The sequence below is a fragment of the Canis lupus genome, chromosome 38 (genome assembly GCF_011100685.1).
Source record: "Canis lupus familiaris isolate Mischka breed German Shepherd chromosome 38, alternate assembly UU_Cfam_GSD_1.0, whole genome shotgun sequence".
NCBI lineage: Eukaryota > Metazoa > Chordata > Mammalia > Carnivora > Canidae > Canis > Canis lupus.
Genome location: NC_049259.1, coordinates 6,890,257 through 6,962,345, shown reverse-complemented (window position 1 = coordinate 6,962,345; position 72,089 = coordinate 6,890,257). Strand labels below are relative to the sequence as shown.

The 72,089-nt window shown below is 36.9% G+C and overlaps 1 protein-coding gene across 2 annotated transcripts; it reads left to right on the top strand.

The window, feature by feature from the left end:
• Nucleotides 1-28,033: 28,033 nt before the first annotated feature.
• On the top strand, nucleotides 28,034-56,443 carry RGS13 (regulator of G protein signaling 13). 2 transcript variants are annotated; one of them, XM_038586114.1, is made up of 6 exons: nucleotides 28,034-28,190; nucleotides 29,487-29,556; nucleotides 35,179-35,247; nucleotides 38,986-39,047; nucleotides 51,168-51,334; nucleotides 52,565-56,443. In XM_038586114.1, exons 3-6 carry the CDS (start codon nucleotides 35,183-35,185, stop codon nucleotides 52,748-52,750), a joined length of 480 nt encoding a protein of 159 aa, XP_038442042.1. In that variant the 5' UTR covers nucleotides 28,034-28,190; nucleotides 29,487-29,556; nucleotides 35,179-35,182; the 3' UTR covers nucleotides 52,751-56,443. The 2 variants fall into 2 exon arrangements, with proteins under 2 accessions (XP_038442042.1, XP_038442043.1); XM_038586115.1 differs by lacking the exon at nucleotides 29,487-29,556.
• Nucleotides 56,444-72,089: the final 15,646 nt, after the last annotated feature.

Sequence of the window (72,089 nt, the reverse complement as noted above, 5' to 3'; positions counted from 1 at the left end):
TTAGAAAGCTATTGGCTAGCTCTTATAATCTCTAGGAGGCCCATAGTTTGGAAATTCCACCCCAAATCTTTCTGCAAAACTGTCTTATAGATTGGCGCTCACCACCCCTCAACCTCAAGGCACAGGCATGGTGCTTGTGATCCCATAAACCAAACACCAGGTACTCCATGCTGCTATGGACACTGCAGGACTTCTGCTCCTGGGGCAGAAGTGGCTACCCCACCCTCACCACTGTCATTGGAAGGATTCTGTAGTTTCCCCTTTTGTGGGACTAGCTTCTGACTCACATTATGGCACAGATACATCTGTTTGGCAGATGCTAAGACATGTATCCATGTCCTAGCTACAAGGGAGTCTGAAATATTTTTAATTTTCCTTTACACAGTGGGAGATGGGCTCTATCTTACAAGGTAAGGGATTCTTCAAGGGGTTCAGATGCTGAGAAATTCAGAGAATAACAAATATCAACCACAGAGTACCATGGCAGAGATGAAGAGAACCCCAAATGTTTTTTTTTTTTTCTGTCTACTTTTCTGAAATAAATAACCAAAAACCCAAATATCAATGATGGGTTGTGACAGACACTTCTGAAAACGCCTTGACTAGCCTTCATCGTTTGTCACTAGCAAATGAATATTTTACCTGAAGCAAACAAACATTCACACAGTTAAACTATAGTATTACAAACTGGGGCAGGAGAAAATAGATGCTCACCCGGCCTTCAGTCAGCCAGGCCCAAGAAGACACTCTTCAAACACCAACGCACAGGTCCTACCAAGCCATTCTAGATGAGCTTCTCCTCCTCTGCAGCCCTTGCTCTCCTCTGCCCCGAAACAAACCACCTGGGCAGATCTTGAATCTTCCCCCAACCTCCCCCCTCTCGTGAATACCATGTGCACAACGAGTGGAATTCCAAGATGTGATGAACATTGTCATTATTTGACATCAACAAAACATTGTTTTGGTTACCAAAATCCTCAGTATTACCGTTATGCCTAGTGTATGGACTATGAAAATAACTATGTGAAATTTATTTCTAATTAATCTTTCCACCTAGAGCTTAGATATAGAATCCCAAGAGTGAAAAACACAGGTCTAGCTCTTTAAAAATGCTACTTTATGCTTCAGCAAAGATGTTGCCATTGACGTTTCCTACAAAATGATCATGCTGGCTTTTAATTATAGTGGGTTATGGTGACACCTAGTGGCTAATGGGCATATTTTGAAAAATTCAATTTGACAAATCAATTTTTTTTTCTCATAAATACAGTCATAATGCCCATTTATGGATTCTGGCACACGTAATTTTTTCAATATTTATTTATTTATTTATTTGAGATAGAGAGTGAGTGAGCATGAGCAGGAGAAGCAGAGGAAGGAGAGAAAGAATCCCAAGCCCACTCCCACAGAGCCGGTCGTGGGGTTCAATTCCAGGGCCCTGAGATCATGACCTGAGTCAAATCCAAGAGTCAGATGCTTAACCCACTGAGGCATTCAAGCACCTTGAGTCTAGCACATTTAAAGAAGAAATAAATATATAAAATTTTCCTTTTCCACAAAAAGAAATGCTCAAATGAACAACCTATATTTAAGAAAGGTTACCTTCTAAAACTTGTACTTAAACGAATCTTCAGAAAAAATCCAGAAAATAAAATTATGCATGACCAGAACTAATGCACATTTTGTAATCAGTTAACCCCCCAAAACTGTAGGAATGTGAGGAATAATTGCTTATACTAAAATTCATGGGATGGAAATCATAGGTTCATAGTCCCACTAATTAGCTATTGTGAACTGGAGGAAATTGTGTGACTTCTCTGTGCCATAATAGCATAATTGGTAACATAAGAAGGTTAGAATTTAGAAGACTTTTGAGAAACTCTCAACAAGAGACTCTACAAATTGCTGCCAGTCACACAATCTTCTTCATCATCTAGCCCTCTGTTCCTAACATCATAGAATATTTAGATGCTCTGTTCTGACTGAAGAGTAAAGGTTTACTATTTATCAGCACTTCTGGCACATGAATTTTAGCTTACGTCCTAAATTCTTAATAAACCTCAATACATTTCACTATAATGTCAAAAGGAATCACTGGCATGGTTTTCTTTATTTCATATTTAATGAGCAGTTCTTTTTTCACTTGATCCTTGAAATTTGTAAGTTTGCATAACTCCATCCAATCTTCTCAATGTCTTCCACTTTCTGCATCTGAAATCCTGAGAGTCCTGTCAGTTTGAGCTCATTTTATAGTTACCCCTTCTTCTCCCACTACATCTTCCCCACCACTTTTATGTCTTCACTATCTAGATTTGGAGTTTATAATCTACCTGCATATCTTTATATTTTCTTTACATATAACTAAAAATCATTGTGCATAGGTTTGCATGTATTCAAATATTATATATATTTTATGTATAAGTATATATATATCCTTATGCAATCGGTATAGAAGTTATTAATTTTAACAATAAAATTTAACATTCTTCTCCCTTAAGGTTTACACTTTTAGTTTTTTTCTTTAAGGGTCTTTCTCTAACTCAAGGTCATAAAAATACTCTGTTAATTTTTTTTTATTAAAGCATCAACATTTATGCCTTTAACTCATATTTTGGTAGATAATGTGAAGTTGGGATCTAAATTTATGGGAGGCTTTTTCCATGTGGCTAATCAATTATCCCAACATTATTTTTTGAACAATCTACATTTTCTGCTGATTTTCACCTGTCGTTTTATTTTTCCATATGAGTAAGAATGTTCTATCCTAGTGCATCTTTCCATTTGTCTATATTTGCACAAATATTGCACCTTCTAAATTTCTATAACTTTGAGTAAATCTAGATATCTGTTTTTTCCACCTGTTCAGAAAGTACATTCACTATTTTTGATCTTTCCTTTTATACTAAATTTTGGCAAGGACTTGTCAAATTTGAAGGAAAAATTGTAGTGTAACTCTGTTTGGAATTATATGGAATGTATAATATAATAAGGGTAGAGTTAAAATGTTTACAGAGTTCTCCTCCATGAGCATAACAAAGCTCTCCATTTATTTTGGATCTCCATTGTTTTGCAAAACAAAAAACCAAATTTTCTCTAGAAATTCTTTCATAGTTCTTGTTAAATTTATTCCTAGGTTCTATACAATTTTCATAACTATTATAAATATTATGCTTTAAGTTACATTTCTCATTGTTGATGCAATGTAAGGGAAGCAGTTTATTTTTGCATATTAATCTTGTATTTCAACAACTTTATTAAACTTTTTTTTTTTTTTTTTTTAGGTAGGCTCCACACCCAACATGGGGCTTGAACTCAGGACCCTGAGATTAAGAGCCTGTGCTCTACCGACTGAACCAGCCAGGTGCCCCTATTCAATTTTTTTGAATGTCAAATAATTTCCCTAAGTATATTTTCTAAGTAGATAATCCTACCATATCATAATAATACTAATTTTGTCTGCTCATTGCTCATAGTTATTTTTAATTTCCGCACTAGGCAGGGCCTCTCACCATCACTGCCATACAGACTTTCCTACTAACTTTAGATAGAAATAGACACATATATTTTTTAATTCTATGTTCCCTTTCTATTAAATTAGAATTATAATTGTTTTTTATTTCATTAGCTTTTGCTTTCACCTGTACTATTCCTTTTCTTTGCTTTCTATGTGTTTCCTCTACTGTTATTCCCCTAACTTTTTGTGTTGATCATTTAGCTTATTATTTTATAGTTTTTCTTCTTTTTTAAAAAAATCAGCATTAAATGCCATAAAAATATTTTGAGAGTCACTTTAGCTTTATCTCATAAGATTTGATACATAATCTTATCTTTTCTTCACGTTTTCCATTTCCCATTTTTATTCCTCTGGATTTTTATTTGATTTATTTTCATTTGGAAACTGACAGTTTTCAGAAATACTTTAAAATTTTTAGAAATATTTTAAAAATTGAATTCCAATTTATTTTTTATTTTCATTTGTATTTTATTGTGAAAAAACACTTGACATGAGAGCAACCCTTTTAATAGATTCTTGGAAACAACAAAGAATTCTTAACTATAGACACAATGTTGTACAGCAGATTTCTAGAATGTATTGATCTCACATTAACTAAAGCTTTATACCTATTGATTAGCAACTGGCTTTCCCTCCCTCCCCCTTATCCCCTTGCAACCACCATTTTCTTATTTCTACAGACTATTTTAGAATCCTTGTGTAAGTGGAATCATGTAGTATTTGTCCTTTTGTGACTGACTTATTTCACTTAGAATAATGTCCTCAAGTTTCATTATGTTGTGGCATGTTGCAGGACTTCCTTCATCTTTAAAGTTGAATAGAATTCCATTGTTTATGTGCAACATATTTCCTTTAGTCAATCGCCCATCAATGGACATTTAGTTTGTTTCCACATTTTGACTATAGTGAGTAATGATGCAATGAACATGGGAATGCAGATATTGCTTTGAGATCCTGATTTCAACTACTTTTTGCATCTATTTTTTTTTTTATTTGGGAATTCCAGGGACTCAATGAATGGTAAGCTAGATTAAAATACCACTCCTATGACTACAAATTCTCATCAAAGACTTCATTTTTCTATCCCCAGCCCAGGCTGAGAGTTAAGCTTCCCCATTGTCTTCTGTGCCAATGGACAGATGTTTTCTAGTTCAACCATTTCTAAAAGCTGAAAGAATTCAGCTTTAAGAGAAGAGGAAGGGTAGGTATATCAACACTACTTCCCTCCACGAACTGGCCCAAAGCCATGTCTTCTGTTCAGCACAGGCATCATAACTAAGATTCTAGCTTTCTCATGCTGACAATGCTTTTTTCCCCCTGAACCTCTACTCTCTCCAGAGAGAACCACAGTTATCAGTTTTCTTTCTTACCGTTGTCATTTCTAATTTTCTTTCTTACCGCTGTCATTTCTAATTCTCTCTATTTAAAGGGGTTTTTAACTATGTTCCCTAGCAAATCTATTTGCTTTGTTTTGTTTTTGAGTTTTTATTTGAATTCCAGTTAGTTAGAATACAGGGTAATACGGTTTTAAGTGTACAATATAATGATTCAACAATTACATACAACATCTGATGCTTTTGCAATGGGGTTACTTGGTTCAAAAAATTACTGGAAATAAATGTCATTTCTTTTCCAATTCAACTATAGTTGTATGGATAGTTGACAAGAACACTGTACATAATAAGCCAAACATAAACATGAAGAGAATGTTGTTTTCCATTATAAGAGAAAATACTCTTCAAATGATGGCCATAATCATTAACCATTTTAAAGTATAAATACTGAGTTGGCATTATTATGGAAAAATAATAACAACAGAATTAAAATAATATTAATAAAATTTACAAATCATTAAGATGTGTCAGTTATAATAATCCTCAATATCCTTCAGGAAACTAGTTGTTAAGTAAGTTGTTTGTGCAGAAAATTTGATGACTCTGCTGCGAACAAGGATCCATCAATTTCTGACTCCAAAGTTGGTCATCTTTCTACATTAGGGACTTCCATATGTCTTTCATGGATCTTAATTTATAAAGTACAGTTATTTACTTTGGGTATTTATTTGTGAGCTCTTTAACTCAAGCTTGCCTGAGGTAAACCTATGTGACTTTTCTGTTTATTCACTATATTCACCTCCAACAGCTTGTATATCCAGAACTTATTTTTTATGTGTAAACTTATTTAAGTTGTTATAAATAGAGATTAAAGTCATAAAAAATATGCAAAATTCAATTAAGTGTAGAGACTGTATCTTATTTTATTCCACTTCCTCATATAGTACCTGATTTTGCTACATAAAGTCAAAATGATCTGAAAATATTTTATCTAAGTACTTCATACATTACCTTATAGTTCATAAATAGAATATATTATTAATATAATTCTTCTTAGAAATTATTGAAAATTCAGCCCATAGCAACCATGTCTATTAAAAAAAATTTCAGTGTAGAAATAAAGAGAAAAACTGAATTTAAGATCTAAAATTTTAAAATCATAATTTTCTCATGTAGCAATTATGAATACCAGTCAACAAAGCAAAAACTAAAGGAGTTTGTGAACACTAATCAGCTCTACAAGAAATATCAAAGGGGACTCTTTGAGCAGGAAAGAGGGTCCAAAAGCAACATAGATTAGAAAGGAACAGTGACCATACAGGTAATATAATGCCATTAAATTCATACCTGTCAATAATTATTCAGAATGTAAATGGACTTTCCTCCAATCAAAAGACATAAGGAAACAGAATGGATTAAAATACAAGACCCAGTGATATGCTACTTACAGGAGACTCATTTTATACCCAAAGACACCTCCATATTGAAAGTGAGGGGATGGAGAACCACCTGTCATGCTAAAGGACATCAAAAGAAAGTTGGAGTAGCCATACTTGTATAAGACAAACTAGATATTAAACCGAAGACTGTAATAAAAGATGAAAAAGGGTGCTATACCATAATAAAGGAATCTATCCAACAAGAAAATCTAACAATTGTAATTATTTATGCCCTCAACTTGGGAGGAGCCAAATATATAAATCAAGTAATAACAAACTTAAGGAAACTCATTGATAGTAATATAATAATACTAGGAGACTTACACACCCTTAGATGGACAGTCATCTAAGAGGAAGATCGACAAGGAAACAAAGACTTTGAATAACATGCTGGTTCAGATGGACTTAACAGATATATTCAGAGCATTTCATCCTAAAGCAGCAGAATACACATTCTTTTCAAGTGCACATGGAATATTCTCCAGAAGACATCACATGCTGGGTCACAAATTAGACCTCAACCAGTACAAAAAGATTAAGATCATACCATGCATATTTTCAGACCACAACTCCATGAAACTTGAAGTCAACCACAAGAAAAAATTTGGAAATACCACAAATACATGGAGTAAAGAACATCCTACTAAAGAATGAATGGGTTAGCCATGAAATTAAAGAAGAAATAAAAAAAATACATGAAAGCAAATGAAAATGAAAACATGACAATCCAAAACCTTTGGGTTATAGCACAAGTGGGAAGTATATAACAATACAGGCCTTCCTCAAGAAGCAAGAAAAGTCACACATACACAACCTAACCTTACACCTAATGGAGCTGAAAAAAGAACAGCCAAAAAAAAAAAAAAAAAGCCTAACACCAGCAGAAGAAGAGAAATAATAAAGATTAGAGCTGAAATGAATTATATAGAAGTAAAAGAAACAGAAAAGCAGATCAACAAAACTAGGATATGGTTGTTTGAAAAAATTAACAAAATGATAAACCCCTAGCCAGACTTATCAAAAAGAAAAGAGAAAGGACCCAAATAAATATAACTAGGCCTCAAAGAGGAGAGATCACAATCAACACTGCAGAAATACAATTGTAAGAGAATATTATGAGCAATTATATGCCAACAAATTAGGTAATCTGGAAGAAATGGATAAATTCCTAGAAACACATAAATTACCAAAACTGAAACAGGAAGAAATAGAAAATTTAAAAAGACCTGTAATTAGTAAAGAAATTGAATCAGTAATCAAAAATCTCCCAACAAATAAGAGTCCAAGGCCAGATGGCTTCCCAAGAGAATTGTACCAAATCAATAGCTACTCTTCTGAAGCTGTTCCAAAAAAAAAAAAAAAAGAATTGGAGGGAAAACTTCCAAACTCATCCGATGAGGCCATCATTAGCTTGACTCCAAAACCAGACAAAGACTCCACTAAAAAGGAGAATTACAGACCAAAATTCCTGATGAACATGGATGTAAAAATTCTCAACAAGATACTAGCTAATCAAATCCAACAATATGTTAAAGGAAAGGATTATTCATCATGATCAAGGGAGATTTATTCCTGAGTGTTAGGAGTGGTTTAATATTCACAAATCAATCAATGTGATGCACCACATTAATAAAAGAAAAGATAAAAACCATATGGTCCTCTCAATAGATGAAGAAAAATCATTTGACAAAATACAGCATCCTTTCTTCATAAAAACTCTCAAGAAAGTATAGCTAGAAGGAACATACTTCAACATCCTAAAGGTCATATATGAAAGACCCACAGCTAATATTATCCTCAATGAGAAAATACTGAGAGCTTTTTCCCTAATGTCAGGAACATGACAGGCATATCTACTCTCATTACTGCTATTTGACTTAATGCTGAAGGTCTTAACCTTAGCAGTCAGACAATAAAAAGAAATAAAAGGCATCCAAATCAGCATGTCACTCTTAGCAGACAACATGATACTGTATCTAGAAAACCCGAAAGACTCCACCAAAAATATTGCTAGAACTGATATATGAATTCAGCAAAGTCCCAGGATATAAAATCAACATACAGAAGTCTGTTGCAGTTCTACCCACAAATAATGAAGCAGCAGAAGGAGAAAATAGGGAATTGATCCCATTTACAATTACACCAAAAATCATAAGATACCTAGAAATAAATCTAACCAAAGAGGTGAAATATCTGTACACTGAAAACTATAGAACGCTTATGAGAGAAATTGAAGAAGATACAAAGAAATGGAAAATCATTCCATGCTCTTGGATTGGAAGATCAAACACTGTTAAAATATCTATACTACCCAGAGCAATCTACACAGTCAGTGTAATCCTTATCAAAACAACACACCATTTTTCACAGAGCTAGAACAAACAATTTTAAAATTTGTATGGAGCCAAAAAAGACTCTGAATAGCCAAAGTATGTTGAAAAAGAAGAGAAAAGCAGTAGGTATCATAATTCCAGGCTTCATGCTGTATTACAAAGCTATAATCATTAGACAGAATGGTACTGGCACAAAAACAGACACATAGATCAATGGCAATGGACTCATAACTGTATGGCCAACTAATCTTTGGCAAAGCAGAAAAGAGGATTCAATGGAAAAAAAGACAGTCTCTTCAATAAATGGTGTTGGGAAGATGAACAGCGACATGAAGAAGAATGAAATTGGACCACTTTCTTACATGATACACAAATTTAAAATGGATGGAAAACAAAAATACTAGAAAACATCAAAATACTAGAGGAGAATACAGGCAGAAGCCTCTTTGATCTTGGCCACAGCAACTTCTTACTAGACACATCTCAGGGCGAAAGGGAAACAAAAGCAAAAATGAACTATTGGGATCTCATCAATATAAAAATAAAACTTTTGCTCAGTGAAGGAAATAATCAACAAAACTAAAAGGCAATAGACAGAATGGGAGAAGATATAAGCAAATAATATATCAGATAAAGGATTAGTATCCAAAATCCATAAAGAACTTATCAAACTCAACACCTCAAAAAGAAAAAAATCCAGTCAAGAAATGGGCAGAAGACATGACCAGACATTTCTCCAAAGAACACATATGAATGGCTAACAGACACATGAAAAATGTTCAACATCACTCATCATTGGGGAAATACAAATGAAAACCACAATGAGACACCGCTTCAAACCTGTCAGAATGGCTAAAATTAACAACTCAGGAAACAGCAGATGTTGGTGAGGATGCAGAGAAAGGGGAACTGTTTTTGCAGTTGGTGGGAATGCAAATTGGCACACTCTAGAAAATAGTATGGAGGTTCCTCAAAAAGTTAAAAGTAGAACTAGTCTATGACCCAGGAATTGTGTTACTAGGTATTTATCCAAAGGATACAAAATTAGTGATTTGAGGGGGCATGTGCACCCCAATGTTTATAGCAGCAGTATCAACAATAGCCAAAATTATGGAAAGAGCCTAAATGTCCATCAACTGAGAAGATGTGATATATATATCATGGAATATTATTTGGAGATCAAAAAGAATGAAATCATGCCATTTGCCACAACATGGATGGAACTAGAATGTATTATGCTAAGCAAAACAAGTCAGCCGGATAAAGACAAATATTATATGATTTCATTCATATGTGGAACATTTTTTGAGAATCACAGAATGAGGTGTTTATTTGGATGATCTAGAATATGACTACAATAATTTTTAGATTGTCATCAAAATAAAAATACAAAAGTTAAAAATCCTTGCAGAACTTCTAGATCTCCATGAATGTAGTGATTGCTATAATTTGCAAAATAATTTATCTGCATAAATAATAATTAATATTACAAGTTATCTAAATTTTTGTGGACCATCTTGGAAACTAACCCTTCATATAAAAAGATTTGTCTAGGCAGCCAGGGTGGCTCAGCGGTTTAGCGCCCCCTTCAGCCCTGGGCCTGATCCTGGAGACCGAGGATCGAGTCCCGCGTCGGGCTCTCTGCATGGAGCCTGCTTCTCCCTCTGCTTGTGTCTCTGCCTCTCTCTCTCTGTATGTGTCACTCATGAATAAGTAAATAAAATCTTTTTTAGATTTGTCTGAAGATGTGCCAAATCCAAAATAATGGACTTGCAAGTAGGCCTTTAAATACGACCTACTGATGAATTTTCACTTCTAGATACTTTTTGGATAGTCAGTCGGATAAAAAGAAAAAAAAAATGTTCTAAAATAACTTTCTCAGACTATTCTAAAATCTACAGTGTCTCTTTGTCATCTATCAAAAAACAACATATGTGGAATTTAAGAAACAAAACAGATGAACATAAGGGAAAAGAAAGAAGAATAAAATAAGATAAAACAGACTCAAATATAGAGAACAAACGGGGTTGCTGAAGGGGAGGTGGGTGGAGGGATGGACTAATGGATGATGGGTATTAAGGGGGGCAGTTGTGGGGATGAGCACTGAGTGTTATATGTAAATGATTAATCACTAAATTCTATTCCTGAAGCCAATACTACACTAACTTGAATTTTAAAATAAATAAATAAATAAATAAATAAATAAATAAATAAATAAATAATAAATACCAGTCAACAAATTCAAGTGTGCAAAAACTTCATTTCTCCAAAAGTAAATTCTCCAAAGTAAATTTACTGTCTACACAAGTAAGTTAACTATGAAATAAGCCAATGAAATTTATTACCACAACATAGAGCATGTGGTCCCAGAACTGTCTTGCTCTTTTCCACGGCACTAACTAAAAAATAGGACATAATTCTATCATCCTGTTAACTTCTTCCGGGATTGGCCCTGAGCAGATAGGCACAGCCTCTGCCCAGTAACTGACCCTCATTTCTTGCTGCTACTCAGACTTTTTTTCCTTCTACAATAGAGTCTTTATTTATTTTATTATTTTTTAAAGATTTTATCTATTTATTCATGAGAGACACAGAGAGAGAGGCAAAGACATAGGCAGAGAGAGAAGCAGGCTCCATGCAGGGAGCCCAATGTGGGACTTGATCCCAGAACTCCAGGATCACACCCAGAGCTGAAGGCAGGTACTCAACTGCTGAGCCACCCAGACTTCCATAGAATCTTTATTTAATCTAGGGACAGAGGTAGCATCTCTATTGCCCTCAAAATCTATATTTTATATTCTGATTTATGTGTTTGAACTTCAAAAGCCAAAAATCATATTTTTGTTGCTGTTTTTTTTTTTTTTCTGTGTTATGTAACATTCTTTCCTGAAGCGAAGAAAGCCACCAGTCTGACTTCTTAAATGTTTGAGACAGGTTGGGGTGGACAGGAAGGGTAAAAGAATTTCCCAAGAAATGAGATGATTTGCCTGCTTTATCAACAAAGAAGCGATAAGTCTTAGAAACCAACAAAAGTTGGCTTTAAGTATGAATAGAGATATTAGCTTGAATCACATAAAATTATTAATTTGCTGCCATCTTTTACCTCATAAAAAAAAATTTCAGGGCGCCTGGGTAGCTCAGTCTGTTAAATGTCCAACTCTTGATTTTGGCTCAGTTCATGATCTCAGAGTTGTGAAATTGAGCCCCATGTTCCTCACTGGGTGTAGAGTCTGCTTAAGATTTTCTCTCTCACCCTCTCCCTCTGTCCCATACCTCCTCTCTCTTCCTCTCTAAAAAAAAAAAAAATACAATTCATATGGCTTAACCTAATATATATTATATATATTATATATATATATTATAATGAGTCAGTTCATGAGTTTAACATATTCTCTCTTTAAAAGGGAAATCAAGCACCATTCTGATTCTGTATAATCTATATTATTCTGAAAAGGAGGACTATAACTCCTTTCATAATGCCATCCTAAGAGATGAGGTTCATAAACTCTTCATCTATGTATTAAATAATGTAAAAAACATTTGGACATTTTACAAATACCTAGATGGTGGCACAGTACATTTTGGTGGCAGAGTACATTTTGTTGTGTAAGGGTATGTAGGTTGGAGTCAATTGGCTTAGGTTCTAATTCAAGATCCACATTTGCTAGCTGAATGTCCTTTTTATACCTCAATTTTTTTAATCTATAAAGAGGGGATAATAATAGTACCTATCTCCTAGGGTTTTTATGAGGATTATATGAGTTAATGATTCTAAGTACTTGCCAGGACAGTGCTTGGTACATTCTGTGTTACGTGCATATCGTTTAGTATCATTACTAGATGTTATGGGTTGAATTGTGTCCCCCAAAGATTCATATATTAAAGTCCAAAACATCAATACCTCAGAATATGATCTTATTTGGAAATAGGATTGTTGCATGTAGTTAAGATTAAAATATTATTGCAGCAGGGTGGGACAGAAAGGGTAAATGTGAACACAGGGACAGACATGCACTCAGGAAGAACATTTTGTGAGGATGAAGGCAGAGATGTGGTATTGTTTCTTTAAGTCAAAAAATGGCAAAGATTGCCAGTAAACCACCAGAAGCTGAGTGAAAAGGCATGGAACAGATTCTTCCTCACACCCTCTGAAGGAGCCAGCTCCGCTGACAGCTTGATCTTGGATATCCAGCCTCCAGAACTGTGAGACAATATATTTCTGTTGTGTTAGCCACCCAGACTGTGGTATTTTGTTACAACAGCCCTCAGAAGCTATTAGATAAAACACGCTTGTCTAGAAATGTGATCAAGAAGCCTGAAAATAAATTTCCTTTATCTTTTATAAGACACCCTCTTTCCTTAAACATAGTACAGTTTGACAGAGAGTAGCCTACCCAAGTATTGAGCGCAGCAAGGGAGAATTCTGGCCTTGAACAGTGTAGATAACATACTCGGAGAGTGTAGTAGGACACTGGCAGCCTATGAATTCTCAATATTTGCTAAGCAGGTTTTCTACACTCATACATACGGCCAGGATAGGTTTCACTGTGATATGTGTCGTATGCTCTTCCAACCCAGAAAATACCTGAGCCAACATGTCCAATACTGACTGATTGATTGATTGATTGATTGATTGACTGAAGGAGCATGTGGGCAGGGGGAGGGGCACAAGGAGAGGAAGGGAGAGAACCTTAAGCAGGCTCCACATCCAGCCCTGAGCCCAATGTGGGACTTGATCTCAAAACTCTAAGATGATGATCTGAGCCAAAATCAAGAGTCAGATGCTTAACTGACTGAGCCACCCAGGCATCTCATCGTGTCCAATATTTAAATTCAAGATCATGATGTCTGGGTGGCTCCACGGTTAAGCGTCAGCCTTTGGCTCAGGTCGTGATCCTGGGGTCCCGGGATCAAGTCCCACATTGGGCTCCCCGCATGGAGCTTCCTTCTCCCTCTGCCTGTGTCTCTGCCTCTCTCTGTCTGTCTTTCATGAATAAATACATAAAATCTTTTAAAATAAATAAATAGATAAATTCAAGATTAACTACAACTCAAGGTTAACTTAAAATTATATATTTCTTTCCTCATTGAAAAACGAAGAAGTGAAAGTACTATCACATTATTCAATCAAACACTTTCATCCAAACAAATGAGATATTTCTGGTGAAATGTCTTGATATCTAATTTATTTGTTTCATTTCTCATCTCTCTACACGTATGGCTCTTGTCCCATTTTAGTTCTGTATCAGTGAGCCCCATACAGAATTTAACCCTTACCTTTATCATTCACCTCTAAAAAAGTACAATATTAATATCACCTTTCCTAGTTATTTGTCAGGTTTTTGAAAACAGGAAACATGCTTTACTTTAAAAAAATACCCATTACAGTCACCAATTCATAGAAATTATTCAAGAATAAATTATTATGAAATGTCCAGAAAAGTCAAATCTATAGAGACAGAAAGTAGATATACTGTCAGGAGCTGCGGATAGAATGCAAATATGCACAAAGAATCTTTTGGGAGTGATGGATATGTTCTAAAATTAGATTGTGGTGAAGGCTGCACAACTGCACGTTTTTACGGAATCATTAAATTTTACAATCAAAATTGAGTGAACTTAATAGCATGTAAACTATTCCTCAACAAAGCTATTAAAAATAATAAGTTGTTGATCACTTTGAATAAAAATAGTTCTCTATACTAGTTGTATATTCATAGCTAGCAAATGGAGCTGTACACATGAGAGATGAATGGAGAAGCTTAGGGTTGTAGAAAAAGCAGTTGCCATAGCACAGCTATGAACATCTTTAACATCCATTCCATTTTCCTTCTATTAGCAAAAGTATCTCTCATCATCCTTACCATGAGAACAATCCTAGTGCTTGATTATGTGTGTTGCTTTATTATGTTTTACAGTCTTCACCTAAGGAAAAGCTAGTTGATCCCAAAAGGAACCAACTGGCGAATATTTAGGCAGCACACACTATATTTTACATTCAAACTATTGTCATTTGAGAAAGATTATTTACCATGACAAATCTTAAATGGGAAATGAAACAACATTTAACTAGAAAAACGTTTCTGTGCCAGAGTCATATGTTCATTGTAAGAGGGAAAACAAACTTCTCTTTCAAGTGGTTTTAATTATTCAGTCTTTGACGTGATTTCAGCATAATCCAACCCAAATGCTGCCTGATTCTTCTTTGCCAACTCGGATGAGTAGTACATCCACAAACTCCACTGTTTAAAGAAGAATCCTTTCCCTTTCCAGACCTTGTGGATTCCATACTCAAAGCATTCTGACTTCCCAAGAAAACTGAGTCATTGAACCAGAGCTTACGTTAACTGAGTTTCATACGTCTCTAAAAGCCCCTCTTAGATCAATTTTTAGAACAAACATTCAAGATCCAGATCAACATAACCTTAAGTCACAGATTCCCAGGCCACCAACTACCCATATTGGAAGTCTTTACTATACCCCTACAAAAACACAAAATCTCACATTATTTTTTCAATGTTATCTTGCATAATTATTTAATTGCATTTTCCAGTTCACTGCTCTCTGGCCTATTGATAGTACTCAGTACTCATTTCCACCAAGGAGCCTTGGTTGCTCTTAAAGGCAGAGACCATGTCCTTATTCATATTCAAATGTCCAATACATGAAACTGTTCAATACCACCCATTTTTTTTAAGAGCCATCCCAATGCTACCCCTTCCATAATATATTTCTGTCACACCCAGATATAATTACCTACTCCTTTTATATCATCTCTATATTGTACCACTTTTACTACATATATTATGTTCTCTTTTGTTATGTTGAATTTTGATGATCCTTCTTATTCCCATCACACTGTAATCTTATAAAAATAAAAGGCTTATTTACTAACTTGGATTTTCCATTCTGCCTCCAAACACAATCTCACTCAGTGTCATTCTCAGAATTAGAAAGTGCTCAATAATATCAATTAAATCAAATAGTTTTGGTATGCCATTCTCACTTATAATATCCATGAGCATAGATTCAAGTGGCAGAAACAATGAACAAACATGCTTTATCTAGTTTATTGTCTAAAGAGCAAGAAATATTTGTGGGTTTTTTAAAAGATTTATTTATTTTCTTTAGAGAGAGAGAAAGAAAATATGCAAGTCAGGGGAGGGACAGGGGGAGAAGAAAGAGAGAATCTGAAGCATACCCTACATTGAGTGCAGAGCCCAACTTGGGGCTCGATCCCAAGACCGATGAGATCATGACCTGAGTTGAAATCAAGAATCAGACAATTAACTGACTGAGTCACCCAGGTGCCTGGGGTAAGAAATATTTGTATTCTGTGAAAAGAACTGTAAAAAGTTTAAAGGGACTACATCTCTACCAATGTTTCTTTGCCAGAGCGTCTTACAAAGCTATCTCTCTCATACTTTGCAAGTTTCCATTAGCATCTGAGATAATTTTTATATCACTCTGCATTGTGATATAGAAAGCATTGTGGTGTAGTAAATAAGATGTGTTCTTGGCATTCATACAGATCCAGTTCCAAACCATATAGCTTAGCTGTATACGCCCAGAGCACATTACTTACCCTGAATTTCAGATTACTTATCTGTAATATGAAAACCAAAAGAACAGCCTCAAGTGGTTATTGTGAGGACTCTATGTGTTTAAGGCACTCTTTACCATGCCTGGCATAATAAAGATTTTAAAAAATATTGAATGAAAAGTACCAATTCAATTAAATACCTATTGAGTACCTGATGAGGGCCATGCATTAATTTTTTCTGAGGACTCAATAGTGAATAAGACTGTCATAGGCTCTACTCTCCCAGAGCTTAGAGTCCAGTGAAGGAGACAGACACCTGAACATGCAAATGTAGGCCTGTGACAAGCTCAGTAATGCAGAAGCAAATACAGTGCTTTAAGGCCCAAATGAGGGACACCTATGGAATCATAGCTGACTTTTTTTCACTCTTCTGACATCTTCAAATCTCAGTAGAAACTCTGTACCTACCAAGTATAGTCATTATTAACAATAAAATCTATTTGATAGTCCAGTGCTGGGGCTCAGAGTAGTGCCAGGGACCTTACACCACATTCTAGAATCCACAAGCACAATCTCATGGAGAAACAGGAATCAAATCTACACGCAAACATCCATCCTTTAGATTTATAGAAGAGCCTCAAGACAAAAGCATAATCAATACACATGTCTTCCATTTGCATATTTTCCTATCTTGGGTAATAACTTAAAACCCAAAGTGAAGAGACAGGGACTCTGCAAAGCAGATGCCCTTGTTATGCTTCTAAAACCTTTATTTTCTAAAATAGCATGCTAATTTTAAAAGGCAAAATAATAAAAGACATACAGGGTGGTGAATGGAAAAGTTTCAAAGCTCACAAGACCAATTTCTCATTATAAGTGGCCCCTGGGGAGTGATGAGAAACTTGCACTCCACTTGTCAAACAGGAACCTGTGTGGCTATTTTACACTTCAGTGTACTTACAGCAACGCCACCTGACCACGAATGTTCTGAGGAAGAAACAACACGAGTTTAGGTAAATGCAGCCTAGAGGCTTTGCTGTTTAATACAAATGACAGCTGTGATAGGAGGGCCTTGGGTTCATTTCCAGGGGCCATGTCCTCTGCCTCTGAACAGGGTTGCAAAGGGCTTCAGGAAGGAGGGCATACCACCTCTACGAGCTCTTCCCCAGCCTGGCATCTACCACACTCTTCTCAATTCCGTCCACTCTCCCCTGCACCCAGCAGAGGGGCAAATGTGCACCTTCTGACCTGTAGCCTAATTCTAAATGTCTTGAGCAAGCACAGCCTGAGAAAACCTTGCACTTCCCCTAGTCTCCTTCGATTTCAAAAATTGTTCTTTCTTATAATCAAAATGCTTTACTTGACTATGTCTTCCAGAGAGTTGACAAATACACACAAGTCATCATTACGTTTCCATAAAGTGCCACATTCAGAACTCTTAGTCACCGCCATTTCTCTCAACTAGATTCTACGTAAAAATGAATATGCTTTCCAACTCAGAGGTTGGACCATGACGAAAAATTTAAAGCTTCTATATCATCAGCTGGAGAAAAAAAAAAGCAGTGAAATGAAACATCATGAATTAATAATTTATGTAACAAAAGACTAAATACTGTAAGATAAACAAACATCCTTGTAATCAGTGCTCCAGTTCTTGCTTGGCAGTGAGAAATAGAATGGAAGATCTCCCACTAAATGCAGTGGAGTCTCAGAGACAAACAGCTTCTGAAAACTGCTCGAAGGTTGATGAAGTCCTAAAACCGATCTAATTAAGAGCCATGAGATACTGAGTCTCAATTTCCTCTTCTTGTGAAAATAGTAAAATCTGTCTCTTAAGGTTGTTAAAAGAATTAGGTCAAGTCCTGAGCTCACTATGCCCATTGCAGGACCTATATAACAGGTACTTACTAGTAGTAGCATTACCCTGATTAACAAACATCCCATAATAACCCTACAACATCCATAAACACAGACTGCAACAGAGCTCCTCAAATATACCCATAATGGACCTGACTGCCTGCAAGATATATGTGGTACAAGCGAAAAGCCCTAAACTAGAAGCTATAAGACCTAGTCACTATAGATCTGCACACTTAGCTCTGAGACCTGAGATTTTCATACCCCTTTCTCTTTCAAGTTTGTCATTTAGAAATTCACGGAGTCATCCTAAATTGTTTGTAATGCCCCTGACAGCTCACGGACTATCATTTTAATGGATCCTCTAGATTAAGCAAGGCCCACCTACAATATCTGAGAGATCTAATGTCTTGGTCTGACCCCATCCTTAACTTTATGAGGAAATATATATTAACTAGATAATATACTGGAGGTGTTTATGGGGAGGTGGATGGCTATTACCTATAAGATATCTCCCTAGAGCACCTCAGTGGCTCAGTTGGTTAAACATCAGACTCCTGGTTTCTGCTCAGGTCATGATCTCAGAGTCGTGAGATTGAGCCCTGCTTCTGGCTCCACACTCAGCACAGAGTGTACTTATGTTCCTTTCTTCCTCTCTTTCTGCCCCTCCCCACCTCTAGATCTCTCTCCTCTCTCTTTTTCTCTCCCTCTCAAATAAATTTTTCAAAAAAAAAAAAATATATATATATATATCCCTAGAGAACTGCTGACTAGAACAATTGAACTCCTAAATTTCTTTAAACCACATCCTCCTAGGCAACTCTACTAGACCCCAAATTTATTTCTGTTAGGAACAAGCTGCTGTGCTGATTGATAAAGAGCCTATCTCTCAGGAGCTTGGAGTACTTGACAGATACTATCACATTAAAACTGTTAGTTGTTGCGGGGCAGCTAGTATGAAAACTCATCCTACTGATAAGGAATCTGAAACATAGAAAATCAAGTGACTTTCTCTTAAGCACCAAATGAGTCAAGGCAATCTAACTCTCCAAATTCTATGTACTCAACTGCAATTGCCCAGGCAACTGTGATGTCCCCTGTTATGGATCTCTTACGTATCAGCCACTGCTGTGCTTTTCCCTCCGAGACCCCAGCCCTGGCCCTGTTACCCCTCCTACCCTTACCACTTCCCCCTGTACTCTGCCAGAAACATCACTATTGGCTCCACTAGCATCGCCTCTCCATTCTCAGCAACTCCATGGTCAAATGCTCTCCTGATGCTTATCCAGCCATAACATTAGGAGGATTATTTAAATGCCTTCCCTCCAAACCCCATTAGAGAGAATAGAATTTTCCATAGCTCGAATTGAAATTTACATGAAATCTGCCTTTGGCATCTATTCCCCGGCCATGTTTGTGCCCTTAGCAAGATGAGCTAAATAATTTGTGGGCCCCAGTGCAAAATGAAAATGAAAGAACTTTTGTTAAAAAAATAATTATTAGCAGAGCATTTAAACAAGGTTCCCGGGGAACTGTGGGCCATGTCCCATGCACATGGAGCTGCCCCTAACCCCCAGTGTCTCCTCTTGAGTTCTAAACATCTCCACAGATGCATACTCCAGTATCTTCATCAACTCTGAACTATTTCCTCTCTCCTCACAGCAACCTCAAGCATTTTTTTTCTTTTTTTTTTTTTTTTTGCCAATCCCTCAGCTCCACAGGTTTATCTTGTGCACCATTGACATTTGCTATTCTCCTGTCTCAATCCCTCAGGGAGATTGTCAACTAATTAATTCACCAGATGAATAGCGTTATCTGGAAAATCATCCTCACGCTATCATTTCAAACATGGCTTCCAAAATCCTGGCTGCATTTTTATTGACTAATCCATCACTAATTGGCCAAAGGAAACCTGGGGTATGGACAGTGTGAGTCTCAGTCTCTGTCAGGTAACTTTGAATATGGTACACTTAGGAACAGGGCTTGACACCAGAGAAAGTTTCTTCAGTAGAATAATGGTGTCTTCTCTCAAGGATAACAGACAAAACATTTAATTTCCCATTATCTAAAGCCAATAAAGCATCTGTAGGCTAAGAGCAGCTCTGCCAATTAGCAGAGGCCACAGCCCGACTCAATAAACGGCAGCCTAAAAATAAAGCCACACAGTCCCTTTGGAACGCTGCTTGACTTAAAACAGACCTAAGTGGAATATTCCTTAATTACCAATGTTTCATAATACTTTTTTTTGACCCTCTTTTCTCAGGCATGTTTGATTCTCCAGGGTATTTCTAGGCATTGCAATTTAGCATGTTAAATCTGTTTTCAATCTGCAGATAGGATCATTCAGCCAACCAAACAACCCTGGGTCTTGGCAAAAAAGTAAAAATAAAATAATAAGAAATATATTAGTAAGCCTATTATCGTTTGCATTATCAGATGTAATCAGCATTTGAACGCTAGAGTTATTTAGAAAAGTTTGGGTGTTTTTCATTTATCATCAAAATTCAAAGACATGTTGCTTTATGTTATGTTCCTAAAATACTGGGCATCAACTAAATTTCAGAAATTCAAACCAGAGGAATTCACTAAAGGAATCCTTATGGAATTCTTTTGTGAAATAAATCACTATTCTCAGTATGATTAATAATTCCTCCTCAATCTATATTTTTCTGCCAGATATTTTATCATATTCTGGTGGCCGGCAGTGTATACTCTGTTTCTTTAGAGAATGATCCCCAAACTGCATCATTTGAGACCGATAAATTAGACTTATTCAACTCAATGGAAACCATGTTAATAACAATCAAGTGGCAAGACCGTCTTCTCAATATGAAATTAATTAATTATAATGACCATCATGTAGCAAGAATGGGGCAGAGTTGTGTAACTACAGCATCTGTGTCACATGTCCATGTCCTTCTGGTAAAGAAAGAAAACAGCATAGATACATAGACACATGTGCCTAAAAACTCGTGGTTGTTACATAATTTGAAATGAGACTGTAAGATATATATAATTGGTTGGTTTCCAAAGAAGCAAATCAGAAAGGGAATCAGAGATCTTATAGTAAAAAGAGCACAAAATTTATGGGCCAGGGTTTTAGCCTCAATATCTCAGTTAGCTCTGATTTGAGGGGCAATGCACAGGAGATAAATGGAAATGCACAGTAAAATGGAAAAAGGTTTTCTTTTTTTTTTTTTTTGAAAAAGGTTTTCTTAATAAAATGAAATTTTTAATCTAGATTACCTCTAAAATTCCTTTAAACTTTACATTTCTCTGATAGGACTTCTATTTTAAAATGGGGTTGGAGAAGTGTGTCTCTGATACAAGTTTTTCAACTTCTTGCAGAGACCACCAAGATTTAAATATAGAAATACTTCCCTTATCGTAAAAGTCTCTTTCAGAAAGCTCTTCAGCCACGGTATTAAAAAACCAACTGACATAAATCTCACGCTCCTATTTATCTTTTGCCTACTCACTTAGAAAGGCAGTAAGATGGGATAAGTGCCTATCAACCTGGAAAAAAATCCTCAAAATGCTCTTTACTCTAAATTGTTATATTTGAAATTTTTCAGTAGACTTAAACAAGTTTCATGGTTTATTAAATACTATTTTCTGTCCTATTTGAACATGTATTTGGGGTCATGGGGGCTCTGTTGGTTAAGCGCCCAACTTTGGTTCGGGTCATGATCCCTGGGTCTTGGGATCGAGCCCTACCTCAAGCTCCATACTCAGCATGGAGTCTGTCCTTCTCTCTCGACCCCTCCCCCTGCTTGTGCACTCTCTCTCTCTCTCTCTCTCTCTCTCAAATAAATAAATAAATAAATAAATAAATAAATAAAATCTTTTTTTTTTTTTTAGATTTTATTTATTTATTCATAAGAGACACACACAGAGAGAGAGAGAGAGAGGCAGAGACACAGGCAGAGGGAGAAGCAGGCTCCATGCAGGGACCCCTATGTGGACTCAATCCTGGGACCCCAGGATCACGCCCTGGGCTGAAGGCGGCACCAAAGCACTGGGCCATGGGGGCTGCCCAATAAATAAAATCTTTAAAAAAGAAAATGTGTTTGGGGAAAAAAACAATATTTGTAATTACTGCTCAGAAATGTTTCTTTTTAAAAATAAAGTCATACTTCTTATGTCTTGGTCCCCTTCTGCTTCCTATCCTGCCCCTTTCCTTGGCTTCATCTATAAAAATAACTCAGACAATCTCTATTGGTCTGATGTCCTGCATTTAGGATGCCTTACAGGATTCTAGGCCCCCAAAATTATAACTCTCATAATGGCAATTACTTTCATTTCCCTTTTAATTTTCTTTGAGCCAAACTACTTTTCTTCTATGTAAAAAATGTTTTCAATATACATTTCCAATTTCTGAAAAAAAATTATTTGATGGACTAGTTTTAAAGGTATGAAGGTGACCACCAGGTACTCAAACCTGAGGGGGAATGTGTGTGTGTGTGTGTGTGTGTGTGTGTGTGTGTTTTGTTGTTGGTTTTTTTTATGTTGGAAACAATATTAAAGTGGATTTCTAAAGCTGTAGGATTACATTTTTTAAAATTCTTTGCCTTTCCTAAAATTTAACGTGTTTTAACTAGTCTTATTTGCATATCTTGTCCTTCCAAAGGTTCTACGGTATAGTTCTGTTATTCTCAGATCCTAAAGACAAACGTTTGCTTTGTTTTATTCCAGTTCCTTATTCAATAGAAACACAAGGACTCCATTGTTCAAATTTGCATGCTTCATAAAAATATGTATTTCTGCAAATTATACTTACAAAGCTTGGCATTTCCAGATATATCTCATTAACTACTACACTAATTAGGGATTATAAGAAAAAGCATATCTCTAATTTTGCGATGTGGGAAAACTTATACAATATGCTCCCTCCTCCAAGCTCCACTGAATGATTTTTGTATTAATGAAAATTGGTTAAAGGGACATTGAGGGTAGTTTTTATTTTGGATGAATCTTGTTAGAAAGAGGATATATTCGTTAATTGTTTAAATATTTATTGAGTATCCACTATGCCAGTCTCAGTATTATGCCCCCCCCCCATATGCTTGAAGCATGCATGAGAAAAATGGGAGATTCCCTTAGTAAAGGAGGGAGAAGCCATGACCGTGCAAGCCAACCCTGAGTTCTCTATCCTTTCTTATACCACCTACCAACTGACAGAAGGATCTACTCTTAAACTGCCTTGCATTGGACCCACTACCTAGCCATCCAATTCTCTGAGTCCCTGGATATCACTTAGACCTCCACCATGAATGGGTCAGATGGGACTATACATCACAATTGTCCTGGGGACAGATTTATTTCATGATTGTTAACAAGTTTTAATTTTTTAATTTTTTAAATTTATTTTTTTTTTAAATTTTAAGATTTTATTTATTTACTCATGAGAGACACACAAAGAGAAGCAGAAACATAGGCAGAGGGAGAAGCAGGCTCCCCATGGGGACCTTCATATGGGGATGTATCCCAGGATCCCAGGATCATGACCTGAGCCAAAGGCAAACTCAGGAGCCACCCAGGTGCCCTTGTTAACAGGTTTTTAAATAATGATCTGCAGCAGAGCCATTTTAATCTCTGTGAAAGAAGAAACAAAGCAAAACAGGAAACATTACCACCACACAGGTATGTTTGTTCTATCCTTCCACAGCAGGAAATTCAGATATCTTGCAGAAAGTAACACTCTCATATAAAGAATGGGGCAGTGACTTGTTTGGATGATGAGAAACCAGACAGACCTCAGATTTGCAACCACATACCAGGAGGCCCAGTATATTTAAGGCAAACACAGTGCCTTAAAGGAACAAATAATGGTGCTTTCCATCTGTGATAATAAAGAAATACTGAAGTTCCAGTTTCCTTGATACTTTATTACATTTGGTCTTCTTAAAAAATGAATATAGCACATTATTTCATATAAAAGAAAGGATAGATTATGGTAGATAAGACATATCTTGAAATATCCTCTCACTACCAGAAACCTGGAAATGCTAGGAAAAATGTACAACGAATACCTCCCCATCCAATTTAAATGTATACTTAAGATCAAAAAAAGAGAGGAAAGAAAATGGTCAAGGAAAAACAGAGAATCCTAAACCAGAGGATTTAACATATAGTTGAGCTCAGCATTTGCTAATATCAGTTAGCAAATATCAGAGGGCTGGTTTTTAGTTCTTTCCAAGTCAGAAAAAGAGCTCTTGGGCTGTACTAGGTAGCAATAATTTAAATTTATTCTATCTGTGTGGTCCAGGAACCACTCCCCCTCCTTCCCCATGCCAATAAGCCAAGAAAATAACAAAGTAGTACTGGGTTGAAGTGGTTGGGTTGCCTGACAAAGCCAATGCACATCTTCTTCTAAGGAGTGTACCCTCAACCTTGTTCTCAGAGGGTTCCACAGATGAACAACATGAATGTACAATAAAGCTGAAAGACATGTCCCAGTTCAAATTAAACAACTTGAGCTGTCTTCTCTTTTCCAGGAAAAGAACATCACTTTTCTACTTACCAATGTTGCCTTAAATACACTTACAAGGATGTGGGAAAGTGAAAATGAGATTTTAACTATTCCCCTAGAATCTATTTGGTTAAGACAGAAAACGACAAACCACTAAGTGCTCAGGAGAAAATGGAAACCAAGTAGGGCTGCTGCTCCTTTTCAATTACACGCAAGAGATCAGAAACCTGAAAGCATTACTGATTTCCTGGGAAAGCCAAAAGAATGGATTTAGAGCCACTCACCACCAAGTGGAGAAGCTATAATGATTGGGAATTAGTGACTGGACTTTATAGACTGGAGGAACCACAACTGTAATAAAGGCATCTTTAGAGCAATTCATTTGAACAAATGCAGACAAAATTGGTAGCTAGTTTTAACAGTTATTTAAGTGCATTTTTGTGCTGGCAGCAGTGTGGGGTGCTCAGTAATCTGTTTCTAATTTATGTTGTCACTATGTTTCTGGTTTACAAAAGGCAAAAGCCAAAGTTAGATTGTTTTTAGGTGTCAGCAAGCCCAAGAAGACAAAAGGAGGGGATGAGTCAAGTCTGGGTTGCAGAGTGTTCGATCACACTCTAAGATATGGACCTTGAGTCCAAAAGAGGTTGCTTTGCAAAGATACGATACGGGAAGGAAATGCAGGCTGAAGGGACAGAGTGGAAAGGCTAAGGAGGGTCAGATCCAGAGTTCAAGAAAAGCAGGGGCGACTTCCATTATTTGATGCAAAGGATGGATGTGGAACATGGGGAAATGCACTAGATGGATATCTCAGGATCTGGGAAAGGCAATTGGGCCCCCACAAAAGACAGATCATGCCTATCTGCTCCCTCCAGGAGAAGGGTGATATCTCTTACTTGATGATAAAACGAAGAGTCTGGTTTTAAAAAAATGCAAAACTAGTACTTTGAGTGGTTTCTTAAAGCAAGGTGGTATCTACAAACAGCACAGAACTCAAATGTTCCTTAACTTTTTATTAAAAACTCTGTATCGTTGTAAATAAAAACTCGAGTAACATATTTTTAAAAAATTCTTTAAGGAATGTAGAGCTAGAATAATTGCTTTTTTAAAAAACCTTCTGTTAAAGACTAAGGAGGCAACATCTGACATATTCACAGCACACGTGGTCTTTAACAGAGTGTTCCGGTATATATTTCTTGGCTTTTTTTCTCCTCTTAAATCTGTAAGCAGAAACTAGCATTTTCATACTGTACTTCAGTCTGAAGCACCATAGTAAATGTTTTCGTAATTTGTTATCTAAGTAATTTTCAGTTTATTTAAAGGGTACAAAAATTTATTCTGATTTAGTTCACTTAAGTATCAGATGTACAGAGCCAGAAATAGTTCCTGAACACCATTATAAAATCTAGTTTGAAAGGAAATTCACTTCTGCAAGTGGGTAGAAAGTAAAACTATAAAGTCTGTGCTTCCATCTAAATAGAAAACTCTCCACAGGAGTTAAAGTAGTAGCTATTGGTCTCAGTGCAGATATTTGTACTTATGGACACATCAGATTGTCTCCCCTACGTGGGAATGAAGAACATTGGCACAAACTGCTGCCTATTGGATACATTTAACTGAAGAACTCACCAGTGTCTATGAGTGAATTTACCAGTGGTTTGCTTCTAGAATATATTTTAAAGTATTATATAATAATTATATATTAAATATTTTATTATGATGTTAAAGTGTTATATGTTAGTTATATATTTTAAGTACTGTATTATTAAAATATATAGAATATATTAACAAGTTCATAGGATACTGTGAACAAATGGCAACAACTCTAGAAGCTAACAGGATGCACTGTGAATATCTGATTTCTTAAACCACCACCAATAATGAATTTCTAACGGTTCATTCATGTAAAGAAGTTCATGGAGGATTTTAACCATACAAAATGAGTAAATATATTTTTAACTTTGCACATTTGAACTTGTGTTACTTCGGTCTTAGTTGGGCCGAAACAGAGTAAAAACGCACAAGAGTAAATAGATCACAGTTCATCAAAGACCACCTTTTACAGGAAAGGGCTTTCCCACACTGCACCAGTGAAAGCCCCTTGATCCTGTTACCAGCCCTTCCCTGGCATCTCTGAATCTGTCGGGTCCACCTGCGTACTGAGGATTACATCACTCTGACCCCATTAATTCCTAGCCCGCCTTTTCCCAGAGAAGCCAGAAAAGCTTAGATATCTGCCACAAACATCTTGTTCTGGAACTCTTCTAGGACTGCCTTTTGACCAACTATTGTGTGACTCTTCACTCTGTGGCTTTTTTGCTCTTCAGCCCTGTTGATACCCAATTGTCACTCTGTAAAAGATGCTCATGTTTTATTCTGTTCAGCAATCTTTCCACTGGCACGCTTACCGGGGGTGACTTTCAGAATCGTCCCTCCAGCTCCTTGTGCCCAAACCAAGAGAAAGAGGAAACATCCCTGAATCTCAGGCACAAATGCACACAATGCCCGGAGAAACTCCCAAATGTCCCGACATAGGAAAGGAATTGGAGAACTAGAAGTCAATGAAAATGACCTCTATCAGCAAACAACCAACCTAGATCTTTCACAACTACTCCAAACCTCGCCCCCCACTTCCTTCAGCATTGCTGTATCTACTTAGCTTCTGATTCTCTGAAGCTTGTCTGCCTTTTCTCATCCCAGACTTGGCCTCTAGATTTGATAGATTCAATTTCTCTGGGTTTGGATCTCAAAATCATGAAATACAAGTAAAAATAATCTACCTCATTAGGCTCTTAAATACTTTTAGAAATACTCTACCAACCATATTCTGATCCCCTTTCCTGCTGTCTTATTCTAGCTTTTCTTAATTCCCACCACTCTGTTTCTCTCTCTGTCTCTATATGTGTGTGTGAGACACACACACACACACACACACACACACACACACACAGAAGTTAGATTAGACATAGGACGAGGGTATTAATCTCACCATACTCTGCATTCATTAATCCTCATCTGGAGCTCTGTGTTCAGTTCAGATTTGAACAGGTATATTAACTGAAGAAGAGTGGTGAATCCAGCAATCATCCTATGAGGATCAACTAAAGGAACTAGAAAGGTTTAACTAGAAAGGACACCTCTTTAGAACCTTCAGTTATTACAAGACTTAGGAATTTGACTAATCTAAACAGATTGATTTTAATAGTTCTCAAGAATTTAATAACAAGTACTTGCAGGCTTAGCTTGCTCCTTGATATTCAGTTCTCTGTTTTGTAAAAGGCAGTTTTTACTTTAAGCTAAACTAGAAAAAATTTTCTAGAACCAGGAAAATTGATTATTTGGGGAAAAAAATTTAATATTACATTGAAAATTTCATGGAGCTACTGCTTCCAATCATCTGATCACTTTAGATGGGCTGATAGTGTTAGATAAAACCTCTATATCAGCAATGTGTTGGAGTCTCACAGCACTACTTTACATATTCAACAAAACCTCTCTTTGCATAGATACGTGTGTAAAAACAGAACATTCATAGAGAGGGCAGGGTGCCATCAAAGGTGATTATAGGGACAGTAAAGTTCTTTTATGCCAGGAAAAATAAAATACTGGGTGTCTAATGGAGTTTCAGAACCTGATTTCAAAAGGATCATACAGATAGAAACTAAAATTTAGCATGCTGGACGGTTCTACAGAATATATTTGTAAGTATGAGATTCCATAGAAGAGTGGATGAATAACAATGATGTTGACTTGATATAAATGACTAGTGGATGTTTACTTTAAGAGTGGGGCTGCTAGAAGTGTTAGATTTCTTCTAAGGAAAACAAACTACTAAACACATGTTTGCCTGGCCTGGCCTCTCTATACTTAAAAAATATTTACAGTCATACATGCATAAATGAAACTTCTAAATTGTGCAGCAAAAGAAATATTACAGATTTAGAGTATGGCCTTTCATTTTATGTGTTTTTTTTGTGTGTGTGTGTATGAAAATGGATGTATATGTTTAGATAAGAATATATTATAAAATCAGATGTCTCAGAATTGTTTGCTTCAAAAATCATGCATTTTCAAATAATTAGTTCCATCATTTAATTAGCTGTACTGATTCCGGGTATGGATTGTTGCAAGGCTTACATGAAGCAATGTGAATTTTGATTTTACAGAATTTCTTCATTTCTTAATGTTATGCCTAAGCACAACTACACACAAATTACTTGCTTTTTAAAAGGTAAGAATTTTACGTGTTTTGGCAAACAAAACCTCACTAAAACGTAAATTGCTCTAGGTCTTTCTAAATTTTATGTGCCATTCTATATAATAAATACATTTAAATGCAGATGTTATATTGAACAGAATGAATTTATCAACTCTTGTCAGAAAATAAAAACGTTTAAATATGTGGAAAGATGAAATTTAAGAAAATCCATTTATTTTCACATTGCTTTGAGAAAGATTTCATTTAAATGCTAGAGAAAATGTGGATCTATTCTGGCACAATATGTATCTAACTCAATTCATCACTAAAGCATTTATAATCACTCTAAAAATTAGATTGTATAGATGAAATTATGGTTTCTTTAAAATAATCAAGAAAACATTGGAAGCAAAATCATTTTGGAGACCTAACTGTTCTAAATACTCTAGGCTTACAGTATAAAGGTGCATTCTAGTTTTACCAAGAGGATATGGAGAAAATTTAAAAGGTAGGCAAATTAATGCATAATGCTAACATAAAATAAAAAATATTTAAAGAAAAACCAATGGAAAATACAAATAAGAAACAGGAATTTTTACAATATCAACCCATGAAATTAATAAAATTTAGATAGGAAGTTAAACTAAAAATAAGGATAACTATAATCCAGCACTTACAAAGTGAAAAAATTATTTACTTAATATATAAGACAAAGTATTTATAGACATATTTTGCCAAATATGCATTCTCTGGGAAGTACACAGTAATATTTTTGGTTTTGTTATTATTTTCTTTTTAGGTCAATGGAATTTTTCCATAATCATACCACTAACATGAGAACAAAATGATTACTATTGATTTGAAACTTGGTGAGTTTCTCCAATTTAAATCAATTCTATATCAAATCTATATCATTCTTCCCCAGAGAACTCTTTTGCCAAAACAGAATTTTAATTCTGTGGAATATTTTGGGCTAATTTTTATTTTTGCCAGTAAATGACCACACATGATCTAATTCCAAGTAAATTTGTTAATTTACTTTTTTTGGAATTACCAAAAACATTTCTTAAAACTTCTCAATTATAAATGTGAAAATAATTCATTCTGCCACTCTAAATTTTGGTATTTTGATGCAGATCTATTACTTAATGATATATTCTGTTGAATGAAAGATTGCAGATATTTCTTTTCAAACCACTAGTTATTTTTGGAAACTCTTTGTCCTCAGACTTAAGTTTATTTTCTCCATTTTGCCAGACAAATTTCCAAAGGCTATCTTTTCTCTTTTCATTTTATAGGCATAAGAATTTTAATTTCTATTCTTTCATCTACTTTCCATATTCCAAAATTAGTTTAAAAGATTTTGTTGGGTTTTGTCTCCTTGTTTAATTTCCTTTTTTTCTTCATGTTTAAGCCTTAACTATAATTTTCAGAAGTGTTTTGCCTAGAAGTCATAAGCTCAAGGGGCCAATCTGGTTTATTAGGAGCTAAGTTAAATATTTGTGAATTTATCTCTTGGTTTCAATGTAGAAGGAGGCATTATGAGGACATGGAGAGTGTTCTGTGGTATTTTAACAAAGAGGTGGTATATGGTGATAACGAATCCTGGAGTAAACAGAGAAGAGAGGTGCAGTGGACACTCGGTTTCTAAAATATTAGAAGATGGGTATTAGGGCCCCAGCCAGTGCGCAGGGACATGGAGCAGAACTCCAGCACTGGGACAGCCCCCCCAACAAGTTCCTTTTCTTTAATGGACTAGAAAACCAAAAAACTTTGTGAAACAAGACTGCTTTGTGATCTGGTTTCTGCATAATACATCTTTTACATAATTCTATCACTAAATACTTTATTTCATATTTTATGTCATCACAATCTATTGGCATTCTACAACTTAATCAATTTGTAAATATTTGACTTAGAATAGTAAACAACAACTTACACATGATTATCAAATAGCATTGGAACATAACACCTCAGGGAATTTATTATCTACTAGGATTATAGAAGTCAGAAATATAAATAACATTATTTTCATACATTTATATTTATATTACCCTCTTTTTCCAATGTCGCTCAACTAAAGAGCCACTCGGGCTAGAGAACCTCCCTCAAAATCAGTCATGTAGCTGGACACAGGGCTGCTATTGGTCTATACAGAGCCTTTGCTGGAATTCTAAAAGATAACCTTTCCACCACATGGATGAAGCCCCACTTGGAGGCTCACAGCTTGGCAAGGGCATTGTGGGTAGATCTAAGCCCCTTCTCTCCTCCAGACCAGATGTGTCCATAGTGGAGAGAGCCTGCATACTCTAAGGAGTAGCTCTGGCTGGGCTGTCCTCTCAGAGCTCTTCTGGTCAAACAAATCCTTCCTGGCAGCTTGTCCCTTCAAAATGATACACACATCCAAGTGTCTGACTTGCTATAGGAGATCCAGCTACTTCTAAAGTTGGCAACTCAGCTATTAATATAATGTGTGAACAATAGAAATGTAGGAACACATGGTACAAATGAAAAGAAGGAAGATTTGCAGGAGAGCATGAGAACACACCGAAGAATGGATAAGGTTAATTGGAAGGCTTCTGAAGTCTGAGTTGAAATTTAAAAAGAGGAAGGAATGCAGTCTGACAGAATGTGTGTTTCCTGTGCATACAAAAGAGTTTAGGAAATATTTCCTGAGAGACAGAGTGCAAGAAGCTGAAGGAAGATCAGATTATAACTAGGACAGAAAGGTTTTACATACAAGCATTTTTCTAATCCTTACAATTCCATTTGAGAGACAAGGTAATTAAGAATCTAAGAGTTTATTGACTATGCCCAAGGTCACGCAGCTAATAAGACCCTGTACTCACGGCCCTGTTTGTTTGGTTTCAGAGCCTAGAATGATTATAAAATACTCGGTCACCTGTCAAGAGCTACGGGAACCCCCTAGACGCTAGTGCATCTGGAAATTACTTTACCTTTGTCATGCTTCTGACCTCAGTGGGTGTTGCATACTAAGACTGTCCTGCCTTTGCCAAAGAATTCCATCAGAGTTCTTTAAAAATATTTATGATACCTTGTCAATATGTCAATATGACATGGAAGCTCTAATACATTAAGAGAGTAGGTAATGAGATATAAAAAAATAGTGTTAAATATGGTAGGGAGGGAAAAAGTCAAGCTACAGTGGAAGACAGGGATGACTAAACTGACACATGATGAAAGGGACTTCTTTACCAGCCTCCTACTTAGAAGAGAAGGGAGCCATTGGGTAACTGCATCTTAGAAGCGATTATAGGCATAAAGAATCTTATATTTTAATTCAGGGTCTAATTATGCACAAGATCAGTTATGAAGAGCCAGTCAACATAAGAGGTTTCTTAGCTTCAATTATTTCAGTGTTAATCATCTTTGGTCAGATTTATCTTTCTAACAAAATATATGATTTTCTTCACACTATTATTTAAAGACCACAGTGAATTATTATTACTACAACAGAATAGAATCCAACATGTAAAACCATCCAGATTCTAACTGCTCACATAGCTATTCTTATAATCAACTCTCTTTTTTGCTTAAATTAGTTTGAATCTATATTCGTAATCAGAAGTGTCCTAACTTTGTTTTTTTTTCCTGTAGATAGATATACTTAGCTACTCTGTCCTTTGTTCCTCCTTACAGTAAAGACTCATACAGAAAATGAAGTCCATCAGACCACAACACCCATAAATTCTTATACCCAAACCTGCAAATGTACTTAGATCTACACCCATTCCAGTCACAAGGAAACATCCATTTCTTCCTCTATTTACACTTCTCCAACATTCTATCCCCCATAATCTGAATTCTAGTTCCTTTAAAAAAAATTTTTTTTTCAAAACCTGAGAATCTATCGATTTTCCTCCTTTCTCCTATTTCTGTAACATCCTCCCAAGGACACTCACACTGTAGACTTTATGAACCATACACTTAGAGATGTGCAGGTCAGAATGGCCAGAGAGCATAGTCCTGTCTCTCTGTTACACTGTTTGGTTCATGGCTTTCATCAGAAGGGAAGAAGGCAGGGATGAAGGGAGGGAAAAGTAGAGAAAGTGCAGGTAGCCCTACGTTTGTCCAGGTCTCCATTTCCTCTTGTTTCCTTCCCTCTTGCTTCTGCCCAACCTGTTCCACCAAAACCCCTCTCACTGTTCTTGAATGGCCTTCTTGTTAGCAAATATGACAGATATTTTTCAGTCCTTTGTTCTCTCTCTCTCTCTCTCTCTCTCTCTTTCTTTTGAGAGGGAGAGTGCGTGCATGTGCATGGAGCGGGCATGAGGGTAGGGAGAGGGGCAAAGGGAGAAGGAGAGAGAGAGAGAGAGAGAGAGAGAGAGAGAGAACCTTAAGCAGGCTTCATTGCCCAGCACAGGGCTCAATCTCATGACCCTGAGATCATGACCTAAACTGAAATCAAAAGTAGGAACCTTAGCCTACTGACCCACTCAAGTGCCTCCTCCCACTGCCTCCCCCATCCTTTTTTCCCTTCATCTCTTCCCAGCATTTTTGGGTTTTGTTTTGTTTTGTTTTTAAGATTTTATTTATTTATTCATGAGGGACACAGCAAGAGAGGCAGAGGGAGAAGCAAGCTCCATGCAGGGAGCCCAATGCAGGACTCGATCCCAGTACTCCGGGACCATGCCCTGAGCCAAAGGCAGATGCTCAACCACTGAGCCACCCAGGTGCCCCCATCTCTTCCTGGCTCTTAACACTCAATTGACTAGTCTTTGCTTTTGGAGAACTCATTCCTTGGTTTCTGTGATACCACATCACTCTGATTGTCCTCCTGCAGGCTCCACTTTTTCAGTGTGTCTCTGAGTCATCTGTCTTGGGCCATCTGCTTTTCTCAGTTCATATCCTCTTCCTGGACCATCTTATCTTTTCTTTTGGTTTCTCCTATGTGTTTTATAAAAACTGCCACCTTTATCTTGAGGTCAAATCTTTCATCCGAACTCGTTTCCTTCCTTTCTCCCACCTTCCATATCCAGTACATCAAGCTCTCCCCCACATCTGCAATCTGTCCCGTTCCCTCCATCTCTCCTGCCACCTTCCTAATCTAAACCTGTAACACCCTCACCTGCACTCCTGGAGGTATCCTGGAGGCTGTCTCCTAACTACTCTTCTGAAATCCATCCTTGCACCATTACAATCAATTCTACTCACAAAACCAAACTCAAATGTTAGCATGTCTATTCCATATTTTAAAACCCTCGATGATTTTCCAACTCCTAACTATGAAATTGATGATGTGTATGGCCTAACATGTTCAGCTTTTGCTATCTTCCAACTTCATCTCTCATCGCTTTCTTGCTGCCATAAGCATTTTTTTAACATGATTACTGGTCCTGTCTTAACTTTCTAGCCTATTCTCTCAGTTTTCTCCCTGCCATATTCTAGATTCTTGTGATGACTACATTCCTTTCATTTCCTCAATTAGGACATGACCCATTGCCCAAGCTGCCCTTCATCCCCTTCGCTCAGCACATTCCTGCATGCCCTATAGGTTCCAACTCAGCTATTACTGTACTGGGATGACATCTTTAGCCACCCCCAAGTCTGGCTAGGTTCTCCTCCTGTGTGTACTTATGGGCCACTGGACTTCCTGTCTCAAAGTCCCCATCACATGGATTTTAACTGCTTGCTAATGAGGACAGGAAGAGGAAAAAGACAGGATCTACATAGAACTGGCAGCCAGAATTTGACACATAACAAATGTTCAACAGATGTTTTGACTGAATCAATAAGGACTGATATAAAAACTCAGTTATCCTTAGTTCATTATGTGTAAGTGTGCATATATGTTTAGCAAAATATTTCCAGCTCTCATTATAAATTGAAGATTTAATTATTAATAAATTTTTGAGTCGTTTTCTCAAAATCCTGAGATTAAAACCTCTGTAATGTATATTGTTATATAAAGCCTGGGCTGAGTAAACTGTACCTGAATTTTAAGCCACGGTTATACTGCCAAGAGTGGAGAAAACCGGGTAAACAACACCCTTCTCAGAGCTCACCTTTACGGAATCTTATTCTTTATTTAGCTACTTAGGCCATTGTGACTAATTACAAAGAAGTAAATTCTTGTTCGATATATTGAGAGATCTTTCTAAAACTAAGAATTACCCAAAAAAGAGAAGACTCAGGAGTTGAATTCATTGTCAGTAGGCCTTAAAGAGGAAGGTCTTTCTCAGTAAGCTGTATTTTTTTTAAATACCACTTAAATGCCATGAATAAGTGGCCCAGATGGGTTCTAAAGTCATAACTCTAAGTACTTATATTTCCAGAAAATCTTTACAAGATGAGTTATTTTATTTTTCTCTCTCCTCCCCCACCCCCATGAGTGATAATATTCCATTAATTTCAAAAACCCAAGCTTATTTTTTCATGACTTATAATTTTGTGTGTTCCTGAGACATTGCTCTAGCACATAATTATTTTAAATGATTAAATTATACTAAGATTATTCTGTATTGCTTTAGAAAAATGAGCAGGCAAAATTGTTGGATTTGCAAGATGTGCGGAGATGAATCTAAGAAGCTTCCTTCAAAGTAAGTAGCATTTAAATTCTACAGCCATTCTCATGCATATTTATCACATAATAAATAGGTGTACATTTATTCAACTGTTAATTTAATATATTTTGTTCAGAGAGTAAAATTTGCATTTACACATGAGTAATTCCACCAGAAGAGCAATCATGTATTATGCTAAGGTTTCATTTTCATTATTTATGGTTTACACTTGAGAATTAAACAAGTATAATGCTCGTACAGGGTCTATTCTGAATAACTACTGTTAAGTTTTTTTGAAGTTTTATATTTTTATGCTAAAATGAGATTCCTTATCCAAAATATTTTCGTGATTCAAACCCTCTGTCTACAAAGTGCCAGAAACCTCATGTCTAGTTGGAAGAAGGGAGATTGATAGGGTCACTAAATGCTTACCAAGCTCCTGAGTCTCTTGGATATTTTGTCAAACTAAAAACGTAGCCATTTGGCTGGGAACCGTGACTGCTAAGATGGAAAGCGTAATGCCTGAGAAGGGTAATATACCATTTGATTGGTTTTTCCACCTCAAGGATTCCCACACCGTGGATTGCTGTCTGTTGGCTTAACCAGACCTGGACTAACCAGGTCCGTGTCATAGTGTTCAATTCTGGCCACATCTCCCTTTCTCTGGTCAGAGCTGGATGCCAGCAGTACCAAAATGTCCAAAAATACTTACAAGCATTTGTGCGAGGTGGGGAGGTGGCTGCAATGGTGGTGGAAGAGAGTGTAAGACCCAAAGTTCACCATTTTAAACAGGGGAAGCTGCTGTACTGAATGGGTGTGTGCAGGAAGGGAGATGAAACAGAATAATTTGGGAATCGCTTCCATCTCTTCTGCTGATGACTCCCAAGGAGAATCACCACTGGGGCTTGCATTTCTTTCTACTTGCCTTGCAGACCCACCATCAGGGAAAGGGAAAGCCAAGGAAAAAGAGAATTCACATTCATGGCAATCTGGTCATTTTATAGGTGCATTACATTCATGACCTTCTCTAATTTTCAAGATAATTTTGAGAGATGGGTCTTATTCCCATTTTATGTATAATACAACTAGGGCTCAAAGATTTTAGGTAAAACCAAAAGCTATTAAATGCAGCACTGGAATTCAAACTCAGGACTATCAGACTCTGAGCACCCTACATTCTTATTTCCACAATGACATGAGGGTCTCAGAATGCTCCCCTGTCTGGTATCCACTGCTTTTATTAGGAAATCTGGGTGGGTGAGGAGACAGAGACGTTTAGAACTACTCTCATATGGGCACCTGACTAGCCATGGGACAAGATGAACTTGAGATACTCAGAAAAAAGTTACAAGCAAAATGGGGTTAAACCAAATCCAAATTTCATTTCACAACTTTAACTCCGACCGTAATCACCCCAATCATGATCTATCTTCATAAATCTCATGAATTTTAGAAAGAGAAGAATTATCTCACCAACAAAGTACCAATGCTTTATTTTAAGCTAAGCCAAGACAATGATAGCATCTTCGCTCATGTAGTAGATTTTATTTTTTCCTATATAGTGGGAACAGGGGAACCAGAGAGGCATGCCACATACCTTGCCTAGGACTCACCAATTCACTGGATGGAAAAGGTTACTTTAGGTTACTGTTTTTAAAGTTCTAATAAGAGAAAAGAACAGTGAGTCAGATACCATTTCATGGAAATGTTTTTTGCAAGCAACCCTAACAGCAGTATACTGTTAAGCCTCAGGACTGATGCACATAGTCTACCTAAAACTGGCAAGGGCCATCTGAATTTGTAGAAAACAAAAGATATTTGACCTTTTAAAGACTCCTGATATGTTTCCATGTTCTGGGTTATTTTTTAACCTCTTTAACTAATCTTCCTTCATTGTATGAAGTACCTCCTAATGCTGATGGCTGTTCCCTCAACACCAATTATGGAGCTACCTCCATACCAGGTGTAGCCCATGGACAATGCTAGCTTGTCTAGCTATCTGATTATTTGACATTATGGAAAACAGGAAAATTAAGAGTGAACCAAACATAAACTGAAACAATCACAAACTGAATGTCAATAAACACACGGAGTATTTTAAAGGCGAGAAAGTAAAATGATTTATATGTAAGAATACATGGTCACTTGCCAATTCATCTCACAAAGCCCTGAAAACTGAACAGAAATGAAGCCTCAAAAGCAGTATCTTTCACAGATATTTTTGAAATTGTAAACGTTTTTTTTATACCATTTGTTCACATATTATTCACAGTAACAGACATTCAAACCCTCAGCATGTAAAAAAAAATTATAGCAACTAATAGAGAAAATATCTACATATAGTAGATATGGAGTTACTAACTTTATTATGTGAATGCATACAAATAGAGTTTGTGGATGAACTCTAGGATGTTAATAGTTAAATGGGCAAACACATTTGGTGTTAGCAGCACACAATGCAAACCCAAATGCGGTTTGACCATTTGAACCAAGAATCTTTTTTTTTTTTTTTTTAATTTTTATTTATTTATGATAGTCACAGAGAGAGAGAGAGAGAGAGAGGCAGAGACACAGGCAGAGGGAGAAGCAGGCTCCATGCACCGGGAGCCCGATGTGGGATTCGATCCCGGGTCTCCAGGATCGCGCCCTGGGCCAAAGGCAGGCGCCAAACCGCTGCGCCACCCAGGGATCCCGAACCAAGAATCGTAAAAACGTACATTTCTTGACCCGCTTTAATTCTACTTCTACGAATCCCATAAGCAATTAGCAATCCTTAATCACAAATTTTTATGTTAAAAACTGAGAAATAATCAAAATTCTCATTGAGAATAATTATGTTAACTAAACAATGCCCTCTTGTAAAGGCACCTGGGTGACTCAGTTGATTAAGCATCCCACTCTCGATTTCGGCTCAGGTCACGATCTCAGGGTCATGAGATCCAGCCCCACGTGCTCTGTGCTTAGAGGGAAGTCTGAAGATTCTCTCCTTCTGTACCCCACTAGCTCTCGAGGACTCTCCCTCTCTTTCTTCCTCTCTCTCAAATAACTAAATCCTTAAAAAAAAGAATGGCCCGTTGTAGAATACTCCACAGTGACTATCAATGACCATCAAATTTATAATTGTCATAACACTTTAAGTGGACTTTAAGACAATTGTGATGACATATAAAAAGCTTATTAGAAGTGAATATATACATATATATGTGTATACACACAAAGTGTGTACGCACACAAACAAACTTGCAGAGTATGGATACTTCTTGGTTAAAAACACACAAACATACATAACAAAATATTAACAGTAGTAATTTGGGAATAGGGAAATTACAGGACTATGGATATTTATCTTTTAAAAATTTATTTCATCATATTATCAAGTTTATACTACTGACATGATTTTTTAAATTTTTAACCATTTAGAAAGTAAAAATAAAATGTAGAAGATCACAGAAAGATAAGTTTCCATCCAAAACCACACAAATAGGGACCCCTGAGTGGCTCAGGGGTTGAGTGTCTGCCCTCATTCAACTCAGGGCGTGATCCCAGGGTTCAGGGATCAAGTTCCACATCAGATTCCCTGCGAGGAACCTACTTCTCCCTCTGCCTATGTCTCGGTGTCTCTCATGAATAAATAAATAAAATCTTTTCTTAAAAAAATCACACAAATAGAGTACAACATTTTGGCATTATTTTCAAGATCATAGATTTCTATGTAGCTGAGTAAAACCTTGAGAATATTTTGGTGCAATAAGCACCTTTTGTTTCTTTTCAAAGCATTACTTTGGAGGAAGTACTACAGTGGGGCCAGTCTTTTGAAAAGCTGATGGCTACAAAATGTGAGTATTATGTATACTTCATCTTTGAATAACTAGTCAGTTTTACTCCTAACAGGAAAAGGTGGCACTAGATGATGAATGCGTGCTCTCTTCTCACAGCCTTCTAAATGGCAACTGCCCCCCTGTTAAAAAAAGAAAACCTGAAAATAGTTTGTCATGTCAACCACTATTATTATCTTTGGTGTTAATTAAAACAAGATTAGTCACTGCGAATATTTAGTTTTCACAAGTATATGTGTAAAATCCCTTGGAAAATATGCTTAAATCGTAACACATACAGAAATATACCGCCTTAGCATGGCCTTCTAAAGTTAGCATTTTAGAAAACTCAACAATTTGCTGCTCTTAGTGCTTTCAAAAGTAAGAATAAATTTGAGTCTTAATGTTCTAAAACTCCTCAGAGTTAGTTTTCAACTTTATCAGTGTCTGATTTAAGTGGAATGTTATAGAAGACTGCATATAGTTGTATATAAGTATTGACATTCACATGGTAATAAATGAAAGTTAACAAAAATGCGTATTAAGAAGATAGAGTCATAGGCTCAATGCAAGCAACATGGAGAAGTATGTGCATTCATGGGAACAGTCAGTTGTGTTTGGTTAGAAAACTGGGAAGTTGATAAACACCAGAAGACAGATACACACACAAAAAATGTAGTAGGTACTCAAAGAAAACTCTTGTTTGCTGAATTTCGTATTTTTTTTAATGGAGTTTGCTCCCACCAAATGTTTCTTAATTTTTGCCTATAGACTTTTTTTTTATTGAAGTTTGATTTGCCAACATATAGTATAACACCCAGTGCTCATCCTGTCTAGTGCCCCCTTCAGTGCCCGTCACCCAGTCACCCCATCCCCCTGCCCACCTCCCCTTTCACTACCCCTTGTTTGTTTCCCAGAGTTAGGAGGCCCCCATGACTTCTTTTTATTTGAGATTCCCTATTAGACTTTCTGTTAACATTTCCTCTGTTTACACCTATTGACTATGGAAAGGGAGTTAGCTGTGCTACTTGATTGATGGTTTGATTGATGGAATGTGCCAGTGGTAACTGGATAGAGTACTTCTTGTTACTTCTAGAGGTGGCCAGGCTTCTGGGACACTTCCTGCTCTCTGACCCAAGGGCCCCTCCTGGTATGGAGACAGCTGTGTCTGTCTAACTCAGAGGGTAATGGCCGGAGATGTGGACCCCTGGCTTCTCCTATAGGAAAACCTTCATCAGCTATTCTGGGAGTTACTTCGTGGCCCTTCTTAGTCCTGGGATCCACACCTCCAGACTTGGGTCACTACCTGAATTCCCATTGATCATAAAAGTCTTTCCAGTAAGCATCTGAGGCTATGGTTTTCTTGTGAATCTCCCCTGGATTTTATTCTCAAGCATTCCTCATAGTTTGTGATCCAGTTTACCAGAGTGATTGTGAATTTTTAAAAATATTTTTGGGTCAATTTTAGGACACTGGAATGAGAAGAAGAGACAAAAGCATATGTTCAGTCAGCTGGATTGACTGATCCTCTGCTGAATAATTTTAATTTCAGTCCCAATGCTCTGAAATCCATGTTTTGCAACATTGCAGGTTAATCTCCCTCTGGAAGTTTCAAATTCTCCATCTGTAGCATGGGAATACCACCCATCTTTTCAGCATTACTGTTCAGGTTAGCCATAAATGCAAATTAGGCACACAATAATTGGTAGTTATTTTAATTAATAACAAAGTGCATGTCTCTGAATATCATTCCTTTTTCTTTGCCGCTTACCAAAAAGTTCAAAATCTCTAACTTGGCCTTCAAGACTGTACCAAAGCTCGAATGCATTTTCCATGATTTACTGCAGCTCCACGCCTTCACATGACGCACCCTTCCGCTGGGGTGACCCTTGATCCATTTGCTACACCTGTGACGCACCTGCTCCAGGCTTCTGCACAAAGTCCTCTGTCTACTCTGTTATCTGCCCATCGTGGCTAGTAAAATTTAGCTTTCACCTTTTCCCTGAAACCTCTTGGAAATACTTGTGCTCTCTCTTCTGTTAGTATCATTATTTATTCTGCTTCTAAGTACAGTTATTTAGTGTGCTGGGTTTTTTCCACAGGCGGTTTCTCAGTAGATCTTAAATTCCCTGAGAACACAGATCGTTGTGCGTTCACTTTTCATCTCCCGACCCAGGGACTCAGAATGTGCTTTGTATCTAATGGGCATGCAATAAATGTTCAGTGAATATATACAAGACAAATATTGGTAAGAAAAGATCAAAATACCAAGCCATATTATGTAAAACTTTCTGTGCCGGTCCTGAAGGCCTCATAAACAAAGTGAATAAAGTTAATTTGTTTGGTAATGATCTCAAGTTAGAGCTTAGCTAGAATTAGCTATTTAGAGATCTAGTGTCATGAGAATAAGCAAAGTTTACAGGAAAGATGAGGACAGGAAGAGAGCATACCGCTCTTCATAAACATCGAAAAAGCAGCGTAAGAATCTCTTGAGAAATTTAGTTACTGTGAAATTCATGTAAAAATTTAATAATCACATAATGAAAACAGGTGATGAAAACAATTCATTCTCTGGACAAACTAAAAAAAAAAAAAAAAAAAAAAAGCATTAAATGTGCCAGAGAATACAGTGTGTTTACGCTAACCAAGGATACTAGTAAAATGCATTCTCTAGCTAAGATATGTAGATGTCTCTTTCTACATAGATTAAAAGACTATTTCTAAGAACATGTAGTTTAAAAACCCATTTAGGAAGGAAATGTATTAAGCGTGGTCTCAATGGATGAACAGGAATTGGTTTAAGAGATGTTTGCTGAATAGTCATTAAGTGCTAGCTATCACAATACAGTTAAATTCAACTTCCTCATGGGAAGAAGGGATCCAAGAAAATCATCAGTTTAAGAACTGAATCCCAGCAAAATTAAGACCTTTGCTAGAAACTAAGAATGCTAGTAATCTAGATGCTTTTTAATGATACATTATTGACAAGTTAATTTTTCAAAAACAGTCTGTGTGCTCAATATCAATTCACTAAATCTTAAACACTTGGATAGCAGCCAATGTGCTTGAAAAAAAATTCCATGTGTCCATGTACCACATGAAATAACATAACATTTTTCAAAACCTGAAAAATCTCCCAGAAGAGAACAGGGAAGCCTGCTATTGATAGCACATTGGGGTGAAGTGGAGAATGGTGATTGATGGAATTTCAAAGGCAAGGCAAACACAACACTTTTTAAAAATAGACTTTGACAACATTTCCACCAAAGGCTGTCTTAAGGGCTGACTAGCAAGGTTGGTTTGGTTTGGTTTTTTGCTTCCAGATAAAGATGGTTTTATGAAGCTATCTGGGCTTTTCCCATGAAGAGCCTATTGTTAAATTCGACAGGCAGAAGGAAGCTCTAGATATAGAAAGAAAAACACAGACACATATTTCTTTGACATAAAATTACTTGTGAGATCTAGTTAGGACAGCCTTATACAAGATCAGCACCCAAAATATATCAGCAAAGTGTGGCTTGTGACTGGAGGAAACTGTGTGGTTATGAAGTGCCCTATGTAAATATTGAGAATCTGAGGGCTGCACAGATTGCTCCAAGAACTGCTAGGAACAAACTGCTTTGAGTTTTAGCGTACACTGTGAAGTGTGATCCCTGAGCAGTGAAGTATCTATTGAGTTCCAGCTATGTATGACACAGGGACAGAGGAAGTGCTTTCTTGAAGGTATCCACGATTAAAGATAAATAAAATATAGGTGTACCATAAGCAGTTTGTGAACTACAAAGAAGGGAGACTGGAAATAGCAGATGACCTACTAAAAACCTAGTATGTACACGCTAAGGGGCGAAGATAGTTGGGGAGAGATGGCAGGTCTCCTGGGAAAGCTTACAAGAGGCAAATCTCAGCTGGAACTTGATTCAGACTAGTGTAAAATGGTAAGGAAGTCTGACTGGCAGTATTTTAAAGATAGTCAACTGTTTTAGAAGTCCAGCAGAAATAAATGCTTCTTTGAAGAAGAGATATACTCTGTAGGATCCCTCAGGATTTAGTGTAAAAATTGGTCTCATTAAGAAATCTCCATAATGAATTAAGCAGAAAGTGCCCTGCAAAATTTGCAAATCTGCAGATGATAGAAAGTCCTCCAAGTTTCGAAACACCCAACTGTTTAGGAAAGAGTTACATTATTTGCAAATGGGCATAAATGCAGTAATAAGTCTTTTAATGGATCAGAAAAAAAATTGTCAGAACTATTAGTTATTAACTCATAAAAATATCTGAGAATTACCAAAAATATTTCCTTAAATGTTGCTGGCCCAGAATACAACACTGCACTTCGAAATACCATCAAAATGTCAAGCATCACCAAGATGAAAAACCTAGTAGAAATCTATAGTTCTGATGACTAAATTGAGTAGAACTAGACATGCATTTGAAATGACAAGGGGACCAACAATTGCCTTATACCCTCTCAGGTTTGACAAACTTTACATCTCTATAAAATGGAAAGATTGAGTGAAAAATAATCAAATCAAAATTTTAACTAATCAGTTTTATTTTTAATTTTAATTAAAATGACAGCAAATGATGCCAGGAAAAATATATATGTAAGTATATGTATGCCCTAAATCTCAAAAGATGAGGATAGACGTCTCTCACTGATATTTGAGTAAAGTATGCTTAATATAAATAGAAAGAAATTAAACTCCAACTAACTTGCCTGGATGATTCATTCAGTCCCTGCATGTGTCTGGTATACCTTCCCAGCCCCGGGACAGAGGTGACACAGATCCACAAGGTCACTTGTGCTCAACTCATCTGCTCCCTCTAGAGGGAGGAGATAGCCAAACAAGCAAATACATTGACGAATATATTAATTCCAGAAAGTGGTAAGTGCTTTGAAGAAAATAAAACCAGGTAATATGGCAAAGAAAGGCAGGTATAAGAGGGCAGATCAACTGGGTGATTGGAGAACAACCATCAGAAGGGGTAAAATTTGACCTGAGAGCTGATTGATGAGAAGCAGCCAGCCAGTCTGGGATCCGGGAGCAGAGTGGCCCAAGCAGAGGAAAGCTGTGTTCAAAAGGCTCTGAGATATGAGTGAGGTTAGTGTTTTCAAATAACCAAAGAAGTTCAGCATGACAGGAGTAAAGAGCCTTATTGGCCACATGAGCAATTTTAGACTACAGATTAACAGTAGGTGTGCTTTTAAAAGTACCCTCCAGGGGGCACCTGGACGGTCATTTAAGCCTGGGACTCTTGGTTTCCACTCAGGTCATGATCTTGGGGTGGTCAAATCCAGCCCGGCGTTGGGCTCCACGCTGGGTTAAGATTCTCTCTCTCCCTATCATTCTGCTTCTGCTTCGCTTTCAAAAAAAAAAAAAAAAGTAGCCTCCAGTTTTCTTCTGAAAAAAAGAAGCAGAGAGACCAGTTGGAAGGCTATTGCAATAAACTATGAAAACACTAGAAATCAGCAAGGAAGACAAAGCCAAGAGAATATAGCATAAAGACTAATCAAAGCCGTCAGGCTATGAGATCACTTAGAGGGAGAGTTCAGAGAGAGGAGAGGAGAGATCCAGAGATGGAGCTTAGGTGCATATGCTAATATTTCCAAATCCAGAGAAGAGGAGGAATCAGCAAAGGAGATGGAAAAAGAGCATCAGGTGAGTTAAGGATGACCAAAATAATGCATCATCATTAAAGGCAAAGAAGAGCATGTTTCAGGAAGGGAGCTGTGAACTGTGTCAAAGACTGCGGAGAAGGCAGGTAAGATGAGGAAAGAACAGTGACTTTTGCTATGACAATATGGAAGTCAGTGGTGCCTTGACCGGAGTAGTTCCAGGGGGTATGGGGATGGATAGGACAAGAGGAAGCAAGGCAGAGAATGTAGGCAATTATTTACATAAGTTTTGGGGCGAAGGTCAGCAGAGAAAACAGAAGAGACTAGAAGGAGACATGAGGTCAGTACTGTGAATAGAGTCAATAGCCATTTTTTATTTTATTTGGGAAATACAGCAGCTTCCCTAGAGATGATGACAAACATTAGAAGAAAGTGATGACATAGAAGAGAGAGGGGATAATTTTAAGAGTGACAGAGAAATGAAAAGCCATGGAGAAAAAAAAAAAAAAAAAAAGAAAAGCCGTGGAGAAAGCATAACAAAACAGAAGCCAAAAAAGAACTGCTTGGACATTGTTTTCCTTTCAGGAGGCAAATTAGAAAGGACAGGTACCAGTGGAGGTGGGATGGTTGATTCGGTGGCGGTGGCGAGAAGACAAGGGAATCTCTCCCGGATCAAATCAGGGTTCTCAGTGAAGTCTGAGACAAGGTCATCAGCAGAGAGCTGAGGAGAGAAGGGGGAAGGAGAAGATATGAAATAGTTTCTGGAGAGTTAAAGAACCAGGACGTTATGGAAGGGTGGTAGGTGACTGGGCGGTGTTGCATGCCCGCTTCAGATGTGCTGGGGCGATTTCATGTGAGAAAGGCCAGGTACCTATTTTTCTGTGGCCTCTTCAGTTTGCTCCAGAGCAGACATTCTAGGTAGGCAGGTGTTCTGAATCACAGAGTTTGCATCAACATTGATTTTGGTCAAAATCATCCTTCAACATATTGTCTATTTTCCTGCCTTTCTCAGTTCTCACAATTACCTGCACACAGCCTTGGAAATGCCAGGTTGGATACTATAGGACTGTCACACTGCTGAAGGCAACGAAGACTGCTCCAATTTACGCTGGCTGGAGCATCCGCATCCTGACACAAACCAGACATTAGAAGTTACTAATGGTTGCTGTTGTTCCATCACATGCAGCCTGATGCCAGAGGCAGAGCCGTTGCCTCCGCTCCCTTCAGCCGTGAGAGATTCCGTGCTGCTCGCTGTGGATTGGCAGCTTCCTATCACTCATTCTACCCTCTGCTAACCAGCTGCTGGTGCTGTGGTTCCCTTCAGCAGCCCTCCTGTTCCCTACACCACCGCCCATAGCCCCTCCACCCAGGACCGTCTTCTCCAACTCCTCATGCACTTGTTCACCTTGCAGGGAGAAAAGCACAACAGCAAAACCTGGCCTCTTATTCACATCACTGTTCAATTAGTACATGTTGTCTCATTGTCAAAAAAAAAAAAAAAAAAAAAAAAGTAACAACATGTCAGGGAAAATCTCTGGTCTTTGGTGCTCCCTGGGTGCTAAATAATCAGGGCCTGCTTCTTCACTTCTCAAAACTTCTGGAGAATCCCTTTCAAACACAGAAGCATGAGGAATCTGAAAGCCTTGATTGACAAACATTGGTTGAGTCAGCACTTACTGTAGGCTCTGGTGAAATGGAACCTTCCATATGAAGGTGGAACTGTGGTCCTGATTCACAAAGTGTGAGCCCATGGGTGGGAGAGTAATCAAAGTAAAGCGATGGATACAACAGACTGTGATGTAGGGTGAGGTGGAACTGTAATTAAAATAAGGTGAACCAGGTGCTATTTGTCAACTGACAGGAAACACATTTAGTGTGTGTTGGGGGTGGGGGGCCCAGAGAAATTTTTCCAGGAATTGAGATACTTGGCCTGAGTCTTAGATCCGAGTAACAAAGCCCACCTCACAGAAGGAACTGCATATACAACAGCATGGGGGTAGCACACAGCCTGGCCAGGAGCACAGCTCAGACAAAGAATGTTTCCAGAAGTGACAAGGGAAGAGAGGTAGGGAGCACCATATCCTCATGGGCCCTGTAGCCACTGCCAAGCTCTGGCTTTTCTTATTTAGGACAATAATGGGAAAAGATTGAAAGGTTACAAATATGGGTTGTGGCCAGATTTTTTACTTAGAAGTTCTTCTCTGATAAAAGTGCAAAAAAGATTGAAAGCAGGTCAGATAGATGAACTGAACAGGTCAGATTAGAGATGGTTTACAGATATTTCTCAAAAATTATAAACAAAAATAATTTGTAAGAAGAGAACAGAAGATAATGCAATAAATGTAACAGTGTCTTTCTGTTATGAAGAGATCTGAAAAAAATCCAGAAAACACTAACAATGCAAAAGACATTGCAAATGATTGCAATTCACAGAAAGAAAAGATAAGGTCGGTAAGAAAAAAAAATGCTTAGGCATTCATGCTTTAAAATTTTTAAATTAAACAATTACAAGTCACTGGCTTTACCCCATCAGATTGGAAAAGATGGAGTGAGCAGACACTTTGACAATGCTGTTAGTAATGAAAAATAAGGAAATATTTCTGAAAGCAATTTTACAACAGGGGTCAAGAATCTCCAAAAACATCGCATCTGTCAATCTAGGAATTCCATTCCTTTAAGTTAATTCTAGAGAAATAATTACAGATACAAAGATTTATACACCGAATTTTCAATGTTGGATAATTTATAACACAAAAATGGGAAATGATATAAATATTGAATAATGGGAGGATAGCTAAATAAAATATTGAGTAGTCCTGCAATAGGGAAAGAGTGACACAAAATTGCTTTCAAGTATGATGCCAGGAGTTTGTATGCGTATCTGTGTTTGCGTAGATGAATGAATATTAGTTAGGTAGAAAGTCAAACATTAACAAAGGATTGAAAGAATAAAGGGAAATATATCCAATTGTCAACAATCATTATTATCTTTATTAGAAGTTTTCTGTATTTGAAAACAACTCCTAGTACTTTGTTATTTTTAAAATAACACAGCAAAGAGAAGTTAAGAGAAAAATCTTAAGTGATTAATATCATAGAAGCCAAACTAGAGAATCCCAGTAAAGCAGATCTACTTTAAGACTTCACGTAGAGTCTAGTACTGTTATGGAATTTGTTATCCCAAGTGGTAGAGATTGAAAATGAAATAAATTTGAAATTGTTTTAGGCACATTTCTAATGAAAAACTGCAACATAGCGAAGCGTTCAGATTTAATCTACGGTGTAAGCTTTTTTCCCTCGCAGAAAACAGTCCTGGAACAGATGGGCCACTGTTCTGACTCAGCCAAGAGGAATGTCACATTTCCCTTCTGCATCAAGACACTGACACGTGTCACCTTGTATGTCATAGAAATAGTAATTTTCAGTGACTCACTTAAAGAGAACATCCTAGAGAGTCCCAAAAGCATCACTCTCATTCTTAAGAAAAAAACATGCACTATATATGACATAAACCTATTTTTTCCATCTTCTCAATTTAATGAGCAATTCTGTTGTTTGTCCTTATTCACTCTGCTCAAGCAGAATCATGGTCTCTGGAGTGTAACACTCAGGAAGAAGTATCATTTACAACTTCAAAATGGGCTACTTTGGGCTACATTGCCTGATTTGGAAAAGGCTTTTCCACCTTTAAATTCACTAGCTGTCTGAGTCATTAGAAATTCTCAACTGAGCAATTCAGTTTCAACTTTAATAGCTACTCAGATTCCTGGAACACTTTTATACAAATGCGTTTTCAGCTGCTTACTTGACTAACTTACGAAAATTCTGGAAAATATACCAGCCATGTGAGTCTATTTGTTCTATGCACCAGAATCTTACCTGAAATATCAAAGAAGTTCAAGTGGCCCAGGTCAGCTTTCAGGTCCAGCTCTGGTTATGCTGCAGGAAAATGCCACATTAAATTCCCACTATTACACAAGAAATGTTCATTTCTTGTTCATGTCACACAATGACTGGTTTCAGCTCCAGCTCTATTCCGTATCTTCATTTTGACCTTCGGACAAAAGGAGCAGTTCTTTTCTAGAATGTGACCTTCACATGACAGGTTGGAAGTGCAACAGCAGACCACCTGCTGAAACCTACCTAAAACCTTCTGCTTGCACCTGTACATGGCACTTTGCATGTATTTCATTGGCTAAAACAAATCCAATGGCAAGGCTGATATAAATGGAACATGAAAGTATAATCCTATAAGAAAGTAGGAAGTAACTAATATTAATACTACAATCTACCTTATCTAATATCTATATAAAATATAGACTGCAATGCATGGATGGCTTCATGAGCAAAGGACTTGAGTATATGGAGGATTATTTGGGGCCAGCCCTAAAAGATCCTTCCTCCACTCAGTCAGGAGAGGAGCTAGAGAAAGTTGATACAGATGCAGGAAGGTTCTGAAATGAAAATCTCTAAATATTTTACTATACAATTAAGCTAAACATAAATATAAACACAAATGCAGAATACTATAACATAAAATCTAATATTGGTTTCCAAGTCATCCTCTTACCACCCACCCACCCATCTGCTAAAGCCATCTGAGAGTAGCCTGATGACTGACTCTCACTCCAGGATCTACAGATTTTATCTGGTATCTCATTTTTCCCTGTTCCATAGCTCATTTCTTTATTTTAGGACTCTTATTTTCTGTTCTTAATGAAGCATCAGTCAAAATTCTATTGAGTACAAAGTATATCAAATTGCTTTTTCTTTTTTATTTTCTTAAGCAGAACTCTATTTTTTTCAACACACACTGCAAATTATTGACTTTCAGCTTTACTCTTTAAGCCAGAAATGGCTTTTTGTTTTAATTTGTTTTTTTTGTTTTTTGTTTTTTGTTTTTTGGTTTGCCTCTCCATTCAGCTACTTCTTTAATAGGAACTCCAATTGCTATGGACATTGTCTCTGGCCTCAGCTTTCTATGCCTGTGATGAGGCAAGGTACAACTTAAAGTTACTTAGGTGTGAAAATAAACTTCTTCCTTGAAATGCAAGGTCGAATATATTCCCCCATTGGGTAGAAATATCTAATTCATATCATTTTCTATGTTATATTTTTATACATGCTTTATCCCCAACTCATTGGTCCTCTCAACTCAAGTGATGTTCCTTTCAAATATTTCTCACCCAATATCATGAAGGCTAGCTACACTTACTGGTAATAATGAGACATGCTCTCATTTTGTGTATTCCTAGGATGGCACGTTTCTTGCAAATTGCCAGTTCACCATAGCCCTAATCCTCCTTAGAGGGAATTTACCTCTATTTGAGTTTTTCTCTTGAATAAAAATATCTTAATTGTTATCTTTATTTTCATATTACTGCTGACAGAGCCAAGGAGTCAAAGCTTTCTAGTGCTAGAAAACTCAATCTAATCTCTTAGGTGAAGATCTAGAAAAATTTGATTTTACATTTCTATTCCATCCGATAACCATTATTTCTTATGATGGTGATCCTATGCTTGGTCGCATATTCAATGTGCCTACACACACCTTGCTATTACTATCAATTAAAAGTTACATTGTTTCATCATTTAGCAATTTCATTTCTCAGATATGCCAAGAGACTTCCTAGTCACCAAATGAAGTTCTATGGCTGTTTATCTTCGATACTAAGAATATTTGGTCCTAAAGATTCACAGTAATATGTTGGATTTGTGAGACCTTGCTTAACCCTCCTCTAAAAATAGTGACTCAATCAGAAAAGCTCCTTCCATATGTATATCTCATCTACCCACCCCAAAAATGCAGCTTAAGACCAAAATTAAGGATGACCATCTGTTAGCATCAAGTGTCATTTGATGTCATGCTGCACATGCTCATTGTCCTGTTCTCAATTTTGAGATAATTTCCAACACCCCATCTGAATTTCATTCTTTGCCTGGTCCTTCATTTTTAATTTGAATATAAAGCGTGAATATGAAGTTAAATTTGTATTCCATTCATGTTCTCCTGCTCTGATTGGATATTGAGGAAACACTCCAGGCTGTACAACCTGATCAGTGTACTACTTCTATATGACTTGGATATTTTTCTTTCTCTTTCTTTTCCTTGACCTGCCTGTTGAGATTCTAAACCTTGTTCTGACCTTCCAGTTTAAGGTTGAGGCCTTAGATTTTTCAAGTCAGTTTCATGGTCAGAGCTCTGTCCACTGATACAACTTAAGTCCTGTTTTGGGGTCCTTTGGACCTCTCCTACCCTAGACCCAAAGGCATCAGTGGACATTTTTCTCTGAATGATTCAAAAGAAAGAAATGAAGGGATGACCACATCACTGACTGGCATTGTCAAACATGTTTCAGACGTATAGATCTAAGTGTGTGTGTGTGTTTCATTATATAACATTCACTTGTTAAATAATTTGGAACCTTTGATTCAGACTTTGGCTTTAACCTGTATTAAATATTGTTCAGATTTTGTAATGATATTGACCCACAAAAATAAGCTGATTTCTCCATTACTTTTAGATGGTCCAGTAGTCTATGCTGCATACTTAAAAATGGAGCACAGTGACGAGAATATTAAATTCTGGATGGCATGTGAAACCTATAAGAAAATTGCCTCACGGTGGAGCAGAATTTCTAGGGCAAAAAAGCTTTATAAGACTTACATCCAGCCACAGTCCCCTAGAGAGGTAACTATGTGACAGTGATGGCTAATGGAAATGAGTACATCCCGGGGAGGGCTCCAATATCTGTGAAGCACACATATGTGCCAGCACCCCATATCCAGGATCTCCTACTACGCTACAAAGTCAATCTTGTTGACTTATTTTACAGATAAGAAACCTGAGAATCTGAGGAGTTGATTAGCTTTTTCAGTGTCACATAGCAGTCAAGGCAGAGAGTTAGGATTCAAAGTTACGCCTGTCCAGCTCTAGAGCCTCTTCTCATTAAATTATCTTAAGTCCAATAAATAAATAAATAAATAAATAAATAAATAATCTTAATTCCTTGAAAAATTTCTTTAAAAAAAATAAAAAAAGAAGAAGTCCTTGTAAGAAGAACTGATTTTGCTAGAAGGAACTGCAGATACCATACATGGGCAAGTTGACAGTACCAGTGGTGTTGGAAAAGTCTGTGACATCTCACTAAACTTACTGATCACCTCATTTCCTAACCAGCAAATACAGCAAACATTCATACTGATATTAATGCCAATTACTTACAACTGCTTAAAGAAAATAAAGAGTCATGAGTACATGACACACTGGGACCCCTCCTGGTGGAGACAGAATAAGTAATGAAAATTCTTGTCAAGGGGATAAGGGTAGATGATGATATATGAGACTCCTATCATGCAGGACAGTCCTACATTATTAACTTTTTCCTCAAAACTCTTATCTGGAAAATACTTGGTTTATTGAAATAACCACTTCTCTCCTTTATTTCTCCACTTCTCTTCACTCTCTTCCCATTTCAGGGCATATTCAGTGAAATCAGCATTCATGACTACTAAGAAAGATAAACTTTAAAAATAGCACTAACTTCCCTTTTCCTTAAAAGAGGCCTTCATCTCATAAACTTCCTTGTTTGTAGACTCCACTAACAAACCAGTTGCATCTGCCTAAATAAGCAAGAGTTTCTGAGATTTCCCTGGTCTCGGGCTGTGTGTTTTTTTTGTTTTGTTTTGTTTTGTTTTGTTTTTTAATCTGAGATATGTAGGTGGATGTTTGGTTTTTAAAAAGCCACATTTGTTTCTCATAAATCTTTTTAGATACCTATGAAATTCCAGACAAAATTACCCTTTCCACTAAAATAAAAAAAAAAAGAAAGAAAAAGGAGAGGGGGAAATAAATTAAACCTTTCCATTATCTATCTTCAATTATGCCTACTTATGTTCTACATGTAATTTCACTTTTCAGATTAACATTGACAGTTCAACAAGAGAAACTATCATCAGGAATATTCAAGAACCCACTCAAACGTGTTTTGAAGAGGCTCAAAAGATAGTGTATATGCACATGGAAAGGGATTCCTATCCCAGATTTCTAAAGTCAGAAATGTACCAGAAACTTTTGAAGACTATCCAGCCCAACAACAATTCCTAACTACCACTCAAAAGTTTAAATTGAAGATGGTGTATTGAAAGAACTGGCTTTGTTTTTTTAATTAATACACAAATACAGACACAATCAGAAATAGAATAGGAATGAAATAGAAGAAATCAAACTATAAATTAATTTTTTTCTAATTCTCAAAGAGAAACAGATCCCCAAAGGGATGGCCCTTAGAACAGTTATAACATGAAAAACACAATTTATGGGCATGCCTGTGTAGCTCAGTTAACATATAGGAAAAAGGAAGGTCTTCATGACACCAATATTATAAGGCTTGTACTGAGTAGTCAACTAATGGATATTTTCTTATTAATGAAATTTTGCTGTAATAATGCACAGATCAGTTCTTTTAAAAGTGTGGCTATACGAGTTGTCTCTAGCATGAGTGTATTCTAGAAATGGAGTGCTTGTAATAGCCTTAATTAGTAGAGAGACTTAGTATTTGAAGTACAATCAGTGGTATAATATCATGAGCAATGAAAGATGTGTTCTTGAGATAGATTTTATCTGTAAAAATTTCCTACTATTATATTAACCATTGAACTTCTATATCACAAATATCTTCTACATAGGAAAAATTCCTGATGATTCTAAGCTATTAAGAATGTATAAAATTCTTTTTTATTCTTATGTTGATATAAGGGTAGAAAATGGTTCATACATTTTAAGTATTGTTTCTTCACAATGTGAATTTATCGTGGTCCCAACAATCAATAAACCCAAATGTAAACTAAAAACTTACAAATCTATGCTTTTTTTCAAAGACAAAGTGAGGTTACTATTCCAGCAAAAGAGTTTTTTTATCTGTACTGTCATAGCAGCTTCTTAGAGTTTGCTAGGAGATTCCGGAGGAAACAACTCATATCTATTTCATTGTTTTGTTTAGCATATAGCATAGCATATAACATTCTATACAGATGGATAAATATTCTATGTTTTTGATGAAGAATAAAATGCACAAAATATTTAATATCATTTTGCCAAAGATTTAACTATAGAAAAATTGTGTCCAAGATTTTTAGTTTTACTATGAAAAGTGTTTCTCAGGCCTCATATTTGACTGGAATGGCATTACTATTTTAAATGCCTATAAACCTATGCTGTATGACATGAAAATGAATATCAACTGTAATTCTTCTCCATCAGCAAAGGGATATTATAACATAGAAAAAAATATTTGAGGGTTTATTTCTGAGAAAATACTTGAGATATTTTCGTGAAAAAATATATCATTAATTAATGTGGATTCTAGTTAAAGTAGAAAGTATTACCACAGAGGTCCAATTTTATTTTCTCTTAAAAACAAAAACATCAATATAAAATACAGATTGACATTTTAGACATCTGAAGTTGATGATGATCCCTAGCCATAATAAACCAAAAAAAAAAAAATGTTTCCACATATTTCAGATAGTTTCATATCACTCTGACAGCGAATGAGTATATTTATAGACATATGTTTAGGAAGTGTTATACATATATGGTCACAATACACATGGTTAAAGCAGTTTCAGAAAACCTTGAGCCCTTACTATTCAAATCGTGCTAAATCAGCCACTGATATAATGAATAAATGGAATAATCAGCATTCTTTACTACTTATCTCTCCCCTCCAGTGGATGAATATTTGTGCTCCAATACAGGATAAGTCTAGAACTTTCAGTTTTGCTTATACACTGATTTTACTTCCCAAATAGAGTCCCTCTGTTTAGCTATCCCAGCACCTTCACTCATGTTGGGTAAACAAGGTGCCACATGGTAACATGAAACAAAAAGCTTTGGACTGAGGTACAAGGCAACTGGATTAGTGCCTATTCGCTCACCTGATGTCATTGTACCTATAGTACCAGTAGGTCTCATTTTCCTCATCTACCAAATAAAAGGATGGGACCAACTTATTGGACTGAGCCACACACACAGCCTGTGCTTTATTACATACCATTACTAATAAATTCATTATTCTTTTACTCTGTAACAAGCTTGAATTCATTTTAGAATTCCTCCAAAAATCAATGTTTTCGTTAGGAAATGGATAATACTATTTTGCATTTAACACTGTTTGAGGGAGTGCTGAAATTTTTTGCTTCAAAACAGAGAATTTAAACTGCCATCTTTTCAAGAATTCTACATGGCAGCATGCGTTTTATGTTAGTAGCAGTTAAAATAGCTTTCAGATCATTTTTACCTAAAAACATACTAAATCTTATTCATTTTCCATAGGATAGTAAAACAATTCAAAAATTGATGATACTTGTCAAATGGCTATGAGGGTATGCCCACATCAACACATTTTTACATGGTATTTGTTTTATCATAAGTGCTTTGAGATTAATAAGTCAAAAACGTATTGTTAGATTTCTGATGTCAGAACCTGGATTTATTTATGATTTTTTTCTTTTTTTAGATATACATTTTCAAACTCTGAAGATGTATGAGATAAGCCTTCATTGTATCTGCATAAAAATAAAATCTTATCTTCTCCAAAGAAGATGGTGACAGAAATTTATACAGTTCAGATTCAAATATCTTGGCAGAGATGAACACTTTCCTATTTATAATTCATCAGTCACACCATAGTTTCATCAACTGCAAAAGACTTTTTACCAATTTGGGAAGAACGATTACAGAAAAGAGATATGTAAAGCTTTCTCCAAATACATAATAGGGTGTGATTTGAAGAAAATCATAAGATACCACTGCCCAAAAATATCTTCTCCCATATCTAGGACCTGAAATTCCCATCACTGGTCATAAAAGGTGAAAAATGGGGTTGAAATTCAAGCTGTAAGTGAAGAATGAAACACTAGTGCTGACACTTTACCTGTTGCCTAGCAGAAAGTAAAACTTAGGAAAATAGAATGTGGGCCTATAGGATGGCACAGGGAAATAGGTTGAGAGAACAAAGATATTAGGGTAACTAGAAGTCACAAATGGAAAGAGACTGCTTATTAACATCTTCCTATACTGTTAAGTAGAAAACCAAAAAGACAGGAGAGCTTTGCTTAAAAACAAGTATTCTAAAATGCTAATAATACATTTTTGTGGAAAATAATAGCATTCCTATAGAAATAAAAGAGCAGGTATTAAATTCCTCAGCAAATAGCATTTATAGAGGCATTCTTTCAATGAAACTTTATCTAGCTCCTATTGAGTACAGATATTGTATATTCAAACATTAATTAGGTGAGGCTTCTGCTCACAAGCTTGTATGAACCGATAATTAAAATACAAACTAATAATGAGAGTCTAAGTGAGGCAAATGAAGAAAAGAGAGGGAGAGATTGTGAACTGATCAGATACAGGGAATGGTCAAGTTTGATCCAAAGTTTCTAATCTGAGCATCAGAGTAAGTATAGGATGCTATTAACCGAAAAAAAAAAAAAAAAACAGCTCAGAAGGAGGAGCAGGTTTGGGAAACAAGTTGAGTATGAGGTGCCTAGATGCCATAAGTGGGATTCCAGAGTAGAAATGTAGATCTGGGAATTGTTAGCATGGCTGTCTCAATGATCAGAAGAGATCTTTTAGTGAAGCTGTGCCGGACAGAGAGCAAAAACCCAAATGACCCAAACATACCTTAAGGAACAAGATAACATATTAGTAACTCTTAAATTCTCATTGAGAGCTCATCACATCATTTATAGTAATGATAGGGATTATTTACTGAATTTTACTATGTGGTGGATACTATGCTAAGTTTTTGGATATGTTATTCACTCATTCAATATAGAGAATCTACCATATAGCAAAATGGTTGTTAGATAAAAGGAGCCACCAATAAACCAAGCAGAAAATATGTCTGCTTTCAAGGAGCTTACATCGTCTTTATGTGATAAAATAGTAATCAGACAATCATATTGGCTACAAAACAAAAAGACAAAATAATAGGATAAAGAGTAGCACGGTGGAGGAGATAGGGGTGCTCTGGAGAAAATAGGTAAGGAATCCTCCCTACATAATTCATATACTCCTCTCTCTCTTTTTTTTTAAGATTTTACTTATTTATTAATCAGAGACACAGAGAGAGAGGCAGAGACATAGGCAGAGGAAGAAGCAGGCTCCATGCAGGGAGCCCGATGTGGGACTCCATCCTGGGACTCGATCCTAGGACTCCAGGATCACGCCCTGGGCCAAAGGCAGATGCTCAACCGCTGAGCCGCTCAGGCGTCCCTACTCTTCCCTTTTGATAACTCTAAACAAGGATGAGGAATCCAAGGTTTTGAGAGGTGAAATAACTTTTTCAATATCTCTCACTAGAACCAAGATTTTTCTAACTCTAATACCTTAATCCTTTTAAGTTGAGCCTCCCATAAACAAGCCGAATAGGAAAGCAAACGTACAATGATCTAATATATAAAAATATTCATTCAAATTTAAAATGCCATTACTATGCAGACCATTTTAATATGGAAGATCACTATTAAAACTATCTCTAGTTACTGCTAATAAACTCATGAAAATTTGTTTAAAATACCATCAATGCTTGGGTCTCTGCTAGAAAAAAGAATTACTAGAACTCATGTAATGATGCTCAGGTTCCAGTAGTAGGATGAAACATCTGTTTAATTGGTAAATATGTTGCTTAAACCAGGTATTTAAACACATCTATTATGGAATAGAGGGAAGGCGATCGTAGAGGAACCAAACTAGGAGCCTGCCAAGAGGCTGAAGGTCATGGTCCCCACCATGCAGCAACCCACAGCTGTTATCCAGGATGAAAATTGAGCGGGAGATCCAAGACCAGGGCCAAAGCCATAGGCAGTCAGTACTAACTGTCTGCATCTTCAGTTTGAGATCCTGAAGGAACAGGTATGGGCAAATAGTGAAAAATGTCATTAGAAGCACTAAGGTCAAAGAAATACAATGCTGAAAGAATCTATAATATATGGCCAAAGAATCTGGAGAAAATAGGAAATCATAAGATCTTTTTATTTAATTTTAATAAACAACACCTTTCTCATCGGAGGTAGTTTTTATCTGCTAGCCATACACACACAGCCACATCATAAAAACACTACCCAATGTCTAGTGCCTGCCATTGTTGCCTTGCCCCACAGTTTTGCTTAAGATGTGGAACCAGCCACTTAGGGCTTAGATCATTTATCCAAGTATAAACTAGTATGTTTATAAAAAGGATTTGATCAGTGTCACCTTCAAATTTCAGCAGTTCACAGGACTTAGAATAATTCATTTTCACTATTTTACTGGAGCCTCAAAACATCCTCCATACATAGAGGGGAAGAGGAGCAGAGCCCAAAGAGCAGGGCATTGAGGGTGTAGGCTACTCCAGGGGCCAGTGCTTGGGTGGTGAGATTCAGGCAGGCAACTAAAAATCCAGTAGCAGGAAGGTAATGGAAACTTCCCTGCTGGAGTGCTGCATAAATAAGTGAACTGATGGATTCAGATGTTCAGACCACTGTACCCAGCAGATTGTCGGGATCCTAAAAAGGGAGTTATGAAGACCGGGATTGTGCTTTTAGAAAGTAATGGCTTATAAGAATCAAAAAGGATGAAAGAATTCACATGCAAGACAAAAACAAAATAAAATCTGTAACGGGGAAACAGAGGGCTAGGAGTGTAAACCGAAGGGGCAGCAGTCACAGGTGTCAAACGCTAGAACCGGGGAAAGTGAAATGAAGAAAGAAGCACCATACCGAGAGCGCCAGGATAGTAAATAAGCAGCACTTGTATGATAAACATCCTTCATTAGACAGCTTCCATTCTTAATAAGGAAAGGAAAGTTTTCAATGCAAGAAAGGAATATGCCAGATCTATAAACATACTTAGTCTGAAACTTATACTTTAAAAGGAAAGGCATACAGAGAGAGGTGGGAAAATCTACTGGATACTTTGACTTCTTGATGGGACTACAGCTCATCTTGCTGCTTCTAATTAATAATGTGTTTAGCTGTATCGGACCCTTCGATGTGCTTCTCTGACAGCACTTGTAAGTGAGTTCTGTCTCATGGGCCTCTACTAGTGAGAAGAATGATAGAAGACGTGTAAGGTAAATATAGTCTGTTCGCATGCCATAACACCATCTGATAGCACCCCAGACGCCAGGTGATTCAAACGTAAGTTGCATCCCAAGCAACTAAATCTAAAATTGGAGTGTATGTGCTAGCTAGGTTTTTATGTTTCAGTTTGGCAGTTTGTTTCTAGGGTAGCCACAAATGAATGTTATTATTAGCTTCAAGCTTTGGTGGGAAGTGTCATCAATGCTTATTCTTCGAGAAAAAAAAAAAAAAAAAGGATTCGGAGGTTCTGTTTTCAGGCATAAAACTTGGAAGCTACCAAGTGCCAGGCACCGGGATCGTCATTTTACATTTCTTGTCTCATTCAAGTCTCACAATAAAAGTGCAAAGAAGTTATTATTAGCTACATTTTAAACTTGAGAAAACTGAAATTCAGAGTGATTAAGAACTTGTCTAAGCTCACTCAAGGAACCAAGAAACCAAGAAACCAAGCCAGCGGTAAAATTAAGAATTTTCTAACTCACATCCATGCTTTTCCCATTAATCAAATGAAGTTTTGCTTATTAAAGACCAAAAGTACGACTTTTTTAGTCACATGCTTGCATATCAGCCTCTGACACTGAGGGGCTCTCATGTTACTAAGTTATGATGGATCTTCTTGACAGATCTCAAATTAGCTATTGTCATCATTCAAACAATGTCATAATATTAGCCAGCTGTGGGCAACACCTAGAGATACACAAGTTTGAAAATTCCTTCTATGTAATAAGCAACAGGTATTGCAATGTACACTCCTTTGTGCACTTTAAGGGGAAAAACAATCATGAAGACCTAATTTTAAAAGAGATTACTGGGGCACCTGGGTGACTCGGTGGTTGAGCATCTGCCTTTCACTCAGGTCATGATCCTGGAGTCCTGGGATAGTCCCACATCAGGATCCCCACAGGGAGCCTACTTCTCCCTCCGCCTATGTCTCTGCCCCTCTCTCTGTGTCTTTCATGAATAAATAAATAAAATCTTTTTAAAAAATAAAAGAGATTACTCTTTTCCATAATTCCCTGTCTTCCCAAAGGCAGAAAATTCTTCAGACAAACCGAAGTGAATAACCTGAATATTCTGAACTGAATAATCAATCCGATAACAGAAAGATGTTGAGAAATCATCAAGGCCCTTCTTGCTGAGCTAGATGTGTCTGGAACAGTTTCCTCTCTCCCCGTGAAGCATCATCGATCATGTATATCCCCCCAGCCTAGATCTCTTACCTGAGCTCCACATCTTCTTTATGCAATGCCACCTCATTTGGGGGCCTTTTATGGTGCACCCTTTTATCATTACTCATACTCAATGACTCAGAAAGGTGGGGGATCCAAATCTCATTTTTAAGATGAATAAATCATTACTTCCCTGAAATCATCAATCGAACAATTGATGGAGACAGGCAACAGTTCAAGTCGTCTTCCTGATTCTTGTTTATTCTTTCTCTAGCCCTCAGTGCCTCTCAGCATAATCTCCAGTGCCCGCATGTGGTTCCAGAGCTCTTTCAATTTTTTGCACCTAGAACTGAATGCATCATTCTCCTTGTAATTTATCTCTGCTTCCTTTCCTTCCTGTATTCTTTATCAGAATGGATGGCACCACTCATCACCTGTAATATAATTATATGTTCACTTGCCTACCCTGCCATTAAATTCCCACTTACCTTTATGTGCCAAGAATCTGTCAGCCTAGCAAAGAGTTTAATACACACCTAATATGTAAATATTTGCTAAATAAATGATGCTCCCCAGCCACCTTCGTCAGAACCTAGGGAGTCACCCAAGACTCTTTCCTTTCCTTTGGCCACAAGGCCAGTCAGTAACCAAGTTTTGTCTCCACAATGGTTCATGTCTCTTCAAAATGTTTACTGTAGCTCACCAGTCCAGTCTCATCATTTGCTTGCTCTCTCATGCTTTCTTGTGCTGGCTCTGTCTGTCTGTCTGTCTGTCTCTCTCTCACACACACACCTCCCCCCCCCACACACACACAACACACAACACACACCTATTAGAAACTGCTTACAAGCCCTTCAAACCCACGTGCCTTCCTCCATGGTGTCATTTCCCATACATGAAACGCACTTTTCTCATTTACTTGCCTCATAAATTCCAAATTATAAGACCAAAGGTTAATCATTTGTCATCCCTTTAAAGTCACAGTCTTTTAACATGCATTTTCTCACATAGAACTTCTAACTATTAAAATATGTACATCTAATTTTATATGTTCAAAATATGGAAACTTTCTGCTTCCATTAAAGATCACCAAATATGTTATCTTATCTGTTATTATTTTTAAATTTCAGTCAGTCTCATCCTCCATCCTTAGTGGCAGCAAGAAAACAAATGTGAGATACTAACCAAGATGTTTTACATGCATTTCTATGGCTCTCCCCTATTTGTGAGCAACAAACAGTAGCATAAGGGAGCATTTAGAAAGACCACGGAAAGCAAATGGTCAGTCTTGGCTTTTGAATTTTAAAATAAAGACCTAAAATAATAATAATAATAATAATAATAATAATAATAATAATAATAAAATAAAATAAAATAAAATAAAATAAAATAAAATAAAATAAATAAAGACCTGAGGGAGGCCTGGGTGCCTCAGTGGTTAAGGGTCTGCCTTTGGCTCAGGACATGATCCTGGAGTCCCGGGATCGAGTTCCCTATCAAGCTCCCTGTGAGGAGCCTTGTGCTTCTCCCTCTGCCTATGTCTCTGCCTCTCTCTCTGTGTCTCTCATGAATAGATAAATAAAACCTTTAAAAAATTAAAAATAAAATAAAGACCTGAAACTCATAGCAATAACAAAGATCTTAACAGTTTTTTATTTGCAAGCACAGACTTTTCTCTACTTTCAAATGGTTATCTTGAAAACCCAGGCATAATAGTTATGCCGTTAGAAAAATAAATTTTAAAATTTCAAATATAGAGTGCTTGGAATCCTGCTTTACTTAAGTTTTTGAAACTTTTTATCTTTAGTGTGAAAACGTTTTATTCAAGTTTACAACCTGTATGTTATATCTATTCATTTACCTTTCTAGTATTTATACTTTATTTTGCTAATAAAATTTTAGGAAAATGACTCCTCAAAAAATCTGCTTTACTTAATAGAAGTCATAGCATTCTTACCAACTCTAGTCTATACACACCCTTGCCTTTTCCCAGTTTTACCCTATTCCCTATTAAATTTTACCTGCCTGAAATTTCTGCCCCCTTTCTCTTTGCTTTAAATAATTGTGTGGGAAATATCAGAAAGGGAGACAGAACGTAAAGACTGCTAACTCTGGGAAGCGAACTAGGGGTGGTGGAAGGGGAGGAGGGCGGGGGGTGGGAGTGAATGGGTGACGGGCACTGGGGGTTATTCTGTATGTTAGTAAATTGAACACCAATAAAAAATAAATTAAAAAAAATAATAAAAAAATAAATAAATAAATAAATAAATAAATAAATAAATAATTCCTATTCCTCCTCAATACCCAGTTCGAATCTCACCATATTTTCACAAAGTCTTCCATGATCACATCAGTCTAAAAAACCATCTCTCTCTCTAAATGTCCACAGCAACAATTATCAATGAAATTGATAGGCCATAAATCATGTACTATTTTGTCATATTTTTTTCTCTTGAACTACTTTTTAATATTTTATTATTATATTCTTCAACAATAGTACTCTATTTCTGCAACTAGATTATAAAATTTTGGAGAGAATTGACCATGTTCTCCATCTTTATCTCCACCAAAAACCACGTCAATGGTTTGCAAGGAGTAAATACTAAAACACATTTGATACTGTATTTTATCCTTTGGTGATGATGATAAACATAATAGTAATAATATTTATTAAGCATTTACCAGGTGCCAAGTGCTGTGCCAATCACTGCATGTGTATTATCTTCGGTAATTCTCACAATCTTATGAGTTTGGTTCCATTGCTACCTTTATTGTAACAGCAGGTAAAACTGAGACTTTAGAGGTGTTAAGTAATTTATTCTAACCACACAACCACAAGTGGAAAAACCAGAAATTATTTTTATCCTTTATGCTAAGTTTCTGCTTGTAGAAACCCACATTTAGTAGCAGGCATACAAAATGTTATTATATATTTCTTGATGTCATTGTTTTAGGAAAAGTATTCTTATCAGTAATAAATCTCTTTTCAAGTGTATTTATCCCCTAAGAACAACAAGAAAGCACTCTGAAATAGGCACCATCATTAAGAAGTGGATGGTGTTAAAGTTGCTTCGCGGCTGTAATGAAGTAATACAAATTTTCAAGGGAGAAAACTAAATCACATGAATAGAAAACATAATGAACCAGAACTCTACAATAAATAATGATAAATAGTAGACAAGGATTTCTAAATATTTTACAAATAGTAGACAAGGATTTCTAAATATCAGAGCTAGTGATAATTCTGAAAAACAATTAGGCAATTTAAAAGCACAATCTGGAGTAAAAGAATTGTTGTCAACTAAATCACTGTGAGAAAGAAAAGCGTTTTTTAAACAACCTCTTAATAGGACCTGGAATTGGTGAAATCATTTACATGTGAATCATAACTAAGGAAAATAAAGACAAAGAGATTATAAAGTACTTTGAGCACAGTACTATCTGTTCTTGGTTTCTGCTTCTGACAAACAAGCTCTTACAAATAAAAGGAGCATGAAATGTTTGAGGAACTTTAAATAGTTTGGGTATCTAATAAGAACTTCCAAAACTAATATATCCAAATATGAATTCTTGATCTTCCTCCAAAGTCTATTCCTCCTCAATTTTCTTCATTTCAGGAACCATCATTACCTCTTCCAAGCTCTGCAATTTTCCCTGTTAACATTTCACCAGCCTGAAATTTCTGACCTCTTCCTCTTGGCTATAAAACAAATCCTGCTTCTCAATATCCAGCTCAGATCCTACCATATTTTCCCAAAGACCTCCATGATCACTCCAGGTTAGAACATCATCTCGCTCTCACTTCTGAATGTTCACAGCAACTGTTGTCAATGCAATGCATGAATCACAAACATTTAGGACAAAACCTGGAATCTTCCTGAACTCGCTCTTTCTGTCACATCCCCCATATAATGCATCAGTCAATCCCATCATCTGAAATGTATCCTGAAGTCTATCACTACTCATCATCTTCACAACTTTGATCTACTCCAAGCCATTCTGTATTGTGCCTAGACTATTCCAATAGGCTCCTAATTGGCCTTCCAGCTTCTACTTCTCCATTCTTATCACTTTCCCCGACACATAGAGACACACACACACGCACACAAACACAGAGCCAGAGTGTTCTTTTGAAAACGTGCTGGATTATATCACTCTTCAAAAGTTCTCCAGTGATCTCAATTACTCTCAAGGGAAAAAAATCCAACATACTTGACATGGACTATGAGGCCCACCACCACATCTATCTAATCTTCCTTTACATTTGCTGTGAACCTAAAATTGCCCCCCAAAAAATAAGGTCCTTTTTTTTTTTTAAAAAAAAAAAAAAAAGTAGTATCAGTAGACAAAAGTTATTTCACAGAGTTGCTGTGAAGGTTATATTATTCTCAACAATAAATGTAAAGTATCTAATAAACTGACTATTATAGGCCTTCATTAAGTGTTCACAAATATGCTTTTTTTCTATTGTTATATTTTTAAAATTTTATACAAATAGAAAAATATGGCTGCCTAGAGTGTGATCATTTTTTAAAATAGTATTGTTAAATGGATTTTTTTTTAAGATTTTATTTATTTATTCATGAGAGACACACAGAGAGAGAGAGAGAGAGAGAGAGAGAGGTAGAGGGAGAAGCAGCCTCCATGCAAGGAGCCTGATATGGGACTGGATCTCAGGACTCCAGGATCACGCCCCAGGCCAAAGTCAGGCCCCAAACCACTGAGCCACCCAGGGATCCCCTAATCACTTAATATTGTAATCCAAGAGGTAGGAAACACACAATTCTTAGTTTACACATTGCAAGAGAGACAAATGTAGGTCTATTAGTTTGCATTGTTTAAAATAATAATCTACATCTGAGATTCTGCAAAAAAAGGAAAATAACCTCGAAAAAACCCTCAAATTATTATGATCTTTATCACATTATAAACTAAGTCTTTTCTCTGGTATCACGCTTACACAAAGCCAAGGTACTTGAAGGATCACTTTTCAGTATAATTTTATTTTAGTAAAATATGCTTATGTAGATGGTATCTATTTTAGTATCTCATATTTCCTGGAAATTAATTATGTGGAAAGAAATGAGTGGATACTATGTCAATAAGTACAGGCTAGCATTTTTTGCCATTTAATGTTTTAAGAATATGTGAGCATTTTCTGACTACAATCTAAATTAAATGCAAATAGTCAAGTAGTACACAGAGATCCCATTATCAAGTCTTTCTACTAGCCGAGAGGGTGAATAATATAATGAGACATGTTAATTATTTGCTGTCCTGCAGCTGTGATTGATTAGTTTTGACTGGTACATCTTGCTAGTGTGTTAGAGTACAGTAAATATTGGGGCTTGTTATTTTTTCCAGGGCAAGGAAGCCATGGTCTCTAATGACTTCATTGTAGCTTTCTCTACAATCTGCCAAAATGTTGGTATATCCAGGTTAATCTCTTTACCAAATAAATTTTTGTGAATTTCATGTTACCAGACCCATCATAAAGGGCCTTCTGTCTTAGAAAAGTTGACATCTGTCATTCTCTCTCTCTCTGTCTCTTATACACACACACACAACCACACACACACACACACACACACACAAACTGCAGTTTATGACTTAACAACATACATAACCAAACCTATGGAGGTACTAAGAAATCTTAGCTACCATATGTATATTCTTTCTTTATACTTAAGAATATCTTTTTTAGGGATCCCTGGGTGGCGCAGCGGTTTAGCGCCTGCCTTTGGCCCAGGGCGTGATCCTGGAGACCCGGGATTGAATCCCACGTCGGGCTCCCGGTGCATGGAGCCTGCTTCTCCCTCTGCCTATGTCTCTGCCTCTCTCTCTCTCTCTGTGTGACTATCATAAATAAATAAAAATCTTTAAAAAAAAAAAAAAAAAAAAAAAGAATATCTTTTTTAAAACATGTTCAGTTTTTTTTAAAACAACCAAATGCCTTTTGTGGGTTCATGCATAATTGCTCCAGACCCAGTATTAGATTTGAAAACTTTGAACTGGATGTGAAGAGTTTTTAATCATGGCCATCTAAAAGAAATTGTCACTGGAGCAGTGCTTCTCAATCTTTTTTTTTTATTGTCATCCCCCTAAGGCTCCTTCCTAGACATTTTTGTTTTCCTAATTGCCCCTTCCCATGAAATATTGATACTTCAGATACTTATCTGGTTATTTCTGGTTATTACCATAGCCCTTTATCAGGGCCACAAGCCATTGTAATAGCTGAGAAGTTTTGATTCTCCAAGAACCCATTTTCACCCCTTGGGAGCAATATCACTCCTGGTGAAAATGCATTCACTTGAGTCTTCATTGCATTTCCTCTTTACCATATTCTCATATTCCATATTTCATTTCTCTATATGGACACATGAACTTCTCTATATCTTATGCTTCCCATACAAATTGGTGAAATAGTAATAGGCATATCCCTCCCAAGTCTAGGTTTACTCCCTAAAGAAGGTAGTCAAGACAATGCACATACTTATTCCCTTTCTCCACCCCACAAATAACACATGATGATCCAGGCTTAAGAAACCTTAAGGCAATCTTGAAGAAAGAAAGAAATCTCAAAAGAGCCACAGGCAAATTGTGCTTTGCAGAAAGTCTGAATGAGCTTGAATCTATAGTCCATTTACTTTAATGAAGCTTTAGTGTCCACATCTATTAAATGGAAATCCCTTCGGTTATCTCTTGTCCATTCATTCATTTAACAAATATTTGTTAGCGTGGTCAAAAGCCCCAATGAAGATAATCAAAAATACCTATTGATCAAAAAAAGATAAGTTTCCTGAACTTCTACAGCAAGCAAGAATGCCACCTTTGCCGTCTTAAAAATCTCCAAAGGTAGAAAATTAGGGAAGGATATTTATAGGATTGTAGGTTATATAGGTTAAAGGGTTATAAGATGCATCCTGAATGATTTTGAGGTAGTTCTTGAGAAGCAGAGAACCAGTGGGGACTGGGCAGAGTTAATGACATAACTTTGGGTTGGTGGTCACAGGGATGTTGAGTTCTTGAAATAGTGTGGTAAGCAAGCTATTTTTCAAAGCAGTCCAGAGGAGGGACGTCCTCATTTTTATATGTCAACTGTCTTAGTTTGTGGTTTTAAGCTTCCTGGAACAAAAGAAAAAATAAAATTTTTTGCTTGGTCCTAGTATCACATAACACAGGAACCTAGGATTTGTTTCATTTCTTACCTCCTGCAATATGTCAGATGTTAATTTAGGCACTGAAAATATAGCTGTGAACAAGATGAATTCCCTGCCTTCAAGAAGCTTCTGCTCTACCAAAAAAAATATCTTTGGATATGACATCACATGGAATAAATCTTTTGAAGAAGTGTAAGTTGCTAGGGAAATAAATATCAGAGCAAATCCATTAATAAGGGCATTATAAGAAAATGTCATTTTGTAAATTGTCAGGAAGTCTCTAAAGAAGGATCCTTGAAAATGTCCACTGGTTTTTCAGTGTCTGGGCTTGAAACGTGAAAGACAAGATGGGGTAGTTTACTTTATTTTTCCATTGTGCCTTTGGAGTGATCTACAACTCACTGTAGATCACTATAATCTATAGATTAAATTATTTCATTTAATTTTGCCCCAGATACTTTAAAGCCCCCAGATAGGAATTGCAACAGTCTTTCACAAAATTCTAAGGAAGGCCCTGCCTCACCTTCTGAGTTTGGGAGGACATGCATAAAGGGAGGAATAGGGCAGCCCGGGTAGCTCAGCGGTTTGGGGCGGCCTTCCGCCCAGGTCGTGATCCTGGAGACCCGGGATCGAGTCCCATGTTGGGCTCCCTGTATGGAGCCTGCTTCTCCCTCTGCCTGTGTCTCTGCTTCTGTGTGTGTGTGTGTGTGTGTGTGTGTGTGTGTGTGTGTATGTGTCTGTCATGAATAAATAAATAAAATCTAAAAAAAAAGGAAGGAATAGAAGCTTGATCAATACTATAATCTAAAAACTATTAGTTCTAGTTAACCCAAACTGCCTGGGATTAAAATCTATAGAAGACTATGCCCTGGTTTCCATAAATGTTGGATCTTAGTAGGTATGAATATAAGACATGCATGTTTAAGAATCATCCCTAAGTGGTTTTCTTCATAGAAGTCTTTGGAGTCCAAAGGGCTTAATTCCCATACTGTCCATACAGGAAAGCAAATCTCACTGGCAATTGCAATCGAGAATTACTGAAGCTCTAAAAGTTAAATAAATCTACCCAAGAAATTCAAATCCAGGAAAATAGGACAATTTAACTTCCTGAAATTATTGCTTTGGCTCTATTTGGCTCAGCTTTGACATATCCTCTGGACAGATCATCCATGAACCAACAACTCCTACTACATTCTGTCCTCTCCAATCTGGCAGGCCCACTTGTACCCTTCTCTCTTCCCCCACTAAAATTGGCTTCATCTCCAACATACCCATTTTGGAAATAGCCATCACACCAGGCCCAGCAGGCAAACCTTCACTAATCTGTCTCCAAATGTCCTGGTCCATCACTTACTAATATTGTGACCCTATGTAAGCTGCTCAAATTCTTGTGCTTGACATTTCTCACCCATAAAATGGGGGTACTATCTAGTTTGGGAGTTGTTCTGAGGTTAAGTAAGATAATGCATGAAAAGTGGTTACACAGTAACTAGGAAACAAATAACTACAAATTTTCATTGTGATTATTATTCATATCTCCAACACGACTCTCCAATTTTGTCTTTTCTTAAATGCAGCTGAATCCAACAGACTCTTGACTCTTATCACCTCATACCTCACACCTTAATCTTTTAAGAGGTTTCTCACTTATTTTCTTATCAATTTTTCCTTTTCATTCATTTTAGACATGAGTAATTAATCATCCCTTACCCTCAAATGCCCATTACATCAAGTTCCTGGCTTGTACACATTCTTGTGCTTTGCCTTGAGGTTTTCTGTAACTGATTCTACTAAACCAACCTAGACCTTTCTTAATTCATGGTGAGTGGATTCTTTTTGGCAGTTTTTAGTTACAATCAATGGTTAGAGAAAGACAAAATCTATAGATCTTCTCTCTCACAGCCTTGGCAATCCAAGTACCTCAAAATGAAAGCAAGATTGAGAGTTGATTTTAGGATGCCTGGCTCAGCGGTTGAGTCTCTGCCTTCTGCTCAGGGCTTGATCCTGGAGTACCAGGATTGAGTCCCACATCAGGCTCTCTGCAGGGAGTCTGCTTCTCCCTCTGCCTGTGTCTCTGCTTCTCTCTCTGTCTCTCATGAATAAATAAATAAAATTTTTAAAAAGAGAGAGAGAGACTTGGTTCGACATCTATGCAAATAGACATTTGACCCTGAAACAACCATATCACCTACTCTGTAAGTTCAATGAAGGCCCATCTCTCTTTCCTTTCTGGTGTTCCAGCAAAGTTCTATATGGAAATTTTACGTGAATTAGATTCCATGCTATTCTGTTTCTTCCCTGACCTCATAGAGACATAACTGACATAAAACATTGTATAAGTCTGTGTATAATGTTGATCTAGTACATTTATATATTGCAAAACTATTACCACCACAGCACTGACTAAAACCTCTGTCACAATCCCTAATTGCCATTCTTTTTTGTGGTGAGAACATTTAAGATCTACTCTCCTTGCAACTTTCAAGTATATAATATGGTATGATCAACTATCATTGCCATCTTATACATTAGATCCTCAGAACTTATTCATCTTATAATTGGAAGTTTGTACCCTTTGACCAACATCTTCCCATATCCCCACCCTCTACTCTATTCTAATGGCAAGACTCAATAACCTTTTGCCCGAGTCAGGCAACAACATCCTCTTCTAAACAACTGAACATAGGACAAGTTCAGAATCCTAAGCCTACAAGGCCTTTCCAAGGCATGTGGTCTGCTGGACTCACTAGGTTTTCGTGCCTTCTTTATGTACCAGCTGCCATGCTTATACAAAATTTCCAGCCTGCTAAATCCTCATTTCATGGACTAAAAAATAATCTATATTATCCATTATACTAATTAATAAAGCAACTGATATTATTGAAATAAGGAGGGGTGCCTGGGTGGCTCAGCGGTTGAGTGTCTGCCTTTGGCTCAAGGTGTGATCCCGGAGTCCCGGGATCAAGTTCTACATCAGGATCCTTGTATGGAGCCTGCTTCTCCCTCTGCTTGTGTCTTTGCCTCTCTCTCTCTTTCTCTCTCTGTCATGAATAAATAAATAAAATCTTAAAAAGAAAAGAAAAGAAAAGAAAAGAAAAGAAGAAAGGGAAAGGTGAAATGAATTCAAGGAAAGGAAGGAAAGAAGGAAAGGAAAGGAAAGAAATCCCTCCCTCAAAGAAAGCCATCAGGAACTTCCTCCCTTCCACTTCCTTCCCTCCCTTACCTTCCTTCCACTTCCCCCCCTGCACCTTCCCTTCCCTTCCGTCCCCTCCCTCCCTCCCTCCCCTCCTCCTCCCCCCCTCCCCACTCCCCTCCCTCCCCTCCCCTCCCCCCCCCTCTCCTCCCCCCTCCCCCCCTCCCTCCCCCCCCCCCCCCCCCCTCCCCCCCCCCCCCTCCCCTCCCCTCCCCTCCCCTCCCCTCCCCCTCCCCTCCCCTCCCCTCCCCTCCCCTCCCCTCACCAAGAAAGAAAAGAAAAGAAAAAGGAGAGTGAAGTTCTCTCTCTGCCTGGGGCTCTAAATTTGGGGCCTCTGCATGGAATCTTACATATACTGACAAACAACCTCTGGCATGGATATTTCTAATATACTTTCCCCCTGCTCCCCAGCACACACATTTATCTAGAGCATGGTTTTTCAACCTTGTCACTACTGACATTTTGACCTAGATAATTCTCCGTTGTAGGGGATGACATGTGCATTTTATGATATTCAGCACACACCTGGCACCTACCCAAGAAATGCCAGTAGCACCCTTCTCCAGCTGTGATAAGCAAAAATGTCCACAAACATCATCAAATGTCCCAGAAAGAGAAAACCACCCCTAGTTGAGCACTACTGCTCTAAGCTAGACTTACCTCTTAAGGCCATCCCAGGCCACCAGGCTAGTTTTCTTTCTTTACTTTTGCTTACATAACCCCCAGTCTTAGAAGTTACCTTCTCAACTCTCCTACTCAAATATGACCCATCCTCTAAGACAGTAAGCACCTTAAAAAACCACATGAAGCTCTCATAAGTGATTTGTTCGGTCTGGTGATGCAGTTTCCACATCACTTTGGTCCCCACAACTCTGGTTATCTTATAGTTCCCTACTCTTTCTACTTACCTCATTTATGTGACTTGCCTGGCCCTGTAAGAATTTGCTGTGCCATCTTTACCTTAATGTTAAGTGCAAATCATTCTTCCATGAAATGTCCCACTCACTATGTCCATAGTTAGGCTCCTCCTTCTATGGAGAAGCTTTACACTCTGAAGAAGAAAAATTCAACACATTCTGGTACTAACATTTCCTGCAACATAGTTAAGTAAACTCCTGTTAACAGAGGTAAACTATTAAACCACTATACACAAAAGCCATTTATTTTGTAAAATAGTCACAGAAATCACAAGTTGGTAGGCTGGCTAAAAAATTGTTAATCTAGGTTAATACAGAGTATAAGCAGGCCTGCAGTTTTTAGAGGACCAATACCCATAGAAGACAAAGTTCTTAATAAAAATCCATTTACATAGCAACCTATGAAGCTGCTTGTATTAGGTGAAAGGTACAGGTAATTTGTGAACACCTAGCTAAAAAAAAAAAAAATTAACTCTCTTGTTTCTAACAATAACCCCTATCATATCACATCAAGAACATCATAAAAGCAAATGTTGACAAAATACAACATTAGGTGAACCATGGCTGTTTTCAGTAAGGCTTAATAAACATAGCAGGAGTTACAACAAATTAATGATTAATAAAGTGCTGTGAAGATGCAGTGATATATCTGTGCATATATTATAAATGTAGGTTAAATCATGTAAAAGTTGTCCTACTTCAATTCAGTTTATAATATGTAAAGAAGGTTTTACAGTTTTCCCTAAAATACAAGTAAGAAAAATTTTGCAACATTATATGGATGTATCTTTAACAGTGCAAAAAGAATTCTCAAACTGAGATAATGGGTTATGATCTTTAAGAATTATCTACTTTTTGTAAATATAAATGACGTCCA

Excerpts from the sequence above, each read along its gene's own strand:
- RGS13 (XM_038586115.1), top strand. The coding sequence starts at position 35,183 with ATGAGCAGGCAAAATTGTTGGATTTGCAAGATGTGCGGAGATGAATCT. Across the intron at positions 39,048-51,167 it reads AAAGCTGATGGCTACAAAAT|ATGGTCCAGTAGTCTATGCT; the intron begins GTGAGTATTATG and ends CATTACTTTTAG. Across the intron at positions 51,335-52,564 it reads AGCCACAGTCCCCTAGAGAG|ATTAACATTGACAGTTCAAC; the intron begins GTAACTATGTGA and ends TTCACTTTTCAG.